General features: G+C 48.7%; 5 protein-coding genes across 6 annotated transcripts; all 5 read right to left on the bottom strand.

Moving 5' to 3' along the window:
* Positions 1-3428: 3428 nt before the first annotated feature.
* Positions 3429-4869, bottom strand: BTG2 (BTG anti-proliferation factor 2). Its single transcript, XM_088526857.1, has 2 exons — positions 4659-4869; positions 3429-3942 (listed from the first exon to the last, which is right to left on the bottom strand). Exons 1-2 carry the CDS (start codon positions 4813-4815, stop codon positions 3602-3604), a joined length of 498 nt encoding a protein of 165 aa, XP_088382983.1. The 5' UTR covers positions 4816-4869; the 3' UTR covers positions 3429-3601.
* Positions 4870-20492: 15623 nt separating this feature from the next.
* AMPD1 (adenosine monophosphate deaminase 1) lies at positions 20493-30053 on the bottom strand. Its single transcript, XM_088526856.1, has 15 exons — positions 30017-30053; positions 26465-26639; positions 25620-25785; positions 24657-24819; positions 24241-24460; positions 23763-23892; positions 23308-23502; positions 22987-23118; positions 22724-22887; positions 22465-22591; positions 21917-22080; positions 21570-21690; positions 20979-21152; positions 20740-20850; positions 20493-20656 (listed from the first exon to the last, which is right to left on the bottom strand). The coding sequence occupies exons 1-15, from the start codon at positions 30036-30038 to the stop codon at positions 20501-20503; spliced, it is 2220 nt and encodes a 739-aa protein (XP_088382982.1). The 5' UTR covers positions 30039-30053; the 3' UTR covers positions 20493-20500.
* A 5848-nt stretch (positions 30054-35901) lies between these two features.
* On the bottom strand, positions 35902-40521 carry NRAS (NRAS proto-oncogene, GTPase). Its single transcript, XM_088526854.1, has 5 exons — positions 40398-40521; positions 39472-39650; positions 38856-39015; positions 37448-37571; positions 35902-36910 (listed from the first exon to the last, which is right to left on the bottom strand). Exons 1-4 carry the CDS (start codon positions 40506-40508, stop codon positions 37452-37454), a joined length of 570 nt encoding a protein of 189 aa, XP_088382980.1. The 5' UTR covers positions 40509-40521; the 3' UTR covers positions 35902-36910; positions 37448-37451.
* A 201-nt stretch (positions 40522-40722) lies between these two features.
* On the bottom strand, positions 40723-61751 carry CSDE1 (cold shock domain containing E1). The gene is made up of 20 exons (XM_088526855.1): positions 61611-61751; positions 57538-57963; positions 52333-52531; positions 51966-52075; positions 51494-51586; positions 50856-50953; positions 50590-50671; positions 50156-50284; positions 49845-49970; positions 48693-48905; positions 48272-48412; positions 47978-48136; positions 47257-47364; positions 46449-46624; positions 45898-46010; positions 45044-45163; positions 44603-44781; positions 43422-43585; positions 42528-42660; positions 40723-42035 (listed from the first exon to the last, which is right to left on the bottom strand). The coding sequence occupies exons 3-20, from the start codon at positions 52529-52531 to the stop codon at positions 41988-41990; spliced, it is 2391 nt and encodes a 796-aa protein (XP_088382981.1). The 5' UTR covers positions 57538-57963; positions 61611-61751; the 3' UTR covers positions 40723-41987.
* Positions 61752-63403: 1652 nt separating this feature from the next.
* On the bottom strand, positions 63404-65762 carry SIKE1 (suppressor of IKBKE 1). Of its 2 annotated transcripts, XM_088526853.1 has the most exons (5): positions 65558-65762; positions 65377-65482; positions 65116-65258; positions 63928-64041; positions 63404-63538 (listed from the first exon to the last, which is right to left on the bottom strand). In XM_088526853.1, exons 1-5 carry the CDS (start codon positions 65714-65716, stop codon positions 63437-63439), a joined length of 624 nt encoding a protein of 207 aa, XP_088382979.1. In that variant the 5' UTR covers positions 65717-65762; the 3' UTR covers positions 63404-63436. The 2 variants fall into 2 exon arrangements, with proteins under 2 accessions (XP_088382979.1, XP_088382978.1); XM_088526852.1 differs by having other exon boundaries at positions 65377-65762.
* Between the last annotated feature and the right edge of the window lie 2563 nt (positions 65763-68325).

Here is a 68325-nt window from a genome sequence, read left to right as displayed (position 1 = left end):
TTATCTTGGACACGAGCGACCCACGATCCGGCCGATGTCGGTGCTGGATCCAGGCTGGGATGAGCCCCGGCCTGCAGCACCCGTGGGTGCCCTTTGAAGCCGGGTGACTCCGAGCTCGTGGGGACAGCCCTTCCTCCCCAGCAGCCTCTTCCTCCCCAGCAGCCTCGTTCCGCAGGCAGCAGCAGTTTGGGTGTGTTTAGCAAAGCTAACGAAGGCATGAGCTGGGAAAGGAGTGGCTTTGCCACAGCACCAGCCCCAGCCCACAAAGTTATTTCCCTGGGAGGTGGCGCAGGAGCATAAAAGCAAAGGAGAAGGAGGGGGTTTTACAGCTGCCCAGGAGTGGTGGGATCCAACCTTGGTTTCCTCAGGGAGCTTGTCCCTTTAGCAGACATGGGACAAAGCTGGAACCTGTGGGCAGGTCCCAGCTCAGGGCTGGCCACATTGAGGGCACCAGGAGCTCCAGTGAATCAGCCCTGCTGCCTTTGTCCGACAGCCCCAGGAATCCCACGGTGACCCGAGCACCTCGATCCCATGATCACACTCTTCCTCCTTGGGGGGCAAGTGGCTCCTGGCTCCGTCACCCTTGGAAGGGCAGCAGGAATGGGGAGGTTCAGCAAGGAGAAGTCCTGACCCTCCGTGAGTTCTGCTTACACTAGGATCATTCATTCCTGGATTCCAAGATGTTTTTTATGCTGCTTCTAGATTCAGTGCAGAAAAGGAGGCTGGGCAATCTGCTTCCCAAGCCTTTCTTGCTGCTCTGACAGGATCCAGGATCCCACAGGACTACAGTGGATAAATCCCCTGGGGTCTAGGCCAGCAGCCCATAGAGTCAGCACAAGGAAGAGCAGGGCAGACACCTCCAGCCCTGTGGTAGCCACAGCCCCATGACCAGGCTTCATTCCTCAGCTTTGAAGAGTCCCATTTGCAGTCAGCAAGCTGCATAAGGAGGTTTTTTCTCAAGCCTCCTCCTTGGCACATCTAGACATTAACAGCTATTCCACACTTTAACCAAATCCACAGCATTTGCAGTGCCGGCTTCAGGCTGAACTCCCAGCCCTAACCCTCTTAGCAAGCACAAGAATCCCCAGCAAGAAGACAAGCTCATTTTTACTGCTACATTTTTATTAAAGTAACAAAAGCATACCTTTGTCAAAGGATCTGTACATTTTGCATATAAAAACACTGCTATACAATTAGTAACCATCCACTCCCTCCTCCACACACAGCTTACAAGCTTTCTATTTTCACTACAGACAAAAAGCAGGTCCCGTTCAACAGTCCAGCTTATTGTTAAAAAAAGGAAAAATCCCCAAAATACACATTAAGATACACACCATTCAGCTCTGCAAACAAGGCTATCAGGCTTATAGGCAGGAGGCAACAGAGTACACTAATTCACAGCTTTTATATGTAACCAGCTACAAGAGAAATGAGTTACACTCACATTTGGTTGTTTTTGAAGCTAAAAAACAAGACACTTTTCATGTCAGACTCCTCCATGCCAGGGACAAAGAGAATGAGGTTTGGCTATTTTTGCTTTGAGTGGTGGGCACATTAAAAGCACTCACAGAATATTCCTCTGAGCGTGGGCTGGTTGCCCACAAACTTTTCTGGTGAGACAGAGGGCAGAGTATGAGGGTAACCTTAAAAGACCACATTGATCATGACAAGGGACAACCCAAGGAAGTACCAGCCACAGGGAAACTCCCCACCCAGCCAAGCATACAGTTCATCCTGGACACACTGCACGTCTCATCCCAGGCTTTCCATACAACCACGTGAAAAACAAGGGCTCCAAACAGCATTTCAAGCTCTCCTCCTTGAAAAAAGTGTAGTTTACTTTCTGGAAGTTCCCCAATATCATCCGCTTTGCGACGTCACCTATTGCACAATTTCACCAAGGGAAAAGCCCCGGTGCTTTGTTTCAGCTTCTGCTTTGCTGATGTGAGAAATCTAAGTGATGTAGAAGGAAGTGATGCAACTTCAGCACTAGTCTGCTATTACTGTTCAAGGACAAGCAACTCACCCCTTGGCATCCTTACAGGATAAAACAATTGAGGCTGGTTTTCCAGTTCAACAATTCATGATTCAGAACTACAAAAATCCAGACCTAGCTTCTCACATAAGTAATTGGAGAGTTGGGAAGCTCAGCTGGATTTTCTTATATACTTAAAATAACCAAGCTAAGAACTGTGGCAAATGGGAGGCTTTCTTCCTCTACCAGAGCATCCAAGATTTGGAAATATATTGCACAAATGTTTGAGAACTTGACTCAAAGGCTGGGAAAGAACAACTCTGGTTATGCCACTCAGCTGCCAAGTCAGAGGAAGGTTAGAAACAAGAACTGGAAACAGATCTGAGAAGTTTTGTTAGCCCAAACCACGTCAACGCCCTTGTTTTCAGATCGCTTCTCCCTGGATCACCGTGGGTCACTATAAAGGCAATGGACAGATTGTCCTGGTAAAGGCTCATTCCCAACAGGCAGATAAAGGCCTCGGGCAGCACTTGCTGTTCCCACCCCGTCTGTAGTTGCCAGAGCAGTTTAAGGGCCAAATCCTGAGCGCTCCGGCAGGTCTCCCTGGCCACACGTACCACCGGGACACCCACAGTTCTTGAGCAGGCAAAGCACGGAGCATTAGTTGTGCAAAACAGTTGTGTAAAACAGTTGTGTACCAAGAAACCAGCCCAGCCGCTGCCCCCCGAGCAACGGGGCAGCTCCCACCATCAGCCAGCACTGATCACCCAGAGGAAGAGGGGGAAATGTTTGAATTTAAAAGTGTCACGACACCATAGCACCCAAAATCCCAACCTCAGAACAGCCCCACACAACAGGTACTGCCAGTACCACCCCAGCAATGGCAATACTCATCCTGGGAGCCTTCTCCAAACAGTCCGGCCCTCTGTGCATCTCTGCTGTGCTCCATTTCACAGGGCACTGACACCCTCCGTGGCCTTTTCAGACAGGAGATGAAGATGTTGGGGTGGCCACGCGTCCCATCAGTTCACCCCGGGAATGGGGCAGAGCAGAGCTGCAGAAACTGCATCCAGCAGGTCCAGAGAAGATGGAGAGCAAAGAGGGATCCCCAGCACCACCAAGCCCTGAGGCCAGGTAAGATCCCCCCACATGCAGGTCCCAGAGATCAGCCCAGCTGGGATGCAAGGGGTTAGTGAGGGAAACAGCATCTCCCCCATCCCTTCCCCAACAATATTGCGATCCTTGGTGACACAGCAACACTGTTGGGTACCAGGAGTGGGAGAAGGCCACACAGCCACCTCCCAGCACCAAGCCATGCCTCCCAGTGTGGCTCTTCCCCCTCTTCCTCCGTTCCAAGCTGCCCGAGTGAGCAAGTCAACCCACCAAAATTGCCATCCAATACTAATTAGGTAGATATCGGCTTCATAATAAAAACTCATAAGCTTGCAACAGCTTTAAAAAAGGCACCTAAGGCACTGCTTCTGTCCAAAGCAGCGCCCGATATTTTAATTTTGGATTTTCTTGGATTTTTTTAAAAAATATAAATAGCTCTTCATCTTAAAAATAGATCCTCGGGTGAGGTATACAGTAGCCTGTGTCTTGGCAGTGTGAGGACAAGAGGAGTGTTTAGCTGGAGACAGTCATGATGTAGTTTTTGGAAGGGCTGGTGCGCCCCAGCATCATCTGGTTCTTGCAGGTTAGCAGCCCGTAGGAGCTCCCGGGTTTCGTGGCCGCCGCTTCGTACAAGACGCAGATGGAGCCGTCCTCGCCGATGCGGTAGGACACCTCGTAGGGGTCCACCCAGAGCGTGAGCTCGCTGGGCAGCAGCTGGTAGAGCTGCGGGAGGCTCAGTCCGATGTGGCTCGCTGCCTTGCTGATGATGGGGTCCATTTTGTGGTTGATGCGGATGCAGCGATAGCCGGAGCCTTTGAAGGGCTTCTCGGGGAACCAGTGGTGTTTGTAGTGCTCTGCAAGAGAGGAGGAGCGGTGAGGGGCAGCTCTACAGGCTCACAGTCCTTTCCATCTCCCTCCGTCGCACGGAGGATCCAGAGTTACGCGCTCAGCTTTGTTCCTGCTCGCTCCGAGGGGCAGGACAGGCTCTCTGGGTCCTGGAAAACCCAGGCAGGACGTGGCCACAGAGACAGGACACCTTCCCCAGCACAGGGTGGCCGGGGCAGACACAAGTATCCTCAGCAGCGGAGCCCACGCTCCGGGAGCAGCATCCGGGTCGCGCCGGGAGCTCGGGATGTGTCACTATCATCCCCGCGCGGCGATGGACAGACTGCTCCTTCCCAGGAGCGACAACAAGGGAGCGGGGCCAGGTCGGGGGGGACCCCGAGCCCTGGATGCCCTCGTGGGGAGGCACCAAAACCGGGTGCGGGGATGAACCTGGTCCTAGGGAGGAGAGCAGCGGGGTCTCCCCACAGCCCGGCGGGACACGGGGGTTGCCAGGACGGTACATGCAGCCCCCCCACCCACCCCACGGGACACGCGCGGGTGCCCGGCCCAGGCAGGGGCCACCGCTGGGTCCTGGGGAAGGAGACGGGCGGGTTCCCGGGCGCGAGGCTCCCTCCGCACCCCCGGGACGCCGCTCCGGGGCTCGTCGCTCCCTCCGCACCCCCGGGACGCCGCTCCGGGGCTCGTCGCTCCCTCCGCACCCCCGGGACGCCGCTCCGGGGCTCACCTGCGAGCGCCTCGCGCAGGGCGCCGCTGAACACCTGCAGCTGCTGCTCGCTCACGCAGCCCCGCGTGCGCAGCAGGCTGGACACGAAGCCCACGGCGGCGGCGATCTCGGGGGCCATGTCGGCCCGCGGGCCGCTGCGGCGCTGGCTCTGGCTCATGGCTCCCGGGACGGCGGAGGTGGCGGCGCGGCCCCTTTAAGGCGCGGAGGGGACGGCAGCGGCTGCGCGCTCTGCGCTCGTACTGCGGCGCCGCCGCCGCGCCGCCCTTATATCGGCCCTGCCCGCGCTGGCGTCATCAGCGCGGGCGGCGCTCATTGGCCGCCGCGGCGCCGTATGCTAATAGCGCGTGACCTCAGCGCCGTGGAAGCGGTGACGTCGCCGCGGGGGTGACAATGGTGGCGGGGGGGAGGGGGTGACCTGGGCGCTATTTTTAGGGCTCAGCGAGTGTCGCCTCCCCCCCCCCCCCGCCGTTGTCCCCCCCGACAACGCGGCGACCGGTCCCGGCTTCGGCCGAGTGGCCCTGTCACCGAATCGGCCGCTGCGGGTGACAGTGACCCGTCCCCTCGGCCACTGCGGGTGACAGTGACCCGTCCCCGGTGCCATCGGGGGGCGCGGGGATGGGCAGGGGGGTCTCCGCTCTGCAGCACGGGGGTTTTGCCAGCACCGAGCAGCCTCCCCGCATTGCCCATGCCGAGACACATCGGGGTGCCCCGGACCATGTCCTGTCTGGGCAAAGGTCCCCAAGGCGGCCAGGGAGCGGTGACACGGGGACCTTCCCGCGCCGCTCTCGTGCGCCCAAGGAGCCCCCAAGGCGAGCGCTGGCACCCCGGGCACCCATGGCCGCGAGGAGACGGGATTTCAGGAGCGGGCATTGCCAGGGCGTCTCCAAGCGCCCGTCCTTTTCCGTGACTCCGGAACGCAGCAGCAGTTACTCGAGGCCTTCCGGAGCGTGGGGCTCGTTTTGCTCCCGCCGCCGTCGGCACGGCCGGAGCGCGGGGCTCCCGCGGCCTCCCCGCCTCCCTCCATCTGCCGCTCCATTCATCCGCGGAGCGCCAGGAAGCGGCCAAATCTCCTGCTATAAACCAGATTGGCCTTTGTAAGCTTTGAAATAAACCCGAGGATTAAAGTCTAAGGGCTGTTTTTGAAGCGAGCAGCGCACTTGAAGGCAGCCGGGGCCGGGTGACGCACGCTACAACGTGGGCGCGGGGTGTTGACACCGTCCGCCACCGAAGACACCCAGAGCGCTTGGATCAGAACTGGTATAAAATTAAGCAGCAAGCCAAGCTATCCTGGCGCAAGGCAGGTTTTTATAAGTGCACCTGTAAAAGCCCAAGCGGGCATAAATGTGAAAATAAATCCCCTGCGAAACGGAGGCTGCAGGATCACACAGAGGAGGGCTGGGATGGGACAGTCCCGTTCTGCGTCACTGTGATCGTAGCAAGAGCTCCACTGTCCTCAAGTGGGCCAAGAACAGCATTAACAGCGAGCGCGGGTTCGTTTGCAATTAGGGTAACAGTGCTCCCAAGTGCTGCTGATGATCTAACCCGGGCGGGCAGGTTCTCCTGGTCCCCCCTGCTCTGCAAGCAGATGAAGTAAGAGGTGGCACCATTCTCCAAATTCACATCCTCCATTTGCTCTTAATCATCGTCCCCGTTCCTCCAGGCTGAGGCCTTTGCCCTCGCTGGGTCCCGGTCTCCCAGCTCAGATCCTCCTCGTTAACCCCTTCCAATAAGAGGTTTCCTGTGGAGTTCAAGGACCTCCAAGCAGGGTCCGTGTCCATAACTTCTGGCCCTGGGCAAGGCTGTCTTAAACGCAAGACTTCATGCACGCTTTCAGATTGCTGTGGGGTAAAAAACAATTATAAAATAAAATTCATTTTAAAAAGAGACGTTAGAGCTGCTTTTACTGCTGTTCTGGTTGCATTAGCTTCCACCCCGTGTTTAGCTAGAAACAGCTGAGCACATTTAAATTTCAGTTCGAATTATATATAGTGATTGGCTGGATGAGGTTTGTAACTGGTTTGGCAGGAATAAAAAGTTCAGATGGGTTTTCAGCCATCCTAGTCCTGTTTATCCAAAACGAGTCAAGCTGGAAGTTTGACAATAAAACGACAACATCTGGCTCAGTCAAGGGCTCAAGCTCGGCACGGACAGACCAAAATGCTCACGCGGGTTCGGCCTTTTCTGGAGTCAGCAGCTCGCAGCTCTTTTGCACACCCCAAAGGCGCCAGTTCCCACACTCCTGCTTTCTTTGGTTACATTTGCAGGGGGAAGCAGCTTTTCTAATACGCAGCGTTGGACCCGAAACCCATTTCAGAAGCTGTCGCTTGAATACAGAGTCAGTGGCCAGGCAAACAGCGATTCCAGCCGCTGGTTATCAGCGGAGAAATGGTTGCGCGGGCAGAATTAGCATCCAAATCCTCTTGATGAGACGTGTCCCGCAGATGGCTACATGAGCCGCCTCCTGGGCCCCTCCTTTTAGCCTTGCATTTGGAAATGATTTTAAGGGGATCTGCTTGGATTTGGGAAGCCACGGGCTGCTTTTCCTGCGCATTCAGGACACACAAGCGCTGGGGTCCTGTGCTGTCAGCCGCCCGGGTGCTAACCCCCATTCAGCACCATTGGTGGGAATTTAAGGGAAAAAAAAAAAAAAAGCCCGGGGTAAGCAGGGCTCTGTGTTTAATGGCAGCTGTAATTGCTAACCTGGGCCTGACCCCAGAAACAGGCCTAGCAGGCAGGGTAAACAATAAAGCAAGAGGCCTCAGCCCAGCCTGCACTTAGAGCTAATAAGGCCTTTCAAAACACACGGTTGTGCAATCAGACTGTGACCGAAGCGTGTGAAACGCAGCCGAGAGGGAGGGGAGGACATGGGCACAAAGCAGCCGTTTGGGCCCGTTTGCGGCCCGGGCGAGAGGGCGGCTCGCGGCACGCGCGGGCCGGACGGTGCTGCCGCGTCCCCTGCGCTTCCGTAGCACAAACCCGGGCCTTGGGGACCGGTGGCACCACCGAGGAGCTGCTTCTCCTGGAACAGCCCCCTGAGCCTCTTTGCTCATCGCATCCCCTGGATCCTGGCAGCAAACAGCCCAGGCGAGCGTCGCCTCTGCCGAAATGTTGTAGGCAACGCGCGTTGCAGCACTCGAGGGGGCCGCGGGCACAAATCCTGGCTTTTTCCTCGAATTTCCGAGGACTTTGGGCCTCGTTTTCCAACGGTGCCCAGCATCCGCGGCCTCCAGCTGCGTCCCGTTTGCAGGGAGGTTCCCTCGGCCTCGGCAGCCTCTGGCTCCAGCCGTATTGACAACGTCCCCCATAGGATGACGTTTTTTCAAAGCAAAATGTCACCGGCTGCAGCAGGAGCCCCGGCCCCGCTAGTTCCTCCTGCCGGGGAAGGTGTGTGTGACCTCAGCCCGTTTCAGAGATGTTTCCTGTTCTTTGCATTCGATTTATTGTTTTTTTTTTTCTTTCCACATCCCCAACAGGATGCGACTGCCCCCGCCTGCCTCTGTTCCTGTTAGACAAAGTGAGGGGGAAAAGGGGGACGAGGGACCCGTTCTGGCTCCCTCCCCGCCGCCCCTGGTTTCACTGGGGGCTCTTGGGGCCCGTCTCACACCTTTCCCTTCAAGGGAAGCAGCGGGGATATAGGAATTTCACGCTGCACTGAAATGCAGCTCTTTTCTTAGAAAAGAGAAGTTTTTTTAAAAAAAAACAACCCTGTGGCCGAAAGCACGAGGCTGGATTTTTGCAGCGGTTGGAACGCGGCTCCTCTGCCAAACCCAAACGCAGGCAGGGAAAAAAACGGCTGGCGACGAGTTGCCAAAGCAGCGCGTTGCTGAGATGGACGTTTACGGCTCATAAAGTGCTATGAGCGCCGGGAGCTGTGCGGTACAGTGCCATAGCAACCCGGCTGACAGCGACAGGAAGAAAAGGGCAGGAACCCAAAGGCCCCGTTGCGGTAGCAGCCGCCGAGCGATTTCGCTGCCCCTGCTCGGCCCGTTCTGACATCCCCAGGGAGCCTCCGCTGGACCCGTTTCCATAAATGTGTCTTCTGAAGGCCTGGGAAGGGCAGCTCATTGACCCACACATCAGGGGAGAAAAGCAGGAGGTGGTTACAGATCGTAGGGACTTTTATGATGGTGCCGGAGACCTCGGCGGCCGCCACAGAGAGTCCTTTGCTTTTGGTTCTATAGAGCAAAGAGCAGCAAATGGGACCTTTCCTGTAAATTCACGTCTGAGAGTTCGGGTGGCAGGTGCAGGTTAACAAAAAAGACAAGTAACTCCAAGACTTCCAGATTTTGGCCGACTCCAGCATAACTGCAGCGACCCACAACCAGTGTAATGTACGGAAACCTGACGTGCTCGTGGCCAAGTGCAGAATCTCGCCCAACTGCAGCTTCAGATCCGGCTTCCCCCTCTCTGCTCTCCCACCGCTCCTTAGTCTCCCGTCCAATTCCACAGCAAGGAGACGCTCAGGTCCCATCCATGGCTGCTCTGCTGGGCAAGGAACAAAGTGCTGCCCAATCCGTCCCTCTCCCTGTGGCCTCCCTATGTCCAGACTGCAAATCCATGGGGGGCCCTTTCCTTTGAAGCTGGTCTAGGATGCCATGTGGGAGGGAAGGACACTGGGAGAAGGTCCTTGGGGTTCTTCTCAGGCTACACCCACAAATATGAAAGCAGCCAGTGCTTCCCAGCGCGGGGCAAAGCTCCCAGCCCCTGCAAACAGCAATTAGGGCACAAGGGAGGCGCAGATAAAGCAGGGCAACACCCTCCAACAGCGCAGGTCTGGGTGGTGCCCTTTCCCAAGGGCTGGCGGATCCGTGGACAACCACCTCCCGAGGAGCAGGTGGACTCCCAGCGACCGCTCCGGGCTGTTCCCAAGGATTCCGTGCCCTGGCTGGCACATCCAGCCGGGTGGTTTGTGGCGGAGAGCCACACGTGGGCAGGGGGAGCCGCACGCGTCCCCCCAAACCTCCTCGCTGCCCGCGATGCCGCACGTGGCCAGCACGCTCTCCCTGCCCCGGCTCTCCCCACGCAGATCCTCCCTTGCAGCCAGCACCAAAACACGTGGAATCTTCCCCATGGTGGCTCTGGAGAACGTCACAGAGGCTGGAGTTGAAAAGAAACCCAGCTCCGGAGCTGGAGTTTTGCCTTTTGCTGCCGGGTGTTTGCAGCTGGGGACGGAGAAGCTTGGTTAGAGTTTGGATTGAACACGGAGTTCATTGGCGTTGGAATTCCAGATCCCAGGTTAGACCCACATCCATTACTGCCAGAAGCAGCACATAAGCTTCCTCTTCTTAATTCTGCATTTCAGCTGCAACCGAGTCTTTGGGGTTTTTTTCTTTGTTTTTTTTTTTTCCACGTACATTCAGAGAAATTAAAAGGTCCTGATGTTATCATCCGTGTACATGTGAGGATGGGGGTAGGGCCTGGATTCCTGAGCTATTTCCAGTCAAACTTTGAGGCATCTTCAAGGCCTTATTCTGTTTTCCAGTTTCAGCTCAGGGCGCTGGACTCACTTTACCAAAGCCCAGGAGCTTCCCATAGTACCTAAGTTCGGAATGAAACCACATTGAAACCTGCTTAAACTAAACACAGCTTCAGGATCCTGGAAATGGGTCTGCAGGAGATGTCCCGGCTACACCAGGGAGGGTCCCTCGCTGTCACTGTCCTCCACACACCTCTCACCTGCTCACACTGTCATTGATGTCCTTGGGAGCCCAGTTATCCCTGTTGTCACCCGATCCACCAGGAATGGCAGGGAGGGCCCCGCTCCCAGCCCGGACAGTTCCTGTCTCCCACCGGGAGGTCAGCGGAGCCGTCTGGGATCTCTCGGCACCTCTGGAATTAGCAGGTAGCAAAGAATAAACAAATGAGGTGGCTAAGACACAACAAGAACAACTGCAAACGCGGCGCGGGGACACTGCTCCACCCGAGGTGTCCGAGGACACTAAGGATCTGGATGGGGAATGGGACCAAGGAGGAAGAGCTACGTGGGGCTTGGAAGCACCACAGAGCTCACGTGGGACGCAGCAGGCCCGGGACAGCCCACGGCCAGAGCAGGACACTCCGCAGAGGCTCCGGCATCCGGCCTTGGCAGCCACTTTTCCGAGGAAACAAAAGGTTTGGAAAAACAAGGAGCCGCTTTCCCCTCCCCGCACGGAGCCTCGGCGGGACCTGCCCCGCTCACAGCTATCCCTGCAAGGCAGAGAGCTGCTCCTGCCCTTCTCCCCTTTCCCAGCAGGGAAACTGAGTCACGGGGATGCAGAATGACAGGCCTGGGGCAGGCAGTGGTTTGTGCCAGGGGAAGGGGGTTGAAGGCAAATGTCTCCCAAAGCTCCAGTTCCTGAACACTGGGTCATCTACCCTTAGTTTTTAGTGTCACCAGCGGCTCCCCTGTTCCCTGCCCAGCTCCTGGATGTTTAGCACAGAAGTTTCTCCCCTGGCTGGGAGGGCTCCAGGGATCTCCACTCCCTCCTGTGCCTGCAGCTCTCACCGCGATAACCATTCCAGATTTGCCAAATATACATGCCCTTGAAATCCGGGGAGGCTGCAAGAGTAAACAGACCTTAAAAGGGGCTGAAATTCCTGCTTTCCACTCCCTCCCTCTCCAGAGCACTCCTGAGCGAGGCAGCTTTTGCTGAGACCTGGCAACTGAGGGCCCTCTTAAACACACAAAGCAACAACTAACAACCCGTGCACTGTTCACCCTGCTGCTCCAGAGCCCAGGAGAGCCCTCGCTTGGCAATTGTACACCTTTGTCTGCCATAAATGGCTGTTTTCCCTCTTTCTAGCAAGGCCACATTGAGTTCAAACTTTGTTCTGTTCCACCATTGGAAATTCCAGCTCTAGCTTGAGATTTCACCATAGGTCTCTGCATGTTTGGTGTTGTTCTTTTCCTCTTGCAAGGGGTGAGCTTTTAATTAAGAAAATCTACATGTTGATGCTAAGATGAAAATTAAAAACATGAACTGGCTCGGTGTGCCCATGTGAAGGTGTTAAACACATGAGTCAGCTAAAATGAGCAGAGAAAACGAAGAATTTCAGTTTGTTTTGGGGTATAAAGAGAGGAGAAAAAATACCCCCCTGTGATTGTACTGGGGCTCCCTGGGACTGAACAGCAGGCGCCGGGTGGAGGGCACAGGATGCTGCAGCGTCGCGTGTTGAGATTTAGCCTTTCCTCAGACCTTGCCGTGCCCTCGAAGCAGTCCACAGAGCCTGGCAGCTTGGTGTGCAGAAAGGGTAGGTGTGAGCGCGAGGGATTGGTGTGAGCACGAGGGATAGATGTGGGCATGAGGGATAGGTGTGAGCATGAGGGATTGGTGTGAGCATGAAGGATCAGTGTGAGCACGAGGGATAGATGTGGGCATGAGCAATAGGTGTGAGCACGAGGGATAGGTGTGAGCGCGAGGGATTGGTGTAAGCACGAGGGATAGATGTGGGCATGAGGGATAGGTGTGAGCACGAAGGATAGGTGTGAGCATGAGGGATTGGTGTAAGCATGAAGGATAGGTGTGAGCACGAGGGATAGGTGTGAGCACGAGGGATAGGTGTGAGCACGAGGAATAGGTGTGAGCATGAGGGATCAGTGTGAGCACGAGGGATAGATGTGGGCATGAGCAATAGGTGTGAGCACGAGGGATAGGTGTGAGCACGAAGGATAGGTGTGAGCACGAGGGATAGATGTGGGCACGAGGGATAGGTGTGAGCACAAGGGATAGGTGTGAGCACGAGGGATAGGTGTGAGCATGAGGGATTGGTGTAAGCACGAGGGATCAGTGTGAGCACGAAGGATAGGTGTGAGCATGAGGGATCAGTGTGAGCACGAAGGATAGGCGTGAGCACGAGGGATAGATGTGGGCATGAGGGATAGGTGTGAGCACACAGGATAGGTACGAGCATGAGGGATAGGTGTGAGCATGAAGGATAAGTGGGAGCATGATGGATAGGTGTGAGCACGAGGGATAGGTACGAGCACGAGGGATAGGTGTGAGCATGAAGGATAGGTGTGAGCACACAGGATAGGTGTCAGCTCTGGACGGAGCGCGTGAGCAAACATCCCACCTGCAGCTGGCGAGTTAGAGGAGGATCCGCTCCAGCCGCACAGCAGACCGGTACCTTGTGGGCAACCCTGTTGACTCCGGACCCCCTTCCTGCTCCCAATGCCCCTCCTCACGGCGCTGGCAAGGCCCTCTGAGCACACACCAAGACGGCTCCGCACGCAGGGCACAACGGGGCTGCCCCTCACCGTGCGCCCGGCTGGCTCCCGGCTCTGGACGTTGCTGCAGGTGAGGAGCCAAACCACAAGCACCCGCCTCCCCAGCGGCCCCTTGACTCCCTGCTTTGGCCATGAAGTTGTGTGAAGAAGGGGAGAGCCACGTTCTGCGCCCCCAAAACGTCTTAGAGCCCCTATATCTCCCTGCTGTCCTAGGTGCCCGGCTGGGCTTCGTGCTGGCGTTCGGTTACCCCCGCCAGACGCTGCCTCGCGTTTCCCTGGACGAGGATCGCTGCCTTGCAGACCCGGCTCAGGCCCTTTGCTGCTAGAAAAGAGGGCAATCTCCAGCAGGGAAGGGATAAACCGGCTTCAGGGAACGTGATAAAAGGCTGCGAGGGAGCAGAGAGCTGCTTTTCTTGCTGCTTTTCTTGGAGGCTCTAAGGCAAGAACATCATAGATTTGCAGAATCTGGGTCTTTTGCATCCAGAGTCTTGGTTTCAGGCCACTTTAGAATAGAAAGAAGATATGAAACTCCTTTTTTTTTCAAGAAAAGGAATGGAAAATATATATATATTTTTTTTCTCCAGCCAGCTGTTTCTCAGCAGGAGCAGGACAGTAATGCCCACTTCAAAGGTGTCACCAAAGACACACCTAAGATGAGTACTGTAGAGACATGTGAGCAGGTAAATCATTTGAAAGGCCACCTTGGGTCCTTTAACTGCCCTTGGGTATGCTAAAAATTGGCCACAATTACTCTGCGGGGTGCTTACCTTACATAATTGCCTTAATTACACATGGCGGCCTAATTACACTTTGTGCAGCTTTCGGCATGCAAAGAAAGGCATCACACGGGGGATGAAAAAGGTTCTGCCCAAGCCCTGACCAGCAGGAGAAAACAGAGGTCCCGCCGGTGGCTCCAGAGCGGGGCTGGCTCCGTGGCGCGGTGTGACAGGTTTCCGCGCGGTGTGACAGGTTTCCACGCGGTGTTACAGGTTTCCGCGCGGTGTTACAGGTCTCCGCGCGGTGTTACAGGTTTCCGCGCGGTGTGACAGGTTTCCACGCGGTGTGACAGGTTTCCACGCAGTGTTACAGGTTTCCGCGCAGTGTTACAGGTTTCCGCGCGGTGTGACAGGTTTCCACGCGGTGTTACAGGTCTCCGCGCGGTGTTACAGGTTTCCACGCGGTGTTACAGGTCTCCGCGCGGCGGACGCGGCCGGCCCTGGCCGGAGCGTCGCCGCTGGTGACACTCGTGAGGTCACCGAGCCCCAGGCTGAGCCGGGGACGGAGGGAGAGGGACTTTCCGGCAGTGCGTCCCGCAGGGCTGTAATCGTCCTTCACCCAGGGCTGTTTACGCAAGGGCGGAAAGCTGTTCTCAGATTAACTATCTGCTCTGTAACCTTGGTAGCCTGTTTTTTTCACCCGCCTATTTTGTTATCTGGCAGCCCCGTACATGGAGGGAGGAACTTCGCAGGGAAAGCAAAGCCTGGCTAGGCAGGTAGGGCGGGCGCATGGAAAAATCCACGGCCTTGCCAGGGATTCGGAAGCTGGTTTGGGGGTTCCCAGGAGCTGGGGAGCTGGAGTTAGGAGCTTAAGGCCACCTTAATGATTTACTGTACATTGCTCAGGTCTCCAGCATGAAAATGTCTGCATTATACTCAGGAATGTGCCACTTGAAGCATGCTTCGATCCAGGATTTTATTCCCCCTTTTTTTAGGCACTTGAAAGCCCCCGGCGCTCCTTATCCACAACACACAGACTTCCCGAATCCTCCAAAGTGCCTGGGCCCTGGCTTTGCCTCGGGCCATGAGACTGAAGCTTTGTGGAAGGGGGATGATCGTTTCCATTTCAAAAAGCACCGTGATCGGAGGAGCTGGAATCAGGGAGTGCCATCGGAGGGGAAAACCTAAAAATAACTGCACGGTGCCGTGCTCAAATGAGTTACCAGCAATAAAATAACATTTCTAAAAGGAAAGGGGAAACTGGGCCAAATAGAGAAGAAGAGGGAGGTTTGCCAGGCCCGCAGAGTGTTTATCTAGGGCATTGTTTGAGCTCAGTGTTCAGTTACAGAGCCCAGCTGTTCCCGAACCTCAGCCCTCCCCTCTGCGCACACCAATAGACTCGGCTCTAGTCTACACCCAAAAAAGGTCCGCGCTTCCCTTCCCGGCCTGACGCGGCGGCCGCGCACGTCAGCGCGGCCGGAGCCCGGCAGGAAGCTGCCAAGAGCTGCCTAAAAACCGGTGACGTGGGAGGGAGCCAAGAGCTTCCTAAAAACCGGTGACGTGGGAGGGAGCCGCGGAGCGGGGCCGAGTCCTGCGCGGGGGCGGCCGGCGCTTCCCAAGGAGGAGCCCGGAGCACCGGAGGCCCCGAGCCCCTTCCCACCACCCCAGCCCCACGCTGGATCCTTGAGCAATTTGTTGCTTTGAGAGACGGGTTGAAGCAGATGCTCCCGCTTCCCGCTGCCTCCGGAGATCCCGGTGCTCAGCGCATGGGCACAACCCCAAGCCAGGCTGGTGCTTCCCTGCTCCCACGGAGCGGCTTTACCCAGCGCTTCCCTCCCCGCAGCGTGTCCCCGAGCGCAGGGAATAATTGGTAGCTCCTTTGATGCACTTCACTTTTACTGCTTTCAAGTCAGCCGCAGCGCTCGGCCTAGCCCGGCTTTGTGTCACGTCTGCAATATTCACAACTTTGTGCTGAATAAGCTCCGGGTGACACGGGCCAGCGTGGAGCGGGGCTTGTGCAACCCCGGCGGAGGTTGGATGGGGGCAACAGGCTGTGCCGGGTGTTTCGGTTCCTCCCTACAGCGCGACTCCCACATTCCCATCCCCGCACGCACAACCTCTCCCGGGACCCCCGGGCACGCGGTGACCCCGGCTCCCTGTACAGGTGGGTACAACCCCCTCCCGGGACGGGAACCCTCAGTTCTGCAAAAGAAAGTCCCTTTCTTGGGAATATTCTGAAGCAGAACCGCTCTTCCAAAGAAAGGACAACATATGACAAATAGTGGGAACAAAAATGGTGTCTCTGCCTAGAATTAAGGATGTGTTTTGCCCCGTTCAAGATAGCAAGACAAAAGGATCCGACTGACTCCTCAGCTATTTTAAGTGCTTGAGGTTGAAGAGCATTTAGAGCCACTGCTTATGCAGTTTGATGGGCGGTATCTAAAAACTACTCAGTTGCTAGAATTTCTAGGGCCCAAAATGTGATTATTTTTCAAGCCCTTACGCTCCTGTAGCATGAAAGCCCACGGATGTAAGGCAGAGGGACAACTACCTTTTGCTGGCACTGGGTCACCGATAACATCCCAGCCCTGCACACACCAGGACCAGGTTACTCTTGTTCAGACCCAAGGGCACAGTTGGTGGCACAGGGCGAGCGATTCTCCCGTCTGCCAACACCTGCTCGTCGGGCCTTGTAAATGTTTAATAGGAAGCTTATCTCTCTTATCTACAGATGGCTCGAGTTATTGAGCTTGTGAACAGAGATTAATTGGAAATGGGCAGATGTCAGCTAAGCAGAAAAAGAATTTAGTAAGTAATCAGATAAACTGGGGTGTTGTCTGCAGGCAGAGCCTCCTCCGAAGGATTCAGGATGAGGGAAGAGCCCCAAAAGAGCTTCCTGGAGCCCTGCTATAACTTTCTTACAGGCCTGGATCTCATGAACAGGATGCAAGAGGATGGCCCTGCTTCAGTGAATAGGGATTGCTGGGGTGAGATGTAAAGGGAAAATCGTGTGGAGAATCCTGACTGAACTTGCCACTCTGAATCCTGATGTAACAAGTTCAAGGTTGGAATGCTTGGAGATTATTTCTTTTTTAAGTATATAGACTGCAAACAGCTCCAAGATGCACTACCAATCTTCAGTGCATTTTGGAACATTATATGGTTTAATAAATCACCTTTTAAAAAGTTGACTTCAAAAAAAAAAAAAAAAGGCAAAAAAAAAAGCATGTCACACAAGGTGCATAAAAGTAGAAAAAGGAACAAAACCCCACGTACCTGAAAAGCTCTTCCTCATGTGTTATTTCCTTTGCTAAAATACAACTCGTGTGCCTTTTTGTTGCTTATATCACCTCCTGGCAGTATGTTTTGCTCACTTGCACACACCTGCATTTGGGCACAGACATCATGTACAAATGAGAAATTTGTGAATCTATATGATTTGCATGATATGCCCCTTTCAAAGGCCTGTTCCCACTTGCTGAAACACCGGGAAGTTATTCTTGGGACTTGATACCAGGATAGGTGGGATAATCCAGCTCTGCAGTTCATTCCTGGATGCGGAGAGCACCCTGTTCCTTTGGTGAGCCGGTATCATAGACAGCGGGTTAACTCACTGCCTTGGTCCTGATCACTTGGGAACATTAGCAAGATGCCTGCAGTACAGAGTCAAGGTTTATTTGAGGAACAGGATGGTCAGAAACCAAGTTTGAGTGTTTCACAACATCAGAGAAGCTTGAGATTTGTTTACAGTGACTAATTATAGCAGTTTAGTGCCAACAGAGAAGAAGGAAAGATGAAAGATGTGCTGTAAGGAAAGAATATGCAATGGAGGTTGCAATACTTTATCAAATTCCCCATGAAAAGGACTCTTCCAGATCTTGCTAAAATACCTGGGGACAGGCCATGCATAAATGATGACACTCTGTATAAGTAGCAGGGGAAACGACTCCAGCGTTTCATAATCGGAGTGAGTCAGAGATGATATTTCTGGGAATGTACATGCAGAAGGCAAGAATTTCCCCCGGGAGGCAGGGAATGGTTGGTATCTGAAAATCAGCAGTTCTTCATTTCTGCTCTACGAGCTGCAGCGAGAAGGGAAACCAAACACCAGAGGGAGATGGCAGGAGGCAGAACCGACCCAGCCCTCGGCACATGGAGTCAGTACTGGGGAAACCAGGCTTCAAAACAGAGGCTTTTATACAAATGAGCTGGTTTCATAAAAATCAAAGAGATAGGATTCCTTCCTGACTGCCGTATATAAGCAAAGTGCCCTGAATGCCCGTCTGGTACAAAGTCCACACCTAAGGCGTGTACAATGTGCTTATCTTTAGGAGGAGGGAGTCCAAGGATCTTTAAAGTTCCAAAAGTTTGGGGTCTGTAGGGCCTGCTTGGCCTCGTATAGAGTCCACAGTGGGCCGTGAGAGGCCATAGGGCCTGCCCGGCCCTGTATGGAGACCACGGTGGGGATGTGTGAGACCTGGAGTGCCCGTCCTTCCCACACGGAGCCCGCGGAGGGCTGTGCTGGGCCTGCAGGGAATGCTGCATAGGCTGCCCATGGAGGGTGACCTGAGGCCCATATGGACCCCACTGCAGGCCGCCTGGGGCCCTGAAGGGCCCACCCAATCCTACATGGAGCCCGTGGGGGGCTGCTCGAGGCCCTGCGGTCCACCTGGCCCTGTATGGAGCCCGTGAGGGACTGCACGAAACATGTAGCGCCCATCCTTCCCCATAGGGAGCCTTACGAGGCCTGTAGGGCCTGCCTGGACCCCTATGGAACCAGCCGGGGGCCTCTCGAAGCCTGTAGGGCCTGTATGGCCCCATATGGAGCCCATGGGGGGCCGCTAAGGGCCCGTAGGGCCTGCCCAGCCCCATAGGCAGCTCACAGGGGGCCAGGCGAGGCTTGTAGGGCCTGACCAGCCCAGTGTAGAGCCCGTGGGGGGTCCCATGGGGTGTGTAGGGCCTGCGTGGGCCCGTATGCAGACCTCGGAGGGCTGCACAGGACCTGAAGGACTCGCTCAGTCTCATATGGAGCCCAAGGCAGGACTCGTGGGGCCTGTAGGGTCTACCTGTGCCGTATGGAGCCTGCCCAGGGCCTGTAGGGGCTGCCTTGGCCCATATGGAGCCCATGGAAGTCCTCAAGGGGCCTGAAGGGCCTGCCTGGCCCCGTATGGAGCCTGTGGATGTCCAAGCAGGGCCATAGGGCCTGTCCAGGCCTGTAAGTAGACTTCAGGAGGCCGCTCAGGGCCCGTAGAGCTTGCTTGGGCCCATATAGAGCCCTTAGAGGGCTGCATGGGGCCCATAGAGCCCCCCCTGGCCCGCATGAACCCTGTGGAAGGCCGCTCAGGGCCCATACTGCGTGCTCGGGTCCATATGGAACGCTCAAAGGTTGTGTGGGTCCCATAGAGCCCGCCTAGGCCTGTATGGAGCCTGTAGAGAGCTGTGTTGGCATGTAGGGCTCACCCTGGGCCCATATGGAACCTGTGGGAGGCCGCTTGAGTCCTGCAGAGCCAGCACAGACTTGTATGGAACCCGCGGAGGGTTATGAGGGGCCTGTAGGGCCCTCCTGGGCCTGTATGGAACCCACGGGAGGCTGCTCAGGGCCCGTGGGGATCGCCCAGGCCTGTACAGAGCCTATGGAGGGCTGCTCGGGGCCTGTAGGGATCACCCAGGCCCATATGGAGCCCGTTGGGGGGCCCTGTGGGGCCCACAGAGGCTGCCCGGGTCCATATGGTGCCCGCGGAGGTTCACGCTGGACCCGTAGGTCCTGCTCAGGCCTGTACAGAGCCCACGGAAGAATGCATGGGGTCCATAGGGCTTGCCCAGGCCTGTATGGAGCCCATGGGGTGCCTCGTGGGCCTCTCAGAGTCCCCGCGAAGCCCCTGGGAGGCCGCGAGGGGCCTGCAAGACCAGCCCGCAGCCTTTTGCAGGCTACTGGAGAACGCATGGGGCCTGTAGGGTTTGCCCAGGCCCGTATGGAGCCCGCAGAAGTCCATGCGGGACCCATATGAGCTCGCCTGGGCCCCTACAGAGCCCTCGGGAGCCCACGCTGGGTCCGTAGAGCCTGTCCGAGCCGTACGGATCCCGGGGATGGAGGCGTATTGCTTGTAGTGTACACTACAGCTCTCATGGAGCGCGTGGACGGCTGATCGGGGCCTGTAGGGCTCACCACGGGCCCTGCCGGTCACAGCGGTAGGTCCTGCCGTGGCCCTCACAGCCCCAAGCCCGGGCTAACGTGGCAGGCTTGACCCGGTCGCCCGACCCAAGCCCAACAGCGGCGCCGCTCGCGAGGCCCCGCCCGCGCGTCCCGGAGACACCGCCCATTGGACGGCGCAGCCGTCACTCAGGCCGCGGTCCCGCCCCCTCCCGCCTCACCGCCCCCCCTAACGCTCGACCCCGCCCCTCCCCCGACGCACAGGGCCCCTGCACCTCATTGGGCCCCGCCCTGGCGCAGGGGCCCGCCCCCCTCGTCGGGCCCGCCCCGGCGCGAGGCCACGCCCCCTCATAAAACCTCTCCCCGGCGCAAGGCCCCGCCCCCTCACCGGGCCCCGCCCCAGCGCAAGGGCCCTGTCCCTCATTGGGCCTCGCCCTGGTGCAGGGGCCCGCCCCTCTCGTAGGACCCCGCCCCAGCGCGAGGCCCCGCCCCCTTGTCAGCCCGCCCCAGTGCGAGGCCCCGCCTCCGCGCAAGGCCCCTGTCCCTCATTGGGCCTCGCCCTGGCACAGGGGCCCGCCCCTCTCGTAGGACCCCGCCCCCTCCCCGGGCCCCGCCCCCGTCAGGCCCCGCCCCGGCGCGGCAGCAGCAGCGGCGGCGGCTCCGGCTCGCGGTTTTACTGCGCGGCGGCCGCGGGGAGGCGCAGCTCGGGCGGCAGTGCCCGGCGCCGGCCCCCGCCCCCGGCGCCGGCCCCCGCCCCCCGCCCCGGCCCCTAGTCGCTCTTGAGGCCCTCGGCGATGAGGTTGAGCTCGTAGCACCAGGTCTCGTAGCGATAGGCCATGCGGATCTGGGCCACGTTGGTCTTGCGGATGTCGTTGCCTTGTGGACCTTCCTCGTGGTAGTTCTCGCCCAGGAACTGGACTTTTTCCTGGCCCAGAGGAGAGCAGCACATGCAGGCCTTGCGCCGCAGAGCCCGCCCGGCGGCCCCGCGGCCCCCAGCGGGCTCCCTACCTCGTGGGAGAACCCGCACTGCAGGACGCTGTTCCGGGCGATCTCGCACATGTCGCAGGTGGTCAGCTTGAAGACCTGCGCCGCGATGGCGTACTCCTCCATGAGCGGCTCCTGCCAGCGCACGCGGGTCAGGGACGCAGCGGGCTGCCCAGCTGCCCCAGGGCTCGCGGGGCACCAAACCCGCTGCAAACGCCGCCCCCAGGTAAAGCCTTGGTGCTGCTGGTCCCCCGGAGCCCTACCTTGGTGTAGTGGAACTGCATGGGGTCGTCGGTGGAAAGGGACACCATGAGACCCTTCTGGTGGAAGTCCAGCAAGGGGTTCTTCGCATACTCCAGGAAGAGGCTGTTATTGCTGAGCGGGGACATCGCGATGGGAATTTGGGCAAGGAAATACAGATACTGCAACACGGGGCTCTGCAAAGGAGAGCAGAGCGGTCAGGCCAGGGATAAAGCTGTTGTGTCCCTGGCCTCTCCAGGAGCCCAGACCAGCCCTGGTGCACAGAGCTGCTATCTGGCAAGGCAGACGGGCTACTAGTCCCTCAGAGCCTGTGTGGAGCACGAGAGGCTGAGCCAGTTCTGTCTGATTTGGGAGCTCAGCTGGCTCCAGTGATCAAGACCTAGCCAAGGTCTGCCAGGCTGAAGCATCAGGAAATCCTGACACTTCCTGGCTACATCCCCAGCCATGCCTCGGGAAACCCAGGGAATTGTGTAAGATCTCCCTGTCGAGTGTCAGTCTAAAGCAAAGGCACAAGTAGCTGTCAGCTCCAGCTGGATGTGGACAGTTCAGCTCCGCCGCCCCTGGGCTGCTCTCTAGCAAGCTACTGCACTCACCTTCTTGAGGTTGAGGCCATGGGAGATATTATCTGCTGTCATGAAGGCTGCAAGCAGATGTGTGACAGCCCCGGCTTCCCCGCAGTGCGGTCGGAAGAGGAAGGTGTTCATACCACGCTGCCTAGGCACATGGAAGAGCCACTCAGGGCAGGCAAGCAACAGGGTACGTGGCATGCAGGTCTCCTGGCTTCACCCTGAGGTGTTCACCCCAGTCCAAGCCACCTTTGTGGCAGAGCAAGGAGGGCCTCAGCTCTTCCACACCAACAATCACAGCCAGGGCAACTTGTGAGGCAGCCCCCACCTCCACCACGTGTAAAACAGGTCTCTGAGAAAATCTTGGGCCTCACCTGCGTAGATTGTTAAGCACGAGGATGTTGGCGTACATATAGTACACATAGTAGGTGTAGGATGGGTTCTTCTCACTAGTCCAATGCTCCGGCTTTGGACTTTTGGTGGAGAACATGTGTCCGCTGTGCTTGGACTCATCATCCACGCTGTCAAAACCAGTGATCTGCTTGGCACAGCAACGGAAAGAAAAGCTGTCTCTGCAAGCTGCCCACCTCAGGGAGGTGACACCCTAACCAGCACCGCGTTCCACAGCCTGTACCCCTGCCTCGGCCCCGAGCACAGCGAGCACCAGCAGGGAGTCATTACCCCTTGGGAAGCTCCGAGCGGGGCACAGAGGTCTACCAAGAGACAGGAATAAAATTTGCACCTTTTGAGCACAGCGCTTCTCCCAAACCCACAGAACCGGCCTCCTCCGCACAGCTCCCTCCTCCCGGGTCGGGCTGGCAGGGCCACGAGCCCAGCACCGGCCTTTCCCGTGTCACAGCAACCCCATGGGTCACGCGCGGACAGGAGCGTCGCTGCTCCCCATACCCCGACTGACACTCACGTGGCGTAGAAAGACACTCAGCTCTTTGTGGGCTTGAGGATTGACAGTTGCCTCAAACACAGGAACAAAGATATTTTCCAGCATTTTCCCAAAGTGCGGGAGGAATTTTTTAGACCTGAACACATCACTGTGGACAGAGACAGGAGTTACACCTAGCAGAGGAACAACATGGCCCTCTTTCCCCATAGCCACTTCAAGAGAAAGAATCAGCCACAGTGTACTGTAAGAGCGAGTGCTTTCCCAGGCCCGCAGCACGTACTAAATCCTGGGTATCTGGATCATCCACTTCATGTTAGGGGAATAGACGCGGTGTTTGTTGAACCAGCTGGCCAGCCTGGACCACTCCTCAGCTGAGCGCCCGTAGATGGAGAGCCGAGGCTCTGCGTGCTGGTACTTGGCATCCTCCAGATCAGAGCCAACCTCCTGCAAAATGAGGGAGCCGACAGTCGCACGGAGCCCCTCCAGCCCCACAGCAGAGCTGCTCCCCACTCTGAGCTGCTCCCCGCTCCTCTGCAGTCTCACCTTGATGATGGTAGCGAAGTACTCGCCGTTGATGGCGTTCTCTGTCTTCAGATAGAGGTCCCGCAGCTCGCTGGCACCCACAGGGTTGTACTTGGCGTTGAACTTGTCGAAGCGCTGAAACGTCTGCCGCCCCTGGAGTGCAGAGGTGCAGGGACAAACACTGCAAACCCACACTGGGTCCGAGGGTGGCAGCTAGACGGGGACTGACACTCCAGAATGGGAGAGACGAGAACGGCTACGCTCTGACACACCAACACCAATGTGCCCAGGGAGGGACGAGCCATGCTGAGAGGGGGTGTGGATGGGGCTCCTGCCACTTACAGCATGGACATCCAGGGAATCCACTGTCAGGTCATAGGGGTGCAGACTGAGCTGCTGGAAAAGCTGTTTCAGAGTGAGCTGCTTGCCCTTGGTATCATAAACAACCCTGTCAGCATCCACACGGTAGGACTTCTTGATGAAGCGCAGAAGGTGCTTCTGGTTCATGCAAGCTGCAGCATGGATGTGTGTGTCTACCTGAAAAAACAAGAGGAATAATAATCCAGTTTTGAGACGGAATGCTTTGGTGAACCAGCAACCCGTTGAGGGAGCCTGTCTGAATGCTGTGGGGATCATGTCCCAGCACGGGCATAGGCCAAAAGCAGCCCAGACACTCTTCCCATAGGCAGGAATGCTGAAGGTGCCTTTAGGTGAATCCAAAGGCCCCGTGTTCTGCAGAGGGAGGCACAAGGACAGCTCGGCTCCAGGGCTGCCAGCGCTGTGAGCCCTGCGTTTACCTTGCGGCAGTTATAGAAGTCCCGGTGGGGATTGTTCTTCAGCTCTTTTATCTCCTCCATCTCATTCAGCATCTCATGCACCTGGAACTTGGATGAGAGGAACTTGAGGCGCCGGTGAGTGTAGGTCTTACTAGTAAAAGGAAAGGGCAGAGCAGTGACTGGGCATCTTGCCCCTCACCGAGGCACGGGGACGGTCCCGTGTGGGAGCACGGCTTCCACATGAGTCACACATTCCCACAGATTCCCGGCCTGCCTGCAGCTTCTCCGGGTTCGACCATAAAGCTGCACAGGGAGATCTGGCCGGGTGGAGCAGACATGCAGGGAGGGTCTCCACCCCCCCAAAACTTACTTTGCCCAGGCCAGATGGACGAGGTGACAAGTGGGTTCTCCCTCCCCCCAGAAAGAGAAGAGGGCAGCCCTGACTTCCCCAGGTCCTCCCTCTGCCAGGTCATCCAGCACTGCAGGTTTGGGCACTTACACGGGTCCCTGTGCAATCAGGGCCAAGAGGAAGTTCATGTCATCAACAAAGTGCTCCAGGTTAGGGTAGGGAAGGTCCTTTGGCTCATTTCTGTCAGCTGCTGCCTTGTCGTTGTAGATATAAACCACTCCGTCCTTCATGTGGACATGGTACCCCAGGTCTTCCTCCAGATCCTCGGTTGCAAAGGGATCCTGTCCCTCCTTCACTGGTGGGGTAAACACTGAAGCAAAGGGTGAGTAGGTTGGAGCATGGGCTGCTGGCAGCACCACATGAGCTGGTGAGGGCAGGGACAGCCCTGCGGTGCTGAGGAGGTGCCTGAGGAAGCAGCTCCCTTCACAACACCCGGACAATCCCTCTCTGCCCCTGCCTGCCCTGGGATGAGGCTGGAGAAAGACTCTCCGGGTGCCTGGACATACCTGGAGCAACATCACTCGCCTTCCAGACCTCGCCTTCGATAGCGCGCAGGTACTGAGACGGGGTCCTGGGGAATCTCTGCACGGACTTTTCCATGTATTTCTCCCGGATGCACAGGGCACGGTACAAACCCTTGCAGACAAGTTCAAAATCTTCAACTGTCACCTGCAAGAGAGTTGTTGCTGGATGCAACCACACAGATGTATCCCAGCCACCTCGGCAGAGCGGGATGCAGAGAGGATGCTCTGCTGACAGGGGGATATTTACCTCCCTACCCCCTCCCTCCCACCGCTTGGGCTGAGCAGGGCAAAGAGGGGACCAAGGCAGGGAGAGGTTCCTGAAGCCAGAACAAATGAATCCCAGCTGTCATCTCCCCTTACATTCCCCACCTTAAGCTGTAGTGGGCAGTGAAATGGAAGCCAGGCCAGAAGAGAACACGAGGAACTATTTCTGGAGCCCAAACTGAAGCTGAAGCAGCACCCCCAGCATGCACAGACCCAGCACGTCAAGAATTTTTGATTCATTGCACAGACAGGTGCTGGGAGCAGCGCAGAAGGGTCACGCTGGGGCAGCCCTGCGGTTAGCAGGAGCCGCAGCAGGAGGAAGGCGCCTGCGTGAGGAGGGGGTTCCAGCTTCTCCTCATCGCTCCTCGGCCACGCGGCATCTCACAAGCAGCAGGAACGCTCCAGGCCATGGAGCAGGAGAGGAGAGCGCGAGGAGCCGGCTGGGGTGTACATGGTGGCAGGCGGATAGAAACAGGCGGCGACGGAGCGAGCGCTCTGCCCTCTGCCTCCTCCAGAGAACCCCTGGGAGCTTCCCAGAGACTCCTGCCGACACCATCGGCTCACATTCCTCACGGATGCGACACGAGGTGAGCCGGGAGGCAGAGCTTTCCCCACCTGCCTCGTGCGGACGCTGCTGACACGGGCCCCAGCGAAGGGGAAGGGGAGGGAGCCGGTACCTACCCCGGAGGCGTAATCCCCAGTGATCTGCACCCGCTGGAAGTCGGGCACGGCCTGGTACAGCGGGGACGTGGAGATGACCTCGTCGATGGTGGACAGGCCGCTCGTGGCCTTGTGAGCCAGGGGCACGGCCAGGGCCACCGTCTTCAGCCGGAGCAGGCGCTTCTTCCTGCGGGCAGGAAAGGCTCAGGCCAACGGCCCTGCCGCCCCGGCCGCACCAAAACCAGCCTGCGAGCCCAGGCCGGGCCGCACGCAGCGCCCGCTCTGTGCTCGCTGTCCGAACGCTTCCAACTCCCCACCGTGTTGTCCTGCCACTGCAGGGATAGGGACGAACCCCTTTTTGCATGGGGAGTCAGAACTTACCAAGGGAAACAACAAAGGCTAAAGGAACTAAACCCGGCCTCAAGGCCTGGCGCGATGCCCACCCCACTAGATGGGCATCTGCACTCCAGCACCCTGAGCGGCTCTGCTCAACTACGGTTCCAAGAGCTGCGGGGATAGGTGTAGCCAAGAGCAGAGGCCACAGCAGAAAATGCAGCCCCAGCCTTTCAAGCCCGGTCTTTGGAAGTCACGTCTTTCCAGAGGAATAGCCCTTTCTCACCAACAACCCTGCAGTCATTGCAGCGTTGATGCCCAGGTAGGCCAGGGCTGTCTTTGCATGGGGACAGTGGGAGCAGCTGGAGAGGAACCCCTGAAGCACCCAACAGATGTCCTGGGCCTGCCAAGGATTTAATCCTTCCTGTGTGTGTTGGGCTGTTCTCACAGGCCCTGCATTACATTCTGGATCCGGCTGGGGACGAGCCCACCCTGCCGCTCTCCCTTCCCGCTCCTGCCCTGGTTGTTCTCACCGCTTCTCTGCTGTGCTGGAGCTCTCCTGGTGCATCAGGTGCGCTCGCATTTCCTGCCGGGAGATGGGGCAGACCTCTTCCACGTCGAAAGGGGAGATCTCCTGCCTGCTCTCCTCGTCCTTCACCTCCGAGGCAAAGACCTTCTCCGCGAAGGACCGCATTGCCTCATCCATCTCTGCAAGGAAAAAGTGCAGGGTCACAGGGGCACCCAGTTAAGAGGAACATGCGCCTTATACCCATCCTAGAGCTCAGCTGGCTTTTCCTCGTGATACTTCCATCTCCGCTCTGCCTGACAGCCCCGAGCACCCTCCAACCTTTGGGACAAGCTTACAGGGCCTGTGCTGCACACAGCAGGCTGGGAACATGTTTCCATGTTCTGAGCACACCAAAGAAGTTGAGCACGGCCCACGGTCCAAGAGAAGCACAGAGACTCAGAGAGGGACAAGCACTTAGGAAGGGCACTTAGAAGAACGGCACTGGGGGTAGAGGGGAAAAAATGACAGAGCCCTTCCAGCTCCACGAAACCCAAGACCCTCCCGTTCCACAAGTCACCCAGGCGGGATGGAGAGAGGTGGAGATGAAGAGGTGCTGCAAGGCCTGCTCCCCATCTCCCCAAAGCACCAACCATGCAGTGTATGGCAGCAAGCTTCACTGCGGCCTTGCAGTTACCACCCGCCAACTTGTTACCCAGGGAGATTGGAATAGGTGCTGGGCTCCAAGGGATTTCCCGGCCCACAGCTGCTATGGAGGTAGCATTTCAGCTCCACCCTGGCCATAGGCAGGCTGGCAGTCACTTCAGCACACTGATCAGAACATCTCCAGCATGAAACTACTGCCATGCCAGGCGCAGAACGAGAGGGATTTCTCCAGCTCCTGCAGGGAAGCCAGGTTGCTGCACACCTCGGGGCAAGGCTTTGGCTGTAATTTGCTGCGGTGCCCCATGGAGCTTCCAGATACTGGTATACCAAGGGATAGAGCAGCCAGAGCTCTAAGTGCACTAAAGCTTTGCCAAAGCACTAAAGCTGCCATCACAGTGCAGCTGAGCAGCTCCTGAGAGGGAGCCAGCACATGGCCTAGACCCTCGTCCGTGCTGCAAGGTGCCAACTAAGACGGCTTCACAAAAGCCTCTGGGAACTCCAGACTGGCTGGAGTTGCAGGGAGAAGGGAAAAGGTGTTGTTAAAAGCCCACATAATGCCAGCAAAATACCACAAACCAAGAACCCAAGGGCTCTTTTGGGAGCATTTTCTGGAAGCTTCTATGTGTATCCCAGCTCATGGGCACTAACTGCAGGTCAGCATGAACCACAGAATTGGTGCTGAGAGACGGACACAGGGACCACGTCCGTGACACGGCAGGCAGGACACGGCCAGCGAGCGAGGAGCTAAGCGATAAGGACCGACATGCAGGACAGCGGCGTGCCAGCCCTGGAAGGGGTTTGCAACACTGAACAGCGGCAATTTGTGTTCCCACGGGGTCTGGAGGGAAGAAATAACCAACAGCCTCTCCCTGCCGCCCGGGATTTGCAGTTCCAAGGTCCTAGCAGCAGGTTACGGGGGAAGCCAAAGCACTGGGGGCTTCCTCTGCCACAGTAGAAGCAAAGGGACTTGTGCTGAGCTGTGAATACATGGTAAAATTCTGGCTCCAGGCCCATTTCTCAGCAGTGCCATGTCCCAGAATGAGAATTTCAGCAACACAAGTTGCCTGCTGTTGGAAAGCTGCTGGATCATCAATAGGCTGCAAGCAATTTTTTTAACAGAAAATGCAGCTTTTTGCACTATCCTATGATTGGCCACTGTTAGCGACCTGGGATGACAGATGTCTGTGTAAAAATGTTTCCTGCTGACAGGTAAGGCCTCAGCAAGCATGAAATAAGACATCAAGGGCACTGTACTGGGAGCTGCAGCCTGAATAAAGGAGATGAAAAATTGTACCTGTTCCCCCATGGACTGAATCCACTAGGAATGGGATGTATCCAAAAGAAGTTACTTTAGGGTGAGCCTAAATTATTTTAAAATAAATAAAAATAAATGTGAAGGAAATTGCAAATGTTTTTCTTCCTTCCACAGGTGAAAGGACTCTCCTAAACAAGGCTTCTCTCTCCAAAGTTGCTCCAGGGTGCTAGGACAATATTTAAGAAATAGCAGCTTTATCTAAAGGCTGGCACAGATGAAACAGTGAGGGGCACAGCTGGCATTGCTGAGAAATGCTCAGAAAATGCTGCGAAACAGTATCACCTTCTACGGAAAGATCACCATGATCATGTAACTGTTGTCCGTTTCCAATGATCATGTCCACCCACTAATGAAGCAGAGCATGTAATAAGTTCAACAATACTTACTTTTCTCTTCTGCTGTTTGAGATAAAGCAGAAATAAAACAAAAACAGATGCGATCAGCCCTTCAAAATCTGAGCCTTTATGCTTAATCATCTCATCAGTGTTAAAAAAAAAATTAAGAAAGTACAAATTTAGCTAAAATCTTACATTACAAAAGAAAAACAAAAGCAATAGCCACTCTGTACAACGTAAAGAGGAAAGCTCAGTGCTGCCTGGTCTATGACACGGCCTCGGCCAATCCAGCCGGAACAGCGCTCCGATAATCCAGCTTCCAGCTTGGGCTTCCCCTGCAGCTGCCCGGGGAGCAGCGTCCTGGAGAAGCTACATACATCAGCTCGGGCACCACTGCAAGCAACTGCTGGATGTGCAGTCATCTAATAAGAGCCCTGTGTTTTGAAGTCTCTTTCTATACCTGTATCCAGTGGCAGGGGCACAGGAGAGCACATCCGAGAGCCGGAACGAGATTAAGGAGGAGAACAGCATTCTCCTGCCTGAGCAAAGAGCGAGCGCTGCAGTGACTCAGGTACCAGGGGTATTTTGCTGTTCTGTCCATGATTTGCCATCCTTCGTGCTTTAAGGATGCCCATTGGGAAGATGCCGAGGTTCCCTTTCACCTGCTGCCAGCTGCTGTCACATCCCCAGTTATTCGCTAATAGAGGAACGTGGAGCTGGGACGCTGCCCATGTTCATTCCCGGGGATGCAGGATGGCGCCAATGCCCGAGGCCGCTGCTCGTCCCCTCTCCCGTGCCCCTTGTCACGGTGTCACAACACCCGGACATGCTGCTATGAGCCCTGTTGGGGGTTGGTGTCCCCAAGGGCTCGCGCCGCAGTGACGGGGCCCTCGGGAACCTGCCTGGCTTTCCTGCCCATGTCCCGAGGTGCAGCACACTGCAGCTTCCGAGCCCAGCCAGGCTCACCTGGATGCCCGAAATCCCTCCGACCTCTTCTGCAGCGATTTAGTTCTATCATAATACTAAAAGAGGAACAACTTTGTTTTTCAGTACAAGCAGAGCGCAAGATTTAAACAATACTACCATTTCTTTGCTGCACCCTCCAAAAATGTCTACAAGCAGGAAGAGAAACCCTCAGAGACCCAGCTAAGTCCCCTAGACCGCAAAGAGAACTGCACCATCGAGGTCCCTGGTCAGGTTAGACCGTCGCTGTTGGACTGCAGCCTCTGCGGTTCCTGGCGTCACCTCTGGCTCCCAGACCTACCTGCCATTTTCACCCGTGACATCCTTGCAGCAGGTCCGTGGAGCCCCAGGTAACACCCCACCACAGCAGGGGACAACAGCCGACTGGCCACGCAGCAGCCAGGGAGATGAAACCCGTTTCATTGCTTTCCCGTCGCTGTAACAAGACTCTGCTGCTCTAAAAGGAAAAGGGAGCTCAACCATAGGACTATTTAAAGTGCAGCCACCAGCACTGGCAGTGAAACAGGTGAAGCCAGGGCTCAAGTTTAACTTTTTTTTTTTTCTCCCCAAGTTGGGCTTTCTTTTCATGTTCAGGGAGTTTCACTTGTTGTCTGGACAGGTTACTATGTCCAGAATAGAGTATTCTTCTAAGATGAGACTGTAGAAATCAGTCTTTTAAGAGACACTGGAAGTCATGTCCTTTGTGCTGAACCAATAGTTTAAGGGAAATCTTGAGGCACAGGGCTGATGTTTTTATCCGAACAGGAGCTGTGGGCCAAAAGGCTAAATAGAAACGGTGACCTCCCCACAACCAGCATCCTCATCAGAGGAAGCCTTAACTGACACAAGGATCTAACTAAAAAACTGGATTTTAGCTACAGGAACTGCACAGATGTCCTTGTATCTTCCTAGCAGAAAGAAACAGGAAAAGAGTAAAACTTTCGGGAAAGTACAGGGAATTCTAAGGTATGATTTTGTTCCCGAGCTTGCCAGGAAGGGCTTTCATTCACCTGGAGTTGCAGCAAAGTGATTTGCAGTTAGCTGGTGAGCCCAGGTGTTGGGTAACTCGATGGGCAGCGCCCAGCATCTACCACCACCAAAGTGCAGCAGGAAACTCCCCTCCAAGCCCCGTGTCCTGGTTCTGCCGGGCAGGCCGTCACTTTGGAAATGCCTCCCAAATCCTGGCATTAAGCAGACTCCCTCTAGCATGAAGGTAAGGAAGGCTGTACCCCATCCTTAAGAGTCTCTTCAACCCTCGTTCAGATCTCTTCCAGGAGGCTGGAAAACCATTTCTGTCTGCAAAAAATAGCGAGCCTAAACTGGCCAGGATGACACAGTGGTTTTGGTTTGAAAAGAACCTTTTCCTGTTTCTTTCCTCCTCATTCCTTGTGAGAGTTGGAGATAAACTGTACCAAGATCAAGGAAAGCATTCAGGGTTACATGTCAGCACAGCCCTGGCTGCTGGTTGAAAAGGTGACTTTGGTCATGATAGGAGGAAACATAATAACCAGGATCCCTGAAAAAGGCCATATGGTTTGGGATTATACATGCGCAGGCGGCCTTCCTGTGCTATATTTGTAGGAACAGTTAAGAAGAGAACTTGTCCTAGAATAAGACTGGATTAAGTGAAAGAGTTACTTGCGTAAGAGGTAGAAATGCAAACGACAGATTGATTTTGTCTGTGGATGCACAGAAAGCCTGTGGCACAACGAATCACTGAAGACGTGAGCTGAGACCTGGACCAGCATCTTCAGCTGAGACCATTTCCAGAGCCCCCAGAAACTCTGCGAGATCACTGCTGAACGTGCACGAGTTAGGACTGGGTTACAGCCAGGGCAGTATTCCGAATTCAGGGAGTTTTGCTCTCCCAGGTGTTTACCAAGAGCATCAACTGGTTCACCCGCCCAGCAGAGGTGCAGCTGACACGAGGATGCTCTTGCAGTCTTGGTCTATCTACAGTACCTGATCTCTCACCCTGGTCATCAGGCTTCTGCTTCTGAATTACCCTTGTCCTTACTCATTTGTCTGCAAGTTTCCAAATGACATTATTGTTCAACTATTTCATTTAAATCCATTAAAGATATTAAAGAGCAAAAACAAAACAATCAAAAAAATCCAGTTCCCACAGAGATTATATTTGCCCCAGACCTTCCTGGACACAGCATGAAGATCTTGGGATTTACATCTGAAACCAAAAATAACCTTTAGGGTACAGAAGTCACCTTTTTAAACCACAGGGTCAAATTAACTGGGTTCATGGTAGAAATATGAGTAAAGGTTGAGCATGCAGTGCTAAAGTTAGAACTAGAGCCTCTTTAAACTGAAGTGCTGGATGCAAACATGCCACCTTCCCAGTGTTTTTCATCTGGAAACTGAGCAATTTACACCCAGAGCCTTCCGAGTGGCTCAGAGGGTCCTACCTTGGAACTCTGAACCTCCTTCATTCTGCATAGTCTAGTCAAAGGGAAAAAAAAAAGCCAAACACTCCAGAAATCTGGGTAGTTCTGAGTATTTAGCAGGATCTTCCTCTAGTCTCCTCAGCGGTATTGGGTAGTTGTACAAATAGAAGCCTGGGGCAAGTTTTGCTACGAAGCCATTTGGGTTCTGGAAGGAAAGCATTAACAGATGGGGGTAACGTGGAGCCTCAGCCCTCCTTGCCGTGCTCTGACACAGCAACCTGCACCACAGGGAGCCTCGAGGAGCCCTGCAGACCCCTTGGGGCTGCCCACATCGGTGCTCGTCAGCGGGTTCTGCGGATAATCAAGCCCTTCTTTAGCATGAAGGTCCCCTCTGCGCAGCTCTGGTGTCTGATGCCCGGGCTAAGGGGCAATGCTGACTTACCTACGACCTGAGAGCGCTGGACACCCCGCAGGGTCGCTGGGCTCCAATCCACAGCGCACAGATCTGTGCCCAGATCCAAACGTGCATAGATTACAGCAGGAACCAGACGGTAATTAAGCTGGTTAATTACACTTAAGCATAGTGGTCCAACACTGCATTGCCTTAGACAGGAGAAAAGCCAACATCAAATTATTTAAGACGGAACTACATCAATTTAAAAGCCTAATGGAGGGCATGATTTGGACACAAGAATAACTTCATAGCTGATTTAACTCCCAGAACACTGAGTAAAGAGACTTCCTCCCTCCTTTTGCTCTTGGAATGGGTCCTTTCTAAGGATAAAGTCAACAAAAAAGAGTTCTGAAAGATCTCATTGAAAATATAAAGACTCAGCAGCAACACAGGATGCATGTGACAACACAGACTGGTGAAGTCATTAAATTCAGACTATAAGACAAGCCTATAGGGTGTCTTAAAGTGGATTTCACCTTCTACTGGTACATGACACAGCCATTCATGCAGCATTACAGAATGTAAAATTTGAGTAAATGCAGATCCTGTTGAGAAAACACGGATAGCACTGATGAGCTTTCTGTATTCCAGCTGTAGATCCCTCCCTCAGAGCACTACCACAAGAGAAAAACTAAAGAGTTTACAGAGTTTATTCTTTAAAAAAAAGTTATTTAAGAAGCAAAATAATTTATTTAAATTTCAACAAAAAAGATGCATTATTGAAAGCAAATCATTATACAAAGTAACAGCAACTTAGCCCTTGGATGCCAAGTCCAGATCCCAACAATTCCCCCAAATCCTGGGTGTTGTACACAAACAGGCTTGGGGAGTAAAGAAGAAGCAAGCTGAGAGTTAGAATCCACTTCAAACTTCCATTATTCTCCCTTCCCCCATAGATCTGAAATTCCTTGAAATCCAATTCTAAGTAACTGATATACATAAAAGCAGTGATAGCTCGAGCATTCTGGTTACTATCTGAAGCCCTACTGATGACTGCAGAACAAGATCTGAGCACCATTGTTTAAACAAGATCACGGAGTGGGGACACTAACAGGAACAAGGTACAGTGTTACACGGCCTCATTCAATAGCTGTTTGCAGTCCCTAAAACAGACACATTTTTCAGTTGCTTGCAGATGATTTTTTGAACAAGTGTTTTAACTTTTTAAATACTTTGCCTCAGTCAGGTTATTTATGCCTGTTCTTAGTCAGGATAGTGAAATTAGTCTGGCACTTACTAAGCGTTGTGTTGATAGTTCTAAATACCAACATTCAGAATAAATCTACAAAAACACCCTTTCCAGGAACTTTTCTTGTGCAAAAGCTTCTGTGCTTATGTTCTCCAAAACATAACCTCTCCAAAAACTCTTGGGGTTTGGTGCTTCCAGCACTCAAGGAGTTGCCAGCAAAAAACAGGGTAGCATTTGGCCAGTCACCCACAAGCAAATCCAGTGTCAAGTATTTTTAAAGAAGCCAGTTGGATTTCATACCTGAAAATCACAGCTAGCAAAGCCCTGATTAAAGAAGTGCATCCAACTCATGTTGTTTCCAGTAAACATGCTGCTTTCCCAGTTCAACTTAATACCCTTAACAGACACTGAGTGACCTGTAAAACAGTTACCAGAACAGTTCTGATCAGGAACCTGAGTTACAGCACTCTGCTGCCATTTTAACAGAGTATCCTGTGTGGGAGAATCATAAAGCAGAGAGCAGTGAAGAAAAACAGGGTTCACGGGGATGTATGTCTTGCTGTTGCACCTCCTGGTATCATCATTAACCCAAAGAAGACAATCTGGAGCACCTGCAGGTCAGAAACCCAACCTAACACATGTATAATGAACCTGACAATCTGAAAAAAATTAAGTATTTTTAATGACTCCACTGACTTTGAGGTCAAACTTGATGAGATGGCCAAAAAGGGCCCAGCTGACAGGAATGTGGAGGATCAGAGCTGCGCACCAAGGCAGGAGACAAGCGCACAAGTTTTCTTCCTGCTGTCATCAGGCCCTGTCACAGACTATAGCTGCAAAACCAGCTTAGACTCAGAACACAGAACCTTTTCTGCTGGCACTGGAACCGCTCCGCTGGAACGGCAAACTTTGATCCATGCTTCTGCTCCAAGATGCTTTCCCTTACTGAAACAGCTGTATCAGATCCTGCAGCAGCAAAGACCATGGCTGCACAAACACAGTTCTCCAGGAGCAGGTCGTGCAAACACATTTCCACCTTCCTTGGAACATCCACCTCCTGGGCTTCAACAACCACGAGGGTAGCACGAGGCCCCCAGAACTCGGTGAAGCATTTGGAACGTTCTGCTGGTAAATCCTGACACCCAAATGCGAGAGAAGATGACTCCTAAGAACAGACTTCTGTCCTGACGTGTCATGTGGTGCATATATATTAAATGCAGCCAGTGATCTTCACTGACCATAATTACTCTTAAATATAATGAGACCCAACTTTCAATAGTGATGATTACGCCATCGAGTGTTTAACTGGGAGGCATGGGATCATGTGCAAATGAACTCAGCTAGAGTCACAATGCTCTCTACACTGTTGCCCATCGCTGTGTTTGCTACTGGTAAATCGTATTTTAGGTAAAAATATTTTCATTCATATCTGTGTCATATCAGTCAAGGCTAAAATAACTTGTGAAAATATGTATGGGGAGTATCAAGGGTAAACAGGTGATATAGCTTGATACCCTGCACTTCAAGAAGATGATTAAGAATGTAAATAGTGAAGGAAGCAATATTAAAAGCTACTGAGAGTAAAAGGTACTCTCAGTATTTACTGATTTCTAATTTCCATTGGAAACTGGAAAGTCTGGATTAAGATGTATGAACCTGACACCAGCCAGCTGAAATGAAGCCTTTGGCAATTGCTCTTGCTGGGCTGGCAGACTGGCCCAGCAGCCTGGTTGCCTCACCATCATTCCTGCCTCATACCCCAGCATTGCTCCAGCAGAGAATAACTTGCCTTTCCTGTAGGATGCACTGTGTGAGGCAACAGGGCTGAACCCAAAATCAGTGGCACAAAGATTAGGGAAAGACATTATCAAGAAACACCACACTGCAACAACGACCACACGTGAATGTCCCTGTTATAAGAGGTGACAGTGTTTTGTTCTAGAAGAACTCAGGAGACCTGTGCAATAATTCTCTCATACTTTGAGGCTGTTAGAACAAGCCCAGATTCCCATCAGTGTATCACACATCTCTGCATTCATCACTGAACTCGCTCCTTCCTCATTTTGCAAGGACACTGCAACCACAGCCAGCTCAGTTTTCTGTTGGGGCTCATTGCTCTCCTCCCCTCAGCCTGAACATACTGAGTCTGTGGTAACAACTACACCAGTTATAATAAACCTGAAATCCTAGACTGCTTCCCTGACAAGGAGACCGTCCAACTACATTTTACAGAGAACCATTTCAAAAAGATTATATTTAAGGTCAGTTGATATGACAAAATAATTCAGAAAAAGAAATTGTAAGTTAAAGACAGAGTTGAACAACAGTTGTCCAAATGAACTAACCTCCAGTTACTAGATGAGCTATTGAGGAGCTGCCCAGAAACATTAGCAGTCTATATTAAAATGAGCAGTTGGCTAATTTGGTCCAACTTGGAAGAGAAAGAGATTCAAATGCTGTAGAAAAACAGTATAGAATATATACAATTCCACATACAAAGAGTCAAAAATGGATGCAATACACTGTCCTCCCTTGTTCAAGAGTTTTACAAATGGAATTTTCCAGCCTACAAATTCCTGCTGTGTCAGCCTGTTGTGCAAAGAGATCATCCACATTCTTCTTGACGCTTGACTCCTTAAGACAATGAGCTTCCAATAATGTCCTGGTCCTTGGAGTTTCCCTTGGCCTGACAAAACAGGGTAAAATTCCAGATCTTCTTAGCAAACAGGCACTTAAATAGCAAAGATATCTCATTTTTATAACAGGGAATTTTTAGGGCCACTTCTCAGACAGCACTGCAAATCTGAGTCCAATAAAATGGGGACAAAAATCATGTTTATCTTTCACTCTAGAGGTAAAGTGTCATCTTTTTCACAGCATTTAGTCTCTAAAATTCACTTCTCTCATGATTGGTTTTCTTCTTGAACAAACCCAGATAAATCAGAAAAGAATCCCAGTGCATCAAGAGATGTGACTGCTCTATTAACTGAGCAAAGAGGTATATGCCAGAGATGTTCTCTTCAGATGGAGCACAGAAAAGGACCTTGTACTAATGAGCTGGTACCAAAATGCTGCAGGGCATCATCCTAAGATGCAACACAGTGGCATCGAGATTCGTCCATCAGCTACATCTGAACCAGGTGTTTTTGGCATCTGGAACAAAAAGGCATCTCTAATTAGCTGTTGTACAACTTTGGGATGAATGTGTGTTATGACAAGGTAGTACAAGTTCTGAACTAGTCTATCCGTTCCTATAGTGATGAGCTACATGTTTCAGGTAACTTTTGAAAACCTGACTCAGCTGGGACATTCATAATTTCACCACTTGCTTTATGTTACTGGCTTCAGCTTTCAATACTGAATATGCCAGAGGAATACAGCTCAAGACAAGCTGTGCAGAAGTCATTCAGTCATCAACAGATCAGGACTGTAGAATTCTGCATGTTCTTTCTACTTCAGGTGATGCTTGTGTCACTTCCAAAAAGCCAAAAGGTTGTTGGGAATAGACTTTGTTCTCCTTATGCTTTGCACTCTACTGATTTTTTTTTTAAAAAGAAGTAATTAACTGTAAAATCTAAGCAGAAAAACAAAACTCCAAAAAAACTAGAGAAGTCAGTATTTCTAAGCTGTGCTTATCAACAATTTAAAAGACATGCAGACAAGAAACCAGAAACTTCAATGATAGCTCACCTTCTCACATCACGACACAAGACAATCCCATACAGCCTTGATTCCCATCTTCGTTGCTGTTGAGCTTTTTCATCCGGTACTGCCGAATCTCTCTCACCAGTGTGTAAAAAGCATCTTCCACACCCTGAGTGCAAATGATCCAGGTAAAGTATTTCCTTTCCTGACTTCTTTGAGATCACTGTTCTTTCCATCACAGAATCGCTTGACACATTCAAAACACACACTTTTACAGGAGGAGTAGCCACCTTATCCCACAGTTTATGAGAGCAGGGGACTGGCACCTATGTCCAAACCTCTCCACTTAAACTGTTAACTCTTCTGCTAAGGTAAATGTCCAGAGTAACAGTCATTAAAAAGAGACAAAGCTAACTTTAACCACAGAGAAATCCTGGGCAGAAAACAAGCTCTACTTGCCACATTTCCATTTCAGAATTGCATGTTTTGGTTACTGCTTAACAATTGTACCTTTCCGTCTTCATCTCACATTGCTGTAGGTAGGTAGCACTGGTTGACTGGACAGGGCCACAGATTCAAATAATACTGACTCCTTCAGCTACATCACAGAATCACAGAACGGTTGAGGTCGGAAGGGACCTCCAGGGATCACCTAGTCCAACCCCTGCTCCAGCAGGGACACCCAGAGCAGGGGCACAGGGTGGCATCCAGGCAGGTTTGAAGATCTCCAGAGAAGGAGCCTCCACAGCCTCTCTGGGCAGCCTGTGCCAGGGCTCTGGCACCCTCACAGGGAGGAAGTTCTTCCTCACATGGAGATGGAACCTCTTGTGTTTCAACTTGTACCCGTTACCCCTTGTCCTGTCACTGGCCACCACTGAGAAGAGTTTGGCCCCATCTTCTTTACATCCTTCCCTCGGGTACTTGTACATATCAATCAGATCCCCTCTCAATCTTCTCCAGGCTGAACAGGCCCTGCTTGCTCAGTCCTTCCTCACACCACGGCTGCTCCAGGCTCTTCATCATCCTCGTGGCCCTGCGCTGGCCCCTCTCTAGCAGCTCCCGGTCCCTCCTGTTCTGGGGAGCCCAGAGCAGCCCCCAGTGCTCCAGGTGCCTCCCCAGGGCTGAGCAGAGGGGCAGGATCCCTCCCTGGCCCTGTTGGCAACGCTCCTGCTGCAGCCAGGAGCCCATGGGCCTTCTTGGCCACGAGGGCACATTGGGACCTCATGGGGAACTTGTTGTCAGCCAGGACTCCCAAATCCCTCTCCATGGAGCTGCTTTCCAGCAGGTCAACCCCTAGTCTGTGCTGGTGCCTGGGGTTATTCCTCCCCAGATATTCTGAGGGTATTTTCTGTAAATAACCCCATAATTGGCCTTCAATAAAAAGCCAAGATAGGGAAGAGTTAGATGATTCGGCATTTACAGCAGAATCAGACCAAGACTGGAAGCATCTTACCTGTCTTGTTTTAGCAGATGTCTCGATGAAGGGGATTCCATAGCTTTTTGCTAATTCTTGAGCCTGTTTTGTGTCTACTGTTCTTGTGGGTAAATCACATTTATTTCCCACCAGCACCATTGGCACATCATCTGAATCTTTCACTCTCTTTATCTGTTCTCTTTAAAAAGAAAACAAAAAAGTTACGAACTAATTTTACGTGTAAAAGGTGGCTTAATTAACTATCTAGAGAACTCTGTTCTACGGAAGTTTGTACCAGGGATGGACAGGACCTTGGAGGTTCTAACATCCAACAGTACTTTCAAGAGCTAGCATACATATTCCATGAAGTTCATGAATAAGCCCACTTTGATCTGCTTTCTCTTTTCTTACCCACTTTGTCTCCTTTTCCATATGCTCTGAAGTATAAAAAGCATTTAATTAACACAGCAACCTGGAAAACTGTTCCATTCTCCACTAATTATGTATAGACTCAGAATGCTAAAAGCTCGGAAAACTTTTCCAAAAAGTGGGAGATTTAACATTTTTTCTATCATTTACTCTTCACTAGGTTTCAAGGCTAAATACCTGATACCTCTTCAGACATTTTTCCTAGTGGTAAAGAACTAGCTCATACCTGTAGAGGTTAATATCAGCAAATGATTTACTGTTGTTAATGGCAAAGACACAGAGGAAACCTTCCCCCGTCCTCATGTACTGGTCCCGCATGGCGCTGTACTCCTCCTGCCCAGCAGTGTCCAGGATGTCTAACAAACACGTTTCTCCATCAATAACAACCTGCTTTCTATATGAATCCTGCAGAAAATATAGATGAGAGTTTTAAATTAGGTTTGCACTACTTATTTCAATATCAGGCAGCGTTAAAAAAAAAAAGACGCTAATTCAGATTTTTTTTTCTGCTTTCCTCTCTAATGAAAACTGAATAACTAAAGGCACTTAAGATTTTAACCTAACAAATGCACACGCTTTTTTTGCAAAAAGCAAGTTATTTTTTAGAAGAAATACCTTATAAATTATTGCACCTATCACTTAAGATATCTCAGTACAATATTATGACCAGAAACTAAAGTCTAGGTAATCCAGTGGCAAAGTAACCTTTCCTTTTTGGTTGCTGCTCTTGGCTGCCTACGCTCTGCTTTGGAAACCAAAGCAGACGCTGAGGAAATTCGAATTTTCTGTAATTCCTGCTCCGGCACCCGCTGGTCTCACAATGCCACATAGCGACTCCTAAGCGCCAGGCCGGCCGCAGCACCCACCTCCTCCCTGCTCGAGCGTTCACCGTGTGTAAGAACGGAGGCAAACGCAGCTTCTGCGACACCTGCATCTCCCACAAGGGTTTTTAAACACCCTCCCTGAAAACAACCAGCTGCTTTAAAGCTATCTTGCTAACACCTAAGCTAAGCGATTATACGCGCACCGCAAGGGGGAAGAAAAGCAAGGCTGAATCATTGTTTAAAACCGGAGATGCCGCCGGCGGGCCGAGCTCCCCGCCGGGGGGTCGCGCCGCGCGGGCGCCCGCCCGGGCCGCGGCTGCCGCCTCACCTCGATGGTGGGGTCGTACTCGTCCACGAAGTGGTTCTGGATGAGCTGGATGGTGAGCGCGCTCTTGCCCACGCCGCCCGCGCCCACCACCACCAGTTTGTACTCGGTCATGGCCGCGGGCGCGGCCGCCCCCGCCCGCGGCGCCCGCCAACGCGCGGCGCCCCGCGAGCCGCCGCCTTCCGCCTTCCGCCCGCAGCGTCGCGTCAGCGCCGGAAGGGCCGGCGGCGGCGCCGCCCGCGCGCGCGCGCGGGGAGGGCCGCGGGGGGACGCGCGGGCGCCCCCTGGCGGCGCGGCGCCAAGCACGACACGGGGCGCGCGGGGAGACTTTGTTCAAAATCAGTAAAACTTTATTCTATTTCCATTCTTTGCCATTAACAGAAAAAAAAAATTGGAGAAAGCAATGTTTGTTTTACAAAGATAATGCATCTCCCAGAGAAGAAAACCCTAAATTGAGAATAGAGGTAACATGGAGGAAAAAAAAAACAAAAACAAAAAAAAAAACACAGTACTGCCCTCTATTCAAAGAAAATAACTCCTGATCTTTTTGGTTAAAGTAATACTTAGACCAATCATTCAGTTTTCTTGCTTGATAAAGTGTGACTGGGGAAAGAGGGGGAAAGCAAGGGGGAGGTGAAAGGGGCCAGGGGAGGAGAGGGGAAAAAAATAAAGCACACAGACATCAACTATTTCACCTTGATGAAAGTCTCAATACAGCTATGGAAAGCCTAAGTATTTATTCTTTTACAGTACACTGGGTGCTGGCTGCAAAAAAAAAAAAAAAAAAGAGGAAAAAAAGGTATTCACTTCAGGCACAACTTTTTTTTTAAATTTAAATCAGTAAAAGAAACCGGGTTTAGAAGCTGCAGTGTTCAAAGCAGCAGCAGATTTGTGCATTGTTTTAAATATATTTAAATTACCACACTGATGGCACACCTCAGCCTTATGAAATTCTGCACTGCGTGCACTTCAGAACGCTACAAAAATAGGTCTATCCTGGAAAGAGACTTTCTTTGAGCTCTAACAAAAATTTACTGGCTAAAGGATTCAAATGAAATATGAAAACAGTGTAACATTTGGCCACCTACTTATCTGAATGTTCATACAGATTTTATATAAAGTTGAACATATTCCGCACTCATGTGGTCCTCAGAATTTGAGCAGAGCGAGCAGAAAGTGACCTTCCCCTTGGAAGGCAGGAGATAAAACAACTGAACACTAAGGCATAGTAAAACCTTGGCCAAAATAACAAAGAAAGCATAGGTAAGTGTAGTGCAGAATTCCATAAGGTCTACCAGAGTAGAGCATTCTATAATGTTTACTCACATAGGCAATGAAGATTTGCAGTTACCAGTTGCGTTAAATGCACCATTCAAAACAAGCTTCTAAAATGTGATACTATAAGGCGCCACCTTAAGTTCTCCAGGCTGCAACTGTGCATAATTTTAAAATGGTTTCATAAATTTATTTTAAACATAACATGAAAAGGTGTTAAAACTGATGTAATAGCTTCTTAGAATTTGGAAGGGATGAATTCAGTACCCTTCACCAGCCCCCATCACTCAGTCGTACTTCAGGTATGGGTTTTGTGAATCAGTCTATAACACCAGCCTGGCGAATCTTTCTCTCTGCACCAAATCCCTGCAAGTAAAGAGGGGGAAAAAAGATGATTTTCAGGTCCAGGGTCATGCTTTTAAGCAAACTTTCTTTTGTTCCAACCAAGCGCAGCATGAGCACATTTTTAATTAGCTACATTTGTTTCCAGAAACAAATTCAGTAACAAGAAGGCAACCCTGAAGATGCTGTGTTTACCCTTTACTGTCCTAGATACAAACACTGCTTCCAGACATAGTAATCTTTCTGCACTTGAAGTGATGACAGGATTTCATGAGAAAGGCAAGTTTACATACAGACATTTCACTTATGAATGTGCCAGCAAAAGGGTTATAGAAGAAAAAAATACACCAGGATACGGGTTATGGGCACAAGGCAACTAACACCTGGATTAGTTCACTAAGAATTGAATTGAGCACGAGATTTCAAACAGCTTAAGACTTCCAACAGAGGAAGCAAGGCTATGTCATCTAAGCCAAAACAAACTGCAGTTCTGCGAGCTAGACTTATCTCACATACCTTTGAGTTATCCGGCCCCTTGGGCTGACGAAGAACTGTTAGACGAGGAGCATTGGCATCATCCAGGTTAATGCTCTTTAAACGATTGACAAGTCTGTCAGGACGTGGAGCAGCAACAGCCTTGGCGCCTTCACTGTAAGACAGGCAACCATACAGAGCAGGGATGACTTCCCAGAGATAGTGTAAGCTGTACCTAATTCATGGTCATATTCCCTACCAAGACATTAGCATAGTTTGGCTTGTTTGAAATCAGAACTTCTGTAAAATGCCAGACGGCCACCTTACCATCATAACTAAGAGATGGATTTTGATATATAGTAACTCAAAACAATATTCTCCAGTTAATACTAATGTGTCTACAACACCTGCTACATTTGTTCCCTTGGACTGAACCAGCAAAAGATCCAGGCTGTGCCATTATGTTTTGGCAACTCACATCTCTGGAAAGAAACCGCTTGTCATACCAAACACATGGTAGGTCAAATAAAGTGCCTAACAAATTTTCTGTTTAAAATGAAAGATAGAGGCTTTTCAGAAAACAGGTGGCATTACGTATAATGCAGAAATTGCCACAGGCCACTAACTACCTACAGTACTTCATTGAGTTTTCCTATCATTTCTTCTTTTCCAAGCAAAAAACTGCCCAAGTCCCTACTATTTAGAACTTAATAGATGAAAAATGAACAGACAAAACAACAACACTATGGAATTAAGAAAAGCTGAGAGTCTTGCTGCTGTGCTGGCCATACTCTCCTGCGAGAGGTTCTCACTGAAGCCAGTTGAAATTTAGAATCCCACTTCCAGGAAGAGCTAGTTTAGGAGCCACATGCATGCTAGCACTAACGGAGAAGTCAGTGTACCAGATGGATGAACAGTTTAATTCCAAGTCCTCACCAGACACGCCACACGTTACAGGCACTGCATTTCCCTGTGCGCTGGTTCAGGATTACTGAGAACTCCACTTCATCCCCAGCCTGTAGTTCCACACCATCCTGAACTTCTTTGACATGGAAGAAGAGCTTTTTGCTGTCACCCACTTCATAGTTAATGAAGCCAAACTGAAAACAATACAACACATGGTTATTTCTTTCACTTCTATCCAAGAAGATGTAACAACATAATTGCACTTACAAAGAAATACCCCACCCACAACGCTTTGAAAAGTGCATGCAGGCTCTGTACCAAAGACGACATTTTGGCTGGAAACGATACTTTTCAGTGCTCAGCCACCTATCTGACTTCTAAAGCCAAGTCTACAGACAAGTTCTGAATCCCAACAAACACCAGCAGCAGTATTAAACTGAGAAAGCCACTGCTGCAGGTCTTTTTTTTTTTTTTTTCCCTCCTCTTCTCCCCCTCCCCTTGTCCCCCACCACTATCTCTAAAGTTGGAGGAAACAACTCTGCTGTTTTGCCTGTATTACTGATATGAAAGTCCAGCTACAAGCAAAATAGTAGACGGAAGTACCTAAGGCAATAGCCAGCAAAATCCACCTACCCCTTCCCTAAGCGACTATGGCTTAGGGCTCCAAAATTATTATAAAAATAGAACACTCACAGAAATTAATTCCAATCATTTTACACTGCAAGTGGCTAGGACAGTGATCACCTTTCATATCCCTTCATATTTCAGATTGACTGCAGTCACTGACTACTTAATGCTGTGAAGAAGCCTCTTCTAGTAGCACAGCATACAAGCTTTTTTTTTTTTTTAGCCCCTCCTCTTAAGGACATTTTTATTTATTTTATTTCATACGCAGGAATAACTAGCTAGATCAATTCTTACAAAAGCACAGAACAGGACAGAGCAGCTCCTCAGAATCAATCACAAAAGGAACTGCTGCTCAGAAGTGATTTATCAGCACCAAAGCTCTAGCTCACCTTGGCTGAAACCACATTATGAGGATTTACAGAAATCAGTATGTGGGCTACACAAACATCTTTCTCTAGAACAAGAGTGTGAAATGGCCATAGTTTGTGCACAAGTGAAGCTTCATAGATGGGGTGCTGGGTTCTCATGTGCTCCATGCCAGCTCAGTTAACACAGATCTTGTCTTCAGAGGGGTATTCACTCACCTGATCTTTCACACACTCCACTGTGGCTCTGCGGAAAGGTGTGATGTTAACAGCCATTGTCTGCCCGTTTTGACCCAAAACACAGAGCTGAAATTTTACTGTTTCTCCCTTTTGCAGACAGTCACCTTTGTTTGCCATTCCAACAATTCCAAATGGATAAACCTCTCCTTTCATCTCACCTGGAGGGCAGGAGGTGGAAAAACAAAATAGAGTTTTATTTTTAAACCAAGAACATATAAAGTGTATTCCCAATACTAGATACGATAGTTCTACTGTTAACAATACAGTGTGAACATAACCCTTAGCATTTCTATTCACAGTTCATTAAATTACTAATCTTATTCTGCACCTGAAAAGGGAATATGTAGATTTACCTTGAGCTTACAACTGTATTTACTACCATCATTAAAGCAAGTATCAATTATAGGTGAGAAATCTTACCATCTTCCATTACTTCAATCATGCCCTGGTATTCAGTCTGGGTGGGATCTACACTCCGCAAAGGACGAATGACTTTACCAGAGTAAACAGTTGGATCAGCTTCTTCGGTGATCCCGTTCACTGAAAAGACAGAAACAGAGGAACAGAATGTTCCAGTCATGTTAAAACAGAGTAGCAAATCAGTCTTAGCCAGAACCCTTTCCAGTTTACACTACAAGACTGCTGGTATAATGCACTATCAGCCAGTAAAACTAGAACAGCTCTAATTCAGTAATATTTTGTGAGCTTTTCTAGTCAACAAAACACAATTAGGGGGCTGCAGGCAGGAAACAGTAACTTCCAACAGAACTAAAAGCCTTGGAACATGAAAGAAAAATCAAAGGATTTTCATTCACTACCACTGCATTCCCAGTTCCTGGATCGTTTTAATGATCCAGTAATCATTTGCTATCCTTTAAGCTTATAAATTCTTTCTTAAGCCCCAATAACCACAACTTGCAATTCCTCGTGAAGCATTCCTTCTCTGAAGGGCAGCAAAACAACTAGAATTACTAAATTAGGTAGTTTTATCACAACATCTCTCCCTTCAATTAAAGGCGAAAAAGTATGATGAGGTCCCAGAGGTTGCTACTGTCTACAACACTGTTGTTCTGCACAGATTTTCTCTTCAATAACACAGGAAACAGTTTTCAGGAAACCTGTTACTCAGATTAATGCTTAGTGGCCTTAACTAGTGACCATATTAGGAAGCCTCCTTTTGCACTGGACTCCAACTGTAAAGAGATCATTAGTAGACTTTACCATAAGGACCTTCAAAGACCCTTTTAAGGAGAAATTACCAGATACAGTCTTACCTGCATGTGTTTTGTTCACCTTTTCCGCACTAACTTTGTTTCCTTTGCCTTTTGACAAGCTGTATTCAACTGTATCTCCAAGTTCCAGGCTATCAATATCACCACAGTATTCACTATAACAAACGAACAAGCAAACAAAAATTATAAGCAACTTTCCTTTAGTTCTATCACACTAGTAATGTTTTAACAATTAAATAGGGTGATTGGAACCCACCTAACTGGCCCCCTACATTTTCAATACATTCTTACCCAAGAAAGTGAAACCTTTCAAATACACAATTTTTGAACTGTGTTTTTTAAGACTAGAACAAAGCCTTCATCCAGAGGCCCAGAACACACTAACAGAAAAATATGAGCCAGTCCAAAAGAGATAAAAAATGGACTTGAGACACTTGATCCTTTAAATGTGTGAATCCTGAAGTGGTTAACAGGCCTCTACCTACAGAAAAATAAAAAGGGAGGAGAAAAAAAAGACACCCACACATTCCCAAAGCAAAACAAACACCCCCAAAACACACAAGACAGCAAGAAAGAGTGAGAGACAGATTCACCTGTAATGAAAAAAGATCTCCTTATCATGATTGGCTGTTTCAATAAATCCAAAGTTATCTTTCAGGGCTGCCACATATCCCAAAAGCCTCTTAGAGCTGTAGTTGCGTCCAAGCATTCTGACAGAAACAGCCGTTTGCAGACCGGTTCTCTTCACTTCGCAAACGCTGAACTCGACCTGTTAGATATGAGGATCAGCATCAAGGGGGAGAGAAAGAGGAAATAAAAAGGCCACCCCCTACACACTGGAACAACTCTCATCAATACCCACATCTCCAGGAAAGTCTTATTCTAGCCACTTGTCTCTCAGAAACAAGTCAGTCTTGACTTTCACTGACTCACTAAACAGAGCCTATATGCGATTAGGCTCTTTGCACACATTTCTTCAGCACTATTAGCCCACAGCGAGCATGCACCTAAGTTCAGCTCACCTCTGTTTTATTTTTGTAAAGTAATCAGTGCTTCGACAGCATGGTTCCCAAACACTAACTGTTCTTGGGTTGCCCTTCCAGATCTCTTGCCACCTTTGCCTACATTTGTGTGCCAGGCTATTTTGCTCACAAGGATATGTTCTCCATCTTCAAAAGCTACCCCAAGGCACTACTTCCATCAATAGGTTTTAGGATATTTTTTGTAAAAATAAAGCCACTAAACCTCAGGACAGAGGCATAAGGTTGCATTATGCAGATACCTTGTCCTTCATTTCTTCTGAAGGAAGAAAAAAAAAAAAGGCAACAACAAAGCAAAGAAAAGCTCACATCTGGCAACACACAGAAAAAAAATCCCAAAGATATACTTAGTTCTATTTGCCTTATCTCCTATCTGGGGATTAGTAGATCCTTCCACATCCTTGGCCTGGTAAGGAATGGTCAATTTTACTCCACAGTCATCATAAACGATTACTCCATCCTCAGCTTCCTAAAGACAAAGCAAGAGAATTTAACAATTGGCACCTTATTTGTCAGTAAATTTACTGCACACAATCCAAGCACAGCTCATCTCAGTCACAGAGGTTTTTCAATAACTGCTCCTCAACTGGTTTAAAAAAGTAACAAAGAAATCAACTCAAAGCAAGCAGAGTAACAAATGCAAAGCTTGAAGTGACATATATAAAAATTTACCTTTTTCCTAAACAGTACTTTTAAAGTTAAAAAGTTTGACTACTTCAAGCATTTATTGAAAGTTTAAATATTTGTCATAGTTTAAAAGAGCACAAAACTTCCTCTAGCCCTAGAAATATCATTTCAGCCAATTAAAGCATATTCTGCAGCAAGGCAAGGAAAGGAGTTTTCCATTAAGGTCCTGGAAAATATCCTCAAGAGCAGCATCATTGCAAAGCAGCAGCCATGCTTTTAATACCCCGTTTTGCACAAGTTAGTTTTAGCCAATCCTGTCATTAGCTATTCAGTCTATTCCACATTCATAATAATAAGCAGTACTTCAAAAATACAATTAGACATTTTGAAGAAGCAGCCTCAGTTTCCAAAGTAAGAAATACACAATATCTACTTCACAAGAGCAGCAATGTTACCTTCTCTTTGCCTTTATTGGGGCTACTGGCTTTGGCTGGAATGGCTTCTTTGTCTATAGTACCCACAAAACGGTGATCTGATTGAGTGTGGAAAGAAACCGTGCCCTTTGGAAGTTTTTTAATCCTTATAGCATGATTTCTTTGTGCAGACAGCATATCCTGAAAAACAAGATTGACCAAGTTTTAAGGCAGATGGCAAGTGTTTGCTTGTTTTTTGGTTTTGGGGCTTTTTTTTAATTTTTTTGTTTTGTATTTAAATTAAAGTTTAGTTTGCAAATAGATTATTTCACTTACAGGAACCACAGTAAACTCTACTTCATCAGAAATATGGAGTTGGTTTCCATCCATAATTTCACTGAAGTGAAAGAACATGCGAGCATCCCGATCAACACATTTAATGAAGCCAAAGCCATCTCTCATTGCTGCAATCACACCCTGGAAACAGGCAGATGGAAACTTCATCAGAATTCAGGATTTGCTACTACTGAAGCACACTGCTTGAAGAAGACATCTGAGGACTTCATTGCATAAAAAGTGAAGATGCTACCATGTTATTTACATTAAATTACTGTTAAAGACAGTCCCAGTTCCCCACGTACCACTCACCTTCCGTTCACTTCAGAAATCACAACAGTAATAATAGTAGCAAATAGTTTAATAGTAATAATAGTAATAAAATAATAGAATTGCTTTTAATCTAAAAAGAGATACTTGCCATTTCTCTAGTTTCATTTGTAAATTGGAAAGTATTGGGAAGAACCTCAATATTTGTGGCTCGCTCCAATTTGTCACGTCTATCTGTCGAAATATTGAATCGAACGTGGTCACTTTCCAGCAAGGTCACCTTGGATTTTGTATCTTTGTCTCCAAATGGAAGTTCTTTAGGAATCACGAAGTCAACTTTGATGCGGCCAGGTAATGGGTCATTCTAGTAGCCAGGCAGAAATATGTAAAAAACAAAACAACAACAAAAAAACAAGCACACACAAATGCATTCCTGTTAGTTCACTTACAAAGCTCAGCGTTCAAAGCTTTAAATCAGCCCTTAAAAAAAGCCCTTGCTGAGCTGCATGCCCCCATGTATATACTTGGGAAAGGAAGGCACCGAGCTGTACAGACACTCCTACACTACGATATGTCACAGTCATAATTTAATCTGGTTTCTGTCTATGTATCAAATTCAGAAGTTCCCGAGACATCAGTTTCAACATCATCACAGCAAAACACTTGGAAATACTAAGGCTGGCCAAAGTAAATACTGAACAACACCCAGTGTCTGCTGGACTCAAACCACTGTTTTATTTTTGGTTTTGGTTTTCTTCTTCCCTCTCTTATCACTACTGATTTGTTAGTTACAAGCTAATTACTGTTCAAGGCCAAATCTGAAGTGTTTTAGCACCAAATGTGTATTACCCAAAAAAATAAAGAAATAAAGATCAGTTTCAAGGACTAACCTAAAACTGCAACACTTCTAAAGGTAGAGTCTCTTTTGTGGTTAAAAGAAAACAAACAAACAAACAAAAAAAACACTTTCAAGTACTTTCTCTCCTTTCCACTGTACTTTTGTCTTAAAAAAGCTCTAACCACCGCCCCCCAAAAAAACCTCCCTTCAGAAGTATCTGAAAGATTAAAAACAGAACCAACGTACCATTACCCTTCGTTACCCTAATTCCTGCCTCTTTAACCTTTAGAAGAATTACATAATGTGACTGCTACCAATGGCTGTTACAATTAAATTCAACTTTCTCCTTTGCTGTGAAGTGATGCTTATGCACAGACCGTTAAAGGGGACCACGTTTCAACTATTTCACTGGAATTCCTGTCAGCAAGCAACACATTTCGAATCTCAGAAAATACTGAAATTCACCTGGTTTTTGAGGGGTACTTTTGGAATTACTTTGGTTACAGTTCCTTCAAAATGTTCAATGCTGATGTCTTCAAAAATGACTGTTCCTTGAGGCAGCAGTCTTACATCTGTTGCAACTTCTTTACCCTAGAAGTATAAAGCCAGTCAAATACCCCAAAACAAGAGGTAAGTTAACATACACATTCCAAAGAACCTCCTCCCCCCTTTCTCACAAGTGACTTTGAAGAAAAAAAATATATTAATAAAATAAAAATAGCTGTCCAGGTGTGTTCTAGAACCTTGTCTTCAGTTTTTACTGGATTTCGTCTTACATTTCTGTCTTTGATTGTAAACTCCACATCATCACCAGGCTGTAAGGCTTCTAGGTCACCTTTAAATTCACTATAGTGAAAGAATATCTCCTTCACGACATCACCCCTCTCAATAAATCCAAAGGCTTCCTATGAACAGAACAAAGTGTTTAATATATTGCCAGAGAAGTTTACATATTATACCAAATTAGACAGTTATAAGTAAGCACAATAGATACGTCAGAGCACACGCAGCTACCATACAAAGACATTATGGAAATACTAAAATTCTGCTTAAGAAAGGCAGTATTACACATCAAAGATGAGGTCATGTAAACTTCTGAGTTGCTGAGTTTACACCCTCAGCATCAAACTCTTAATGGATTTTAACAAGCCAAATTTACTGCTTGGAATAGCAGCTCTCTAGAAAGCATTTCATCCTAAGAATCACTTACTTTCATGGCACAGACTACTCCTTGACAGCGGGCTTGTTTCTTTTTTAACAGCATAATGTTACGAGCACTTACAGCACCAGTACTAGAGGGGAAAACAGAAGGAGAGAAAAACTGATAAGCAGCTGCAAACTGGAGTCAAAAAATAAAATTGTTTCATATTTCATTTCAAAAGAGTTTCTGTTCTTGGAACAGCCTCAAACCACTGCCCAATCCCAGACTGACCAAGTATCTAAGTATATACAGAGTTAAGAAAGACAATAACTTACTGTTTGTTTGTATCGATTACAAAGTTAATTTTATCTCCAGTTTCCAGCTGTACATTTCCTTCAACATCCTCCGGTGTGTAAGTCAGGTAAAATACTTCCTGTAAATTAATGTTGACTCATATTACTCTACTTGCAAAATAAACTCTTTTCAAAGATTAACAACATTTTGCTTAATAACAGTATCTGCTATTAAAAAAATGATTTTAGTCAGAAAATGGAAACTGATAGAACAGTGCATGCAAAAAACATTCTTTCATTCTGCAGTTTTGATGAGTCCCTAATAAGCACCTTAAATTGAAAGTTTTGTACATGGCCATCTTTAAATATCAATTTCTAAAGGAAACATTTTGAACTTTTCGTATAATCTAGCTTCATTATCCTTTACAGCAGAACAACTGTTTATCTCTGCATTAATTTCTCAATAGATATGGGCAAGCAAGTTGTCAAAGTAACATTTGTTTGTAGTAACTACTGCAGTTGGCATTTTTACATAAGAACTGTAACTTCTTTAACTTCTTAGTCAAATTGTAATGTCATTTGTCTATATTAAATTGTGCTTTTTGGTTTGTTTTTTTTTGTTGTTTATAGACCACACTGATGGATCAGTCAAGAGTTGAAGTAAAATGCATGAGCTTTACCCCATTACGTTCGTAGCATACACTCCCTGTTGGACTCTGACCCGGGGCAGCTGGAGATTTACTCTCTAAATTGTGAGGAACAGCGCACACAACCTACCAGTCACAAAAAAAAAAAAGAAAAAAAAAAGAAAAAAAAATCCATTGCTAGTCATTTCAGGAGCAGCATTGTGCCATACAAAAATTTCAGTATGCCCTACTATAGACTCAGGGATGCACTTTGCACTTCAAATGTAACAAAATGGGATGGGATGCCATGCTGCAAAGTTTTTAACAGAGACTATCTGTTGACTCTGAGAACTGCTTAGAGTCAAATAAAAGCTTGAACTGAACCTCTGCATTTTTGCTAGTATGAGAAAGATATATCTCAGTATGACTGAACAGTCTATGTATTGAATAGGCATGCTAAATGAATCTGCCTTTTTGTACTGAATATAGAAGTTTCATATAGAAATTAGACATCACAGCCACTAACTTGTCCATTTATCCGTTCTTCAGGTAGTATTTCTGGCTTTATCTTCACCAATTTAACAGCAATGGGCTTTCCAGTTCGGCGATCAGAAGACACTTCAAACTCAACATCGTCTACAAGACAATCAAACATGATGACATCAGCATAAGCTGTTTTAAAAATAAGTAATAATTAAAACAAACAAAACAATCCAACAACAACCCTAAAAATCCTAAAAAAAACAACACCCACCCACCACCACACACAGTTATCTTCACAGTAATTCTAAAAAATTAAGAGAAAACGCTGAGTTTGTGAGGTATGTTATGCTTCTCTACAGGTTGAAGAGATGGGTCTTGACTCAGCCAAGATGTCCATGTTGCCCAATTACCTCCTACTTTGAGCTCCTGTAAGTTGCCATTATACTGTGAACAGTGGAAGAACAGTCTAGCTTGCCGTTCCGAACACTGGATAAATCCATAAGAGGTCAGCAGTTTTTCTATAACCCCAGTCTCACGCAGCGCTGCCGAAGTACCATTGGGGTACCCGTTGTGTCCATTGTTGTGGAGAAGGTTTGGATCAAAGCTCATCTGTTAAAAAAGTAACAACAGTAAGTTCAGTAACTGAAAGATTTCAATAAAGCAAACTTATTTTCTTCATCTGCCACACAGCAGGATGAAAGTAACAAATAAAAAGACCTGAGGATGTTATTGTAGTGAATAAACTCTAATGACTTTTGTAATAAAATAAGAACTTTGAAGCAGCCAGGCTTTTATAAAATTGTTATCCTTTACATTTAGACAGGCAACATATTTATAAAATTGCTCATCCCCCTCCCCACCAAGAAAACCCACAAAGACTGAAATAAAGCTTGCTTTGAGCAAGAAAATATTCTGACTTATGATCCAACAGTTATGAAATAACAATACTAGACCTGCAAAGCTTGTCTCCTAGTTCAACTCTTTAGTCTTTCAAACATAGGTTTTTCTCATTTTTGCACACTTATGGAAATAACAACCAAAATGAAAACCTCAAACTAATATTTCAGCAGTAGAAGGTTCTGTGAGCCTCATATTACTACTCTAACCCTAAGCAGTGTAAGGTTGCTAGAGCAATGTTAGGGTAGCCTTACACTACTGGACAGACTATGAAAACCTGATTGGAAAATAGCACTGAACTTAAAGCTGAAATCAACTGTAAAGTAACTTCTATGTATAAAATCTGTCTTCCTTTTCAAGGTGCAGAAACAACATGAAGAGTTTCAGAATTTCTTTTCAAGCACATAAGCTTTTGGATATGCAAAAATGTCCTTTTTAAAAGCACCTATTTCCATTTACAGGTTAGCAACTAACCAGTTGAAATTCATTATTCCACACCAAACAGTTTAATGCAAGAAAGACTATTCCAAACAATACACGGACACAGCCAACATGCATCTTGGAATACAGTGGCAAAGGGTTTTACTTGCTACAGTGTCCAGTGTATTACTGTGGAAGCCACATGAGACCATGTTTGCTCTGTTTTGCTGTCACGTCAAACAGAAGAGATTCAAAACCAGTGAACAAGAGAAAATGCTCCTGAACAACTTGTAAAAGCAGTATGCTTTTTAATGCAACACAGGCATCTAGTTCCTCAAATTATTGAAATGTATAGTTCAAGCATGCCCTATTACTGATGCCCTGTTTGGCGATAGGTTCAATAATGATGCCAAAGAACAGAGCTAAACATATATTGCCAATTTCTTTTAAAAACAAAAAATCACAAGTTTCCCACTAATGGAAACAGAAAACACTTGTAATATGTATTTAAAAAAAAAAAAAAAAGAAAGAAGTAAGATAAACAGAGTTCTGAGCTCCATGAGAAACAAATGAGAAAACATAAAGCATCAGTCCTCACACCACTGTCCACAGTTTCAGTTAGCCTGCAATCATTAATCTTAAGTGGAATGGAGTGGGGAAGGAGGAAAAAAAATAAAAGGCATCGGAGGATGATGGTGGTTAAAACATACTGGTATTTGTTAAGGGTGAAACTGAACAATACCACATTATTTCATTTTTTCCCTGAAACACTTCTACCCTTGTGTTATGGCTTACATTTTGTTTCATTTGATCCTCAAGGAAATGATGTGTTGTATCAAAGTACATTTAGGCAGAAGTGGCACTGACATTCATTCCACAGGAGGAAATGATATTTTTAGGTAAGATTTTTTAAAACAGTTTGAATGGTTTCAGGGAGAAGGTACTTCAAAATTACTCACGGAGGACTGAATGCTTCGCACTTGTTGAAAAAGTGTAGATAATAAGAACGTTCAAGAGTGAAATCGTATTTACAAGGTAACCAACCCTATGACTCCCCATGCTACTGAAACGTGACAGATGTGCAAACAGCAGCCCTGACTTACAGATCTCTGATAGAGGGGAGTCCTCTTCAGTTTTTTAGAACCAGATGAGGTAGATGTAGAGGAAGAGAAAGATAATGGAAGAGAAGGTGGGGGAGCTGCTGGAGAGGGGAGAGGATCTGATGACACAGTAAAATGGTTCTCCATCTCATACAGCTGTGATAACATAGTACAGGGTTATAACTAGTCAGTAGTTCCAAAGCACAATTTCAAGAATATCCTGTTAATCATCCCAAATCTTTTAAGGAACTCAGTGGACTAGCAAATCTGTTACAGTTTCTGCACTAAGCACCAAATACTTTCCTGTTTTACATGTCATCTTTCTTTCCACCTTTAAAATCAGTCACACTAATATAGCTAAGTACTTCACAAAAGCTGTAACAGTAGCAAAGATGTGCGCACACACAGCTGATACAGGAACAATTGCAGAGACATGTTCTGTTCATCAAAGCTATAAGACAAACTACTGAAAGTCTAATTTAGCATCTTTTTCACTATTATGCTTTTTTCCACATACTATAAGCTTTTGAAAGAAAGGACTGCCTTACTGCCCTTTTCTCCTCATACTTAAGAGTAAAGGCAGAAAATGTTAAACAGAAACGTTGGTTATCAGTTCATTAAGATTATACATTAGTACTTTCACAAAACCAAAACAGATCTCAACACCGTTGCTGAATACAAATACTTAGTTCACTGATTTGCATTTATTATTAGCACCATCACATATGCATTTATCCAAACTTGCAAATCTCAGGTCTAGTAACGTTCAGTGCCATATAGCAATTCTTGTACATGAGCAGGTAAATTGAAAGAGTTATATAGAGAACAACCTAACCCTCTGGGAAGGCTTGAGGGTTCTGTTTCCTCTCAGATTTCATTGTTAGCTTTCCATGCCTAACAAGCTTTCCTGCATCTAGAAGGGTAAAGGCAAGACCAAACTCCAAAATTTACAAGCACCTAAAGATCGTCATAGAAAGTCATGTGTGATGACAACCTCTTTTCCCTGCATCTCTGTGGCAGCTTCCAGGGGACCTGCAACCTAAAACCATCTTAATTTGCAATTATTGTAATCCTTAGCCACTTTGCAAAACATACAATAGTTTTGTTACCAGCTTACAATTGTATACATTCAGCCACATTTGGCAGTGCTAAAAAACTTTACGTTCTATTTCAGCACAGAATCACAGCACCAATACAGAATCATAGGACCGGTAAACAAACAAACAAAAAACCACACACACACAAACTGGCAGTTTACAAATATCAATTAAAATATATAATTCCTACATGGACAGCTGCTTCACAGCTAAAGTTAACCATATTTTTTGTCACTACAGTGAAACCAATAGCCTCCACACTGCCACGGAACGAAGCAATGCACTGCATTGCATAAGAACCTCATCTTCTAGAACAACATAAATCAATGAACACAGAAATTTTGTCTGCTTAGAGGGACATGAAAAGCCAAGTGTGTTCATCCTAACTCTTACCTATTCTATATTCTTATTCTACAATTACTAAGAATAAAGTTTTGGGATACTATACAAAGCTATAAAACTGGTAAAAACCAATACTCCTATATGTTATAAAACACTAACATGTCAAAAAATACAGCAAACCATGAAGTCACGAGCTGCTTTAGAACCCTGGAGGACTCCAGCCCATAGCCCTGCTCAAAGCAGGGCTTTTGTTAACATATTTTTAACCACAGAAGTTCCAGAGCTGTTCTGGGTAGCCTGCTGCAGCGTTGCAATATGCTCCCAAAAAGGTTTTTCATGATGGCCAGCCTAAACTGTTAAAGGGTAAAAGCCACACACTGCAATTCTTTTAAGCAGTGGGTTCTACTTAAAGGACACGAAGATTTTCTTGGGATGTCTAACAAAAATGTCAATATAAACAGCTGGGAAGAGTTACAGATTAATTCCTCTCAGCGAAAAGTCTAAACTTAAAGGAGGAGGAAAAGAATAAATAAATAAATAAAAGTAGTTTTGTAGAAGTATGTTTTGAACAAGGCAAATCCTAGAACACTCCATGTATGAGATACCCTTGTGGGAAGGATGTATTTGATTTTATGCTGATTCAGAGCTTGAAACCCTCTTCAGAAACAGTGTAGTTTTGGAAACAGGATGGCTGGGGAAAGGGATCATAATGCATTACCTATTTCCAGGTGAGTAAAAGGCAAAATGATTAACCCATTCTGAAAGCTTTTATCAGTGTGGCAAATACATTTTGAGAGTCACTGACAAAATGGTTGCTTTATGCCTCTGAAGCAAGAAAAGTACACAAACACCTATCTGCCATGCTAGCAAGGACATTAAGTAACAGCTACTAAAGGTAGGTTAGTTACAGGAAAAAAAAAAAGAAATCCACAAAATAATTAAGTTCAGAACGGTCTATACTAAGGCTAGAAAAACACACTGCTATAATCTCTTGCTCAAATGCAAAAGATGCACTAAAAGCTCTCAATGCATCATTGCATGAGCAGTCTGGGGCTCAAGAGGCACCAGCAGTATAGCACAAAGAACACTTGATCTATCAGTTAAAGTCTGGCAAATTCAGACCAACCAGAGATATACTCTCAGCACAGCACTAAAAATCCATGTAGGGGGAAAAGATACGGCCTGATAGTTTCAGCAACCTTTCCAGCTGTTTACCATAGTTCTATACTTGTTCAAATTGAACACTGTAACAGAGCATAAAAAAAGAGTAGTACTGTCAATTTATATGTCTCAATAAGAATACTGCAAAAAACTGTACTTTAAAAAAAACTTCTCATAGAACGTTACAGCAGAGCAATGTTCAGAAACACCACTTGAGTGGACCTACAGTGTAGCAGCTATATACTGGAACACTATTACTAGCTATCTGTGCTGTCCACTGCACAAAGTTGACCTTTAACACGGCCAAAAAGATTACAAGAGTAAAAGTAATGAACTCCACCAATGTAACAAACATGTTAAATGATTGATTTAAATAGAACCAACCTGGGGGAGAAGGGGGGAAAAAAGAAAATAAAGAGCAGTACTACTGTCCATTAGCAATAGAAGCGTCAGTAATGCTTCTATTCCAGGGAAATAAAACAAGTAGTACCATACACAGTTGCTATTATCATCTTACAAAGAAACATAACAGTGGAGAACTTCTGTAAGAATTTGGCTTATTATACATTATGGCTCTTTATGCATTGCACACACTAACCTCGCAGTGATAATCAATTATTGCACTTTCAGTAGTATTAGCCGATTCTTCTGTTTCAGCACACGTTTCAGAGGACGAAGACTTCAATTTTTTTGTTTTGTTTTGTTTTTAAAGAGGGGGAGGAAAAAGAAAGAAAAAAAATAGCAAGAAAAAGTGATCTATCAAGCTAATAAGGAATACAAGTGCTGCTGCCCTGGGCAGTTTTATACAGCACTGGAGAAAAAGACTACTAGCAGCGTTGGGACGTGCTCTTTTGAGGCTGTTGAGTAGGCACAAACTTCTTGTTTCAGATCAAGTGTTGTGTCTTCAGTGTAAGTTTCCTCTTCTTTGGTCTTCTGTTGTTGTTATGACGTGGTATGTTCCTTTCCTGATCTGAACTTGAAGCAGCAGTTTCAGGTGGTAAATTCTGTTTTGTTACACTTCATACTGCGGAGAGAGAAAAGACACACAGTAAGTATAACTTTAAAAGAAGATTTATTATATTTCTACCACCAGATATATTGCCTTCACCTTAGTATATTCATGCATTTTTATTTAATGCAAATCTTAGCCCTCCTACTGATACTCTCAACAACTTTACACATCTGTCTCAATTTCATCAACAAATCTTCAGCACAGCAATGGAACGGGGGAAAAAATTACGACAATTTAAGTTTTAAAAGGTAAGGCAATGATTAGCAATACCTAAGCCTCTCTTGATTTTGCCTAAAAAGATATAGGTTCTTGATAATGCCTAGAAATATTGTATACAGGCATAGGACAGAATATAACCAGTGTCATTCTCTGGTCTTTCAAAGCCTTGTTTGCAAGGCACGTGTGTTAAGTAACACAGAAGTCCATCTATAAGTAGAGATAACACAGAAGCTGCTCTGCAGTGGTGAGTAGATAATATTTCTCTCTTGATGTTTTGTAGTATTGCTTTGTTTTCAAAAGAAAATTGTGCAGACAATCTTCTACCTAGAACTGAAAGAATCAGAAAGGTTTATAGAATCAGAAAGAAAGGTTTCAAAAAAATAAAAACAAGCTTAGATTTGAGCCTGATGTTTACTCAATAAATAAAAAAAAAGAAAAAAAGAGGGGGTGGATTTTTGTGGCCAGAAGCAGATAAGGTAGAATGACAGGCAGTAGTCTAAAGGCATAAAGCATCTAAGCAAGCAACTCTGATGGGTCCACCCTGAGCGAGCAAAGACATGGACGAAGTCTTCTTTCCAACTTCTGTGGGAAAGTGAGTTCCACTGTTTACAATGAATTTTGAACTCTCTTTAGAGAGCCAAAAGCCCAAACTGAACTTGAAAAAGAATGAAGTGATGCAGAGAGAACGCAGAGATAGTTAAATACTCATCACAGTGAAAATACTGACTGCTGTCAAACACTGCAAGTAAAGTTTTTGTCCCAAAAACTGAGGGCTGTATGCAGACTGATCTCCCACTTTTCACACGTATTAATCTTTCAGTGGGGCCTCACCCATATGAAATACATTCCTTTGGTCAACACTCAGGACACTTTCGGGTTGCCCTCATCCAGCTTCTCATTTAGTCTATTTGATTCTGTGTAACAGTCTGAGAAGAAAATGTATTTCAATGCAAAGGCTGAAAATGATTTTTTCTTTTTGCTTTGGAGCTGCAACCTTTCAACCTTTTTCATACATATTGTTTAACAACAGTACCCTTCCTTACCATTATGCTGTATCAACAAATCTATTATATATCATCAACTATAAAGTAAATGAAATCCTAAAATATTCCCATAAAACTGAATTTTTCGCAGTGAAAATTCTGCTCAAAGTGTTCTTCTTGTTAGAATCAAATCAGAAAAATCTTAAGTTAACAGCCAAGTCTATTATACATCAGTTTTACCCACACCTGATTTAATGCTTATTACACTGAGTTGATAATTGTTATAAGGTTACAACATTTCCCAGAAACAAAATGTAGGAGTTCAGCTTGGTTTCTTCTTTCTCAAAAATCTTTTCCCAAACAATCCCACGAGATACTGCAAATAAAAGAATCAGAAAAAAAAAAAAGCAACTACCACAGAAATATGTCACCACTAGATTTTTCTCATAGCTCCCTACAAGAGGAGGCAACCCTTATCACAATCTTGTTTAGAAGAGTATCACATTTTGCACAGCATTTCACATCACTAATGAACTGTCCTCCCATGAAGTTCATGATTAGAAATCTACTGGAACTGTAACATACAGCATGCTAAATATTTTATTTTGCTGGCCATGGCACACGTTCCATTTTCAAAGACATAATCGAGGCATCGCTTCTGCCCAAAGACACCTAAAGCTAATTTAATCAGGTAATGGAATGAAGCACATGCTTTCTCCTTAAAAGCTGTATGATCTGCTAATATGATTAGTTTGCTACTTTTGTCATTAAAAAGAAAAAAAAAAAGGTGTCAAGCAAGTGTAACAAGTAAAATCAGTGCAAGTCTGCCCCAAATTCCTTACTCAGTTACTATAAATACTCCTCCAAATGGTAAACAGCCCAAGCAGCTGTCCAGTCCCCAAGTCACATTGGTCTCAATGCATTTGTATATTTACAGCTCAAAGGATTAATGAAAAGGCAGTGAAGAGAGAAAGCTACACAAGTGCTATTCCTGAAGAACTACAAGGTTGGATTTTATTAAGCAATGACAGGTTGTCATATAAGCGTGTGTTTTCTGCTTGAAACCATTTATGTAGCCGATTGGGAAAACCTGTCAAACTACCGTAAGGTTTCTGTTTCTCATTTTCCTCAGAAGAGCAGGTACACGATTGTGAGAATACATATTTTACATAACTAACACATGTGTTTCTAGAAGTAGCCATCTTCTAGATGACTAAGATCAAGTTCAGCAAAGATCAAACACTATTTTCAGCACAGGCACCATGGCGATGAGATGATACCTGGAGGTTAACTTACTCCACGTCTTTACAGAGGAACCTCTTGAATATCAGAAAGAAGGCCAAACCCTGGACACCCGATCAAAGCGTAACAGCAGCAAGGTCAGCTGTCAACACCGCCTGGATGGGGCAGTCGCTTTTAGATCAAAAGATGCAGGTGGAGAGAAGGGCTAAGCTCGCACGGACACCTGCCGAGCGCAGACACGGATCGGGAGCTGGACACGGTGCAGACGGCGCGGGAAGACGCGCGCTGTCCCCCGAGGGGCCGGCGGGAGCCCGGCGCTCGCCTCAACCCGTGCGGAGCGGCAGGCCCGGCGCGGCCGAGGCGGCCCTGCGCACTGCGCTGCCGCAAGATGGTGGCTGCGGCGCGGGCGGCGCCGAGGGGCGGCGCCAGGACCCCGGCCCGGCGCAGGCCGCGCGCCGCCCGCGCTGCGACGGCGGAAAAGGGGCCGCGCCGGGCGCGGCGGCTCCGCGGCCGCGGGGAGAGGCCGGCGGCGCCGGGGGAGGCGCCGCCCCGCGCACAAAGGGGGCGATGGCGGCCGCTGCCCGCACACAAAGGGGAAGGGGGCCCCGTCTCGCGCCGGGCGGGGCTGCGCGCGGGGCATGGCGGGAACCGAGGTCCGCCCAGCCCCCCCCTCCACACCGCACTCCGGGAGCCCCCGCGCCCCGGGGAGCACGGCGCCTGCCGGGACCCGTAGTCTCCTCGGCGAGGCCGCCGGCCAGGCCGGCGCCTCCCGGCCTACAGGCCCCAGCAGGCCCCGCGGCCGAATGCGCCGCGCGGGACGCCGGGAAGGCGAGTCCCGGCGCCGCCCTGACCGCCCGGCGCCGGCGGTCGGGACTGCAGCTCCCAGGAGCCCCTGCGGGAGGGCGTCCGCCCGCAGCACTCCGGGAAACGCAGTCCGCGCGCCGCGGCGGCCGCGAACCCCGCGGCCGCCAGGACTCCCTCCCTGGGAGCAGCGGCCTACCCGGCCGGCGCCCTTCGGCCGCCCGCCCGCCGCCCCCCGCGCGGCCAGGGGGGAGCGCGGAGGCAGCTTACCCCGCCGGGACCGCGAGGACAACAGGCGCGGGGGCGCGCGCTCGGAGACGCCCGCTCCCTCCGCCGAAGGATCCCCGGGACTCCCTAGGGTGCGCGCGCGCCGTGTCCGCGGCGGCGGGCACCCCCCCCGCCCGCCGCACTCACCCCAACAGCTCAGCGCCCCCGCTCCAGCGCCGCCATGAGCAGCACGGCACAGCACGTAGGAATAAATCCCGGCCTCTCGCGAGAGCCTCGGGGTGGAGCCGCGCGTGCGCCGAGCAGCTGCCGCGGGCTGCGCAGCGCGCATGCGTGCCCGGCCGTTGGTCGGTAGAGCGGCGGGCGCGCGCCCCGCCCCGCCTCCCCGCGCGCGCGCGCGCGCCCAACGGCGCCGCCGCCGCCGCTCGCCCCGGAACGGCCCCGCGCGGGGCTCTCAGGAACGGCCCCGTGGGGAGCAGCCCCGCAACCCCTTCAAGTAGCACCCCGGGCCGCGGTTATGGAGCCACAGGGATGAGGGGCGGACGAACCTTGAGCCGTCAGCTCCGCCTAACCCTCATGTGCCCTGAGCTGCTCTGTAGGAGCCGTTTTTGGGTTTGCACCGCGACCGTCTCAGACGACACGGAGTCCCCCCAAGCACCGTACGCAGAGCTGCACTGCTGCGAACCGCAAAGAAATGCGGGGACCGAGAGGGCTTCACTGCGCAGACAAGGTCAATGCAGAGCAGCTTACAAAGGCTGAACTACCACCAGGATTCATACAACTGAACACACTTGAGAAAAGACTACCCACACTTACTTTTATTCCCTATTTAAAAAAATAAAGTAAAATATATATATATATATATAAGGATAGTCCTGTACAGATGACCCTCTTCTCTACCAGAGCATGTTTCCGTGTGTTCCAAATGATGGCAAAGAAATGCCACCTAATTTTTCTTTGTGTCTTAGGCCCCAGATCTAAATCACCTTCTGCATTTACCAAAATTATCTCTTGGGAAAGAATGGCTTAGCACTTTAATGCTGGAAATGAGAGACTTCATGTTTGTGAAGGATCATCTTTTGATCACCACTAAGAAAGACAAATATTTATATATAAAATACTGCAATATTGATAAATTCTTAAAAACTGCAAGTCTAAGGTTAACTCTATATGAGATTTTACAGCAACTATGTAACACCTGCCATTAGACTTACCTGTGATATAATACTAAAAACATGTTTATATGGTTGGTTTTGGTTTAATTGTTTTGAGCCCGACTTGAGCTCACCCTTCCTGAGGCCCAAAGCTTAGTGGGAAGCCAGACAGCTCTGATCTGAGTGTTGTGTTCTCTGCAGGTCTCACTTTATTGTCTTGAGAAAAGAGCCTCTGACCAGAGCTATCCAATATCCACACACCCTGCAGCGCAGATAGAGCCAGAATGGGTTTACTCACATAAAAAAACACAACACTGGGCAAATACAGTACACTGATATGCAGAGGTGTCAGAAAGGGCTGTTCATTCTGATTTTCCCTGCTAAATCAAGGCAAAGTATGTCCCTTATCTGCTACTCTCCTGATCTGCTTCTAATAAACTGTTTATTTCCCAGTAAGAATGTTAACCCAGCCAAGTTATGTTAGGTATTCAGGAAAGCAAAGTATGTGCCTGCCATTTCCAATATGATTTTCAAATAATCTCGTTTCTATCAAATGAAATAATTAAAATGCTGTCTGCATAGATGGAATTCTTGAAGTTAATCCAAATCAACATTTATGAGACAAAATAAACTATCGCAAAGGAGATCATCGCAAACACTTCTTTTTTAAACATTTATATGCTGCACTTGCTGACTGGCAACACAAGCATTTGCCATCACAGCATATATTTCCAGAAAAAAATGCTGAGAAAATAGGCCACACATGTTTAAAGATAAAACATACATACAAGGAAGCACCTAAAAGAACAAAACACCAACCATCCTTCCTTGGATCAATTCCTGGTATTCTTGGAAACTGAATTATTTTGTGACCTGAGCGTCACCATCAGGCAGATCTTCTTTTCCCACCTCAATAGATTCTTTGCTGATTGACAAAAGTTCACGGAGTTCTTTGTTTTCAAGCTGCAAAAATCAGTATTTTTGCTGAAACAAAAAAGATCTACTTCACACTTAAAAGAATATAATCTTTAACAGCCACACTCACTGACAAATTAATAGAACACTGTTATTGTATAAATAGAAATAATTCAGCACAAGCAAGAGGGGGCGTACATAGCACATCTTTTACTTCTAGTTTTAAACATAATAATTAAAAAACTACTTTAAAGTAACAATTTTCCTTATTCCTACCCACCATATTTGAATGTTGTATATCCTTGGCATATATAAAACCCCAACCCTCTCTTCCTATATCTCTATCTTCTATTAATGGAAAGCAAAAATGCATTTGGGGGTAACTCTAGAAAATGAAACACCCTGGATCTAACCTTAGCAATTATACCACCTCTTACCTCCAACTGAGCTAGTTTCTCTTGAACTTTAAAGAACTGATCATCATCAACTTGAACAGCTTTTCTCATCACTTCTCCCATCTCAAATATTCTGTTTATTTGACTTTCAATTTCCTGAAAGACATAAAAAACAATATATTCAATACATTCGAGCAAAAGCAATAGTTCACTATCCCTATGAATCTTTTTTAAAAATCGTGATTTTATACTCGTTTCCTTTCTTTAATTGTAATCCCCTCCTTCAAAACACTTTTCAATCCTTTCCAAATTATTTTAAGATGATAAATGCACCTTTACTTCAGCAATCATGAAACATCACTGAAAAGTATAACAGAATTGCATCAGTCAGCAAGATATAAGGCACCATTACATACTAAGAAGGAAATTGTTTCCACTCTGACAAGGACTAAAACAACAGATTCAAGTGCAGATGATACAGTCATTATGCAGATAGCATTGTGAGGCACTGAAATGGAGGCATTTTGGCAGTACTAGAAAAAATGTAACTTCTGAAGAACCAAGCAACACACAGAGGCAACGAATTGTCACATTATCAGCACAAAGATTTAGGATGGTTCAAAATCCAATTGAAGAACAGCAGCAAATAAAAGATCTGACCAGGGCAAACAAACTTGCTGTTTTCTAATCGCTCGTATACATGTATTTTAGTAAAATCCAAGCTTTAACTGTAAAAGATAATCAGATTTCCAATGTTGTTATTTGTAGACACTTAAATGTAAAACAGGCAGGGGTTATCTCGATGCACATCTCAGAGCGAGATCACGGCACCTGACGAGGAGGAGGCAGGCTTTTGGGCACACTTTTATACTGTTGCACCAAGGATCTTGATTGCTTTGAAGTGATGATTTCTCAAGAACTTAACACACTGCAGCTTAGAGAGACTTAGGAGATTCTTCTCCCTTTGTATAAATGATTACTGAACGGTAACAATAGCACCACTGATGCACATGCCCTGTAAAGCGAGAATAGAGACATTAAGCTCTTCCCAAGGAGTTTAAGACCCAAGACACATACAACAAACCATCACTTGGGCCTTGTAAGGTTTATGCTCTTCGGTGCCCGTGTGATAATTGCCACAACCTGTATGTTGTCACAGGAACGGGACAAAAGGAAGAAGGAACAGCTCACCACTAGAGCGCCCGGCATCACCCCCGCCCGCTCCCTTACCACACAGTTATCCTGATGAACTTCCAAGACCGGCTCCGTCTCTTCCCGCTTCCTCCCCTGCAGCAGCTGCAGCATCTGCTTCCTGTACTTGCTCATGATGAGCTCCAGGGCGTCCTGGTGCTCCTCCAGGGAGATCCACAGCTCTGCAGGGCGGAGGGCGGCTGCCGCGAGCGGGGCCTGGCGCTGCCCCCGCCGCTCCGGGCCGGGCCGCCCGGGCCCCGCCGCTGCCGGCGCCGGGCAGGCCGCTCAGCCCGCACTCACCCCTGTTCTCCCGCTGCAGCTCGCGGATCTGCGTGTTCTCCTGGGGCAGCAGCACGTGCGGCCGCAGACGGGGCGCCCCGGCCCGCTCCGTCGCGCTGCTCGGGCCCTGCGGGACGGCGCTGTTAGGCCCGGCCCGGCCCGGCTCGGCTCGGCCCGGCCGGCCCCGCCGCGCCGCGCTCACCTTCTCGGCCGGCGCCGCGCCCGCCTCCCTCATGGCGGCCACGCGGCGCTGCAGCACGGCGGACTGGTCGATGAGCGACTCGGCCGCGGTGTCGTGCTCCTTGAGCCGCTCCAGCAGCGTCCTGGCGTCCGCCAGCACCTTCTCGATGGTGCAGGCCATGGCGGGCGCGGCGCCCTCACCGCTCGCGGCGCCCCATGCCCGGCAGCGGGGCCGCGGGCGGCGACCCAGGCGGGAGGGCCGCGGCTCTCCGCGCCGCAGCGCCGCCCTGCGGCCGCGGGCGGCCGCCTCCGCGTGTCCCCGCGCCCCGGGATGGCGCCGTGGGCCGCTCACTCGGCAACCGAAGAGCTGCGGCTCCGGCAGCCTTCTCGGTGAGGCCGACCCCGCTGCGGGAATAACGTTAAAAAGCGAATCTGAATCACATGGATGTCTTAGCCTTTCTTTTGTGTTTGTTCACAGAAGGCTAATGCCGGCTGTTTCCCCTCCCCGGATCTCCAACACGCCTGCAGATCCCCAGGTGCTCCTGACCAAACAGGGAGAGTCCAAATATTCCACAAAAGAGGGACTCGAGATGAAGAGGTGCCAGCTGAGGTGCTGTGCAAACGCAGTGCTGCTCTGTGCACAGGAGGGCACACGTCCTTGACCCAGGGGAGTCCTGGTTATCTATTTAAATACTCCATTAAACAGTCTGTGATAAATTCCGGGCTCAGATCTGTGGAGCTGTCATCTTATCTAATACTCTTGTTTGTCTCTTTTAACAGTAAACATCCTCTACTCAAGTTAAAATAACAGAAGCTCAGTAGTGCTGACTTGCTTCTTTGTTATTTATTTGCTAACTGCGCTACTGTTGGTGATCTGCGATGTCCTTGATGTTCAGCTCAACTTTGTGTCACAGTGCTTTCTTATTATTACCAAATTTATTAATAGTTTCAAAAATAGTGTTTTAATTTGAGTCTGCACCAGTACAGCACCAGAAATTTCAGTTCGTATCCGTAGGAAACCGACTACAGGAACATGTCTTGTTCAGTATGAAGCATCATTACACCTCAGCGCCTCGAGAGCATGTCTGAATTTCTGTTTTTGGCCCATTCTGTTCCTTATATTTATACTTTCCTTCAGGCATTTGGTCTGTTTGGTTGTTTTGTTTTCCTTTAGCGATGGATGATAACCAAAGTTTTCATGCCAAGAGGTGACAAGCAAAGAGGGACACAAAAGGGACATGACTGCTCTATGAGACTTCCATGGCAGAGTGAGGTCAATCCCTCCGGACACTGTGACTGCTTGAACCAAAATGAGAATGAGAAGACGACAGAGTTTACTGTGCTAAATCCACACAGCGGTTAGTCTGTGTTGTCACTCAGGAACTGGGCTCATTCCCTCTCCAGAAAATCTTTTGACATAAAATCATTTGTTCAAATTTGAAAGGGTAGTAGAATGAGCTAGAGTGGCACCAGGGCCACAGATCAGATCCCAGGAGGACAAAGATCCTTGATTTAAATGCTGGGAATGCTTGTTACCAAACTTGTAGCATCTAGCAACAGAGCTTAAAGAAATCAACAGATGCATTTTCTGTGTATTGGTGTATTTTAATTCTTTTGCTTCTTATCATATCAGCTCTGTATAAACTGAAGAGAATGTATAAATTTGGCCTCTCAAACTTTTTAGTGTTTAACTTCAATTCGATTAAACACTTATGTATGTGTACAAAGTAAAAAATGAGGTTACAAGAGGTTAATGCTTTAATGCTTTTAATAACTCTTAACCACATGGCTGTATTTTGTCAGACAGAGCATGGATTTGGTCTAGCAGGAAATGCTCATGCTAGATAGCAGCATATTGGTGCTCTCCAAAACAGTAGAGCTGCTAAAGAACAAAAAAACGTTTCTAGGCCACCTCCGAAAATTCATAAGCAGTATTTCTCTTATGGATTTTCTGAGCAGGATTTCTGAGTATAAGCTCACTAGGTGAATCTAGCACAGAGGAGGAAAATCTAAAAGGAAAGGATTCCTGGCAAACCAGAAGTATAGGAGGAGTGACAAAAAGGACTGGTAGTAGTTTCTCCGTGTGGGTCAAAACGGAGCGGGTGGCAGTTGTGCAATTTGTGAGGCACAAGGTATTACATGGAGATTTGAGAAGAGTTCGGGGACTGCTGCTCTGGATGTTCAGACTATGTGCGCCGTGTAATGCTCTACACTAACCCAAAAATTGACAGTGGAGCAAATAATGGTTAAAAATGGATGGAAGTGACCTGTAGAAACATCTGTGACAGAGGTTGGAGGGCATTTATCTCTCTCTCCTGCCCGCCTTGCAAAACTGTTGGATTGTTTGCTTTTACAGTTAAAGGATGGGTTTAACATAATTATCAGTTTCTGTGATGATTTCACAGGTACTGCGTTTTACAAGATCTGGAGTACACACCTTGTAGACTAGAAGACTACAGGAATCTTCTTCTACATCCAACCCTGTGCTTCAAGGTAAAAAACTGCTGCATAAAACAGAGAAATTCTGTCACAAACATTCTTACCAAGAAATTCAGTCTCATTGTTCATCTTAACTATCCTGCTTTCACAAATCTGGACGAGTCATCCATTGCAACACAGCATTTACATTAATGAGCCTAATATTCTTTTTACTATCAAAACAAATGTCCGTAAGATGGAATACAGGATGCAAGAAAAACATTATCATTGATAAATTGATATATCCAGTTATTTTAGTCTCCCAGTAGCAACACTCAACTGCTGACAAAATGCTGACTGAGAGATTCCACA

This window comes from Tinamus guttatus, unplaced genomic scaffold (genome assembly GCF_059628265.1).
Source record: "Tinamus guttatus ecotype Peru unplaced genomic scaffold, ASM5962826v1 Tinamus_guttatus_pri_ptg000259l, whole genome shotgun sequence".
NCBI classification, from domain to species: domain Eukaryota; kingdom Metazoa; phylum Chordata; class Aves; order Tinamiformes; family Tinamidae; genus Tinamus; species Tinamus guttatus.
The sequence above is the reverse complement of the archived record's forward strand: the minus strand, read 5'-3'. Positions and strand labels throughout refer to the sequence as shown.

What these genes read in the sequence shown, in the direction of transcription:
- BTG2 (XM_088526857.1), bottom strand. Translation starts at nt 4,815, where the DNA reads ATGAGCCAGAGCCAGCGCCGCAGCGGCCCGCGGGCCGACATGGCCCCC. An exon ending in CCTGCGCGAGGCGCTCGCAG is followed by an intron (nt 3,943 to 4,658) that starts GTGAGCCCCGGA and finishes CCTCTCTTGCAG; the next exon opens with AGCACTACAAACACCACTGG.
- AMPD1 (XM_088526856.1), bottom strand. Translation starts at nt 30,038, where the DNA reads ATGTCACGGGTGAAAATGGCAG. An exon ending in TCCAGCACAGCAGAGAAGCG is followed by an intron (nt 25,786 to 26,464) that starts GTGAGAACAACC and finishes TCCTGCCCGCAG; the next exon opens with GAAGAAGCGCCTGCTCCGGC. An exon ending in TGAGTGTCTTTCTACGCCAC is followed by an intron (nt 22,081 to 22,464) that starts GTGAGTGTCAGT and finishes TGTGCCAAGCAG; the next exon opens with ATCACTGGTTTTGACAGCGT.
- NRAS (XM_088526854.1), bottom strand. Translation starts at nt 40,508, where the DNA reads ATGACCGAGTACAAACTGGTGGTGGTGGGCGCGGGCGGCGTGGGCAAG. An exon ending in AGTACGACCCCACCATCGAG is followed by an intron (nt 39,651 to 40,397) that starts GTGAGGCGGCAG and finishes TATTTTCTGCAG; the next exon opens with GATTCATATAGAAAGCAGGT. An exon ending in GCTGATATTAACCTCTACAG is followed by an intron (nt 39,016 to 39,471) that starts GTATGAGCTAGT and finishes TTCTTTTTAAAG; the next exon opens with AGAACAGATAAAGAGAGTGA.
- CSDE1 (XM_088526855.1), bottom strand. Translation starts at nt 52,531, where the DNA reads ATGAGCTTTGATCCAAACCTTCTCCACAACAATGGACACAACGGGTAC. An exon ending in ACAGGAGCTCAAAGTAGGAG is followed by an intron (nt 52,076 to 52,332) that starts GTAATTGGGCAA and finishes ATTGTCTTGTAG; the next exon opens with ACGATGTTGAGTTTGAAGTG. An exon ending in GATTGAAGTAATGGAAGATG is followed by an intron (nt 44,782 to 45,043) that starts GTAAGATTTCTC and finishes CCTGCCCTCCAG; the next exon opens with GTGAGATGAAAGGAGAGGTT.
- SIKE1 (XM_088526852.1), bottom strand. Translation starts at nt 65,716, where the DNA reads ATGGCCTGCACCATCGAGAAGGTGCTGGCGGACGCCAGGACGCTGCTG. An exon ending in TTCATCAGGATAACTGTGTG is followed by an intron (nt 64,042 to 65,115) that starts GTAAGGGAGCGG and finishes TATGTCTTTCAG; the next exon opens with GAAATTGAAAGTCAAATAAA. An exon ending in AGAAACTAGCTCAGTTGGAG is followed by an intron (nt 63,539 to 63,927) that starts GTAAGAGGTGGT and finishes TGATTTTTGCAG; the next exon opens with CTTGAAAACAAAGAACTCCG.